Below are 72,089 nucleotides of genomic sequence, written 5' to 3'. Positions count from 1 at the left end.
CGCTTAATGGACATAATTAACCAAATTATCTCCAACTGGGATGTTTCCTGTTCTGAGACCAATAAACTACCCTGATGTGATGTGTTGGGCCTGTGATGGACCGGCGGCCGGTCTGCAGGTAAACCTGGCCCCGCCCACTCACACCTGGAGACCCCCAGAGGCCCCGAGCCACAACACGCAGGTATCAGCAGCGACTGGATGGACGGTACCGATACTGGATACCGTCAGCAGGTCTGCTCAGAATCATTAAAATGATTCATTCCTGCTGTTCTTAGGGTTTTTGAATTTCTTTAGAATTTTTTGATTTTCAGGTTGTGAGATTCAGTTTTATGTCTTTTTATGACAAGTGAAAAAAAAACAAATGTTTAAAAGATTTAGTTTGGTGTTAACTCTTAGTTAGGAAACCAAATGTAGAGAGCAGGACCGTTTGCACAGGCAGGGCTTCTTTAAGGATAAAGCAGCAGAGACAGCAGTGAAATATTTTAGGAATTTGATCACTGTGTTGTCTTTGTTTGATGCTTCATTCGCTAGAGGGCTAAACGGAGGGATGAGGAGGAAAGAAACACTCAAAAAACATCAACAAGCTGCAGAAATGTGACAAACGTAACTAGATGGAATGTCAGACTCACAAAACAGAAGATAACAAACAAATAAACCCGCATCAGGCTGAAGGACATGTTTAGTTTTCTGGGTTAATGTAGCGTAGGCAGGAGGCTCTGAGCGCAGAGCGTCTCATTGTCCCTCAGGCCGGGACGTTTCCCCCCCCCCCCCCAGGCGTGTGATGACAGGCCAAGACGGAGCGACCGGATCAAACTCTGGAGACAGACGATCATTTCCAGGTCATGGACGCAGCGCAGGTAAGGCGAGGCGGGAAAGACGGCACAAAGCGCCCCGAGGGGCAAAATGTGGAGAAAACTCAGCTTTCAATCAGCTGTGGGGAAGTTTTTAACTGAATCTGTTAACTGATAACCTTTTAAAGACTACATGTAAAAAAGTTTAACTGTTGATGGTTTAAAGCCTTAATTGGAATGGAGTGAATGACTCTCTAAATAAATCAACAATGTTGATTAGTTTCATTTGTACAAAAAGATGAATAAAGTGGCTCTGCTGTTTTCCATTTATATATATAATTACACTCTAACATTGACCTTCTCTTGGTTGTTTTCTTTCTTTTAAATTCCTCTCTTTACTAATTATTTGTGTGATGGTGATGTTTTACTTTCCTGTCCTTCATTTGCATTTTCAAACTTCTCTCCTTGGTTCCCTTTTACCATTTTTTTTGTTACTGCTCTGTTTCATGACCCTGTGATTTTTATGCATTTTGGTATTTAATAAAGTTTTTTATTCTTTTTATTTATTTAATTAAATATATCTATAATTTATTATTATTACTATTATTAAAAAAAAGTTTGTTATTCTGATCAGATTCAGATCCTAGCAGCTTGTGCAGCAGCTCAGAGAAAAGAAATGCAGTAAATTTTATTAAAATATTCCACAAGTTCTTCCATCTATTTACCAGTGCATCTCTTTTATATATATATATATATATATATACACAGATATGCACTGTGTACCTTTTTGGTTCTTAAAATTATATTTTTGGTGAGTTTGAAGAGGAGCAGGCAGATGGTGAGGAGGCTCAGCGCAGCTCGACGTGGCGTGAGGAGGAAGAGGAGGAAGAGGAGGAAGAGGAGGAGGGAATAACCCATCAGGACGACGATCTGACCCTCTGATGGATCTCCTCATCTGGACTTGAAGCAGGACAACAGAGCCGCTGCGAGTGTCCCAATAAATCCCAGGTAAACGCTAAAGAACCTTTTATGCAGTAATTCTAACATCCTGATCTGCTGCGGGGGGGGGGGGTGATCTGTTTTCAGTCTCCCAGCTGAAGAACAAGATTAGTGGCTTCCACCAACGGCTCCCTGTGGAGCGCAGGCTCCGCTCGGCGTTCGTTGGCCTTCTTCCATCTGAAGGGAGAAACCCACAGATGGCCGAATGGAAGCTTTATTTTTTTCATGGTTCATTTTTATTTTGGATCATTAGCCAATAAAGAGCTGCTTCTTTTTTAATCACACGGGCAGATTTGTTCCCTCATGGTGTTTTTCATCCCAGCTACATTTATGTCTGCTGTGTGTGCAGGTGGTCTACCCTGATGGGGACTGTCCTCAAGACTCGGCTTACACTGAGGACACTTCAGACATCTGATTTTATAACAGCATGGACCTGAACACGCATGTTTAAAGGTTTACTCCTCTTCCTCCCAGCCTTAAATGACCTCATCAGCTGGATCAGACGAGCAGAGTCCTGGGTCACCGGGAAACATCCGGCTTGTCAGCACACCCCAGCTGGCCGTCAAATTGAGACCAAATAGCCAACGTTTAGTTTTTTTTGTCTGGTTGTGTGCTCTCTGAGCCGACGTGGGACTGTGTGTGTTTGCAGACCACCTCCTCGTTTGCCTCTCAATGGTTTCTGCAACGCTCTGCTGCTCTCTCTCTCCTCTGGTCGCTCATTGGCGTGTTAGGTCACGCGTGCAGAGTGAAGCTCACGCCTCCTCCTGTCCTTGCCTCCCTGTCCAGGTTTAAATGAGGACATCACCTTTTTTTTTTTTTTTTACAATCACATCCACACTTAGTTGCTCTATTCTCCACACAATTAGTTTGTGATTTGATAGAGATCAATAGACTCGCCTCCACCGTCCCAGTTTGGGAGCATTTAATCAATTCCACTTTTCTCTCAGTACAAAATAAATCTCTATGCCGCCCTCTTTGTGGAGCTCGTTATACCTCGATCCAGAAACTAATTAAACCTCACAGAGTCTGCTCGTTAGCCCGGACACTGGAGTCTGTTGAAGCCTCTTGAACTTTTAATCTTTGCAGGGAGATATTTTCTGAGGCGTTATGATTTGGCTTTGGGAGGACGTGAGTTTAAGGAGGGAAGGCAGCGCGCATCACCAGCCCCTCAAACTGGTGTGCAGGAGATGTGAGAGGAGATTAATGATGGTGACGATGTAGACGGTAATGTACACGAGGATGATGAAGATGGTGAAATGGGTCACGTCCCTCAAAGCCATTAGATCCAAACCGATTCCCTCTGGCCATTACTCAGGTGGAGCGCAGGCCGGCTTTCAACAGTAACTCACGCTCCATTACCGCTGCTGACAGGTATCCAACCCAAGAGTCATTTGCATGTTATGGTTGATCCATTACCTTGATTATCCCATGCTTTATAGCACATTGCAGAGCATCTGGCCCATGAGGATTTAACGAAAGGTCACTTTTTGAGGTGCACGCAAAGACAACATCAATTTATGCAGAGCTTCTTAGAGACAAGAGTCCAGCAGTTCATGTTGTTTTTTTTAGAAACACAAAGAAGCAGGAGCCAAGCTCACCTTGAAATGATAGTTCCCTTCGACTGAAGAGCAGAGACGCTGACTGAGCTCCCTGAAAAAGTTCAGGCTGGAAATGTCCAGCTGTGTAACCTTCAAACGCTTTGCTGCTTGCTAATCGTGTTTTAGATTCAGCGGGTTTGCTCTGACTCACCTTCTGCAGGGAAAGAGCAAAAATAAATGTATGCACAGATGTTGCAGCAAAAACCTTTCTCCTCTGCATGACCCTGCAGGAGATAACTGATGGCTGGAAGGTTTGAGGACAGGAGGTGATGAGGAGGAGGAGGCGGAGGATGGACGGGTAAATCTGACAGAGAATAAGAGGACTTGGAAAGAGAGACGATGCACCACAGATGGGACGACATAAAAAGTGAAAAGGACGGTAAAAATACTTCATACTTCAGCTGTCTCCTGCAAGAACATCTCTGCCTCCTCAGTATTCCTCAGTGTGAGGCATAAAAGAAGGTGATGAAAGTCTTTCAGCATTTCCATCACAGTAAATTTGAAAAAGCGTCACTCTGGCAATGCAAAGATAGCATAACAAACAGCATAACGGCAGCTTCATGCATAATTACTTCCATTACAAACAGCAGCTTCATTAAAGTCACATTTTCTGTTCACTGCTTGGTTTTCTTTACAAAGTTATTTCTAAAGTCTTTACAAATAATTTAAGGATTTTGTAGGTTTATTTTTTTGCAGCTCCAGTTATCAGGCGTCTGTGCAACCCTGTGTTCAGATTAACATGAAGTCTTTAGTTTTTTTATTTGCTATCTTAATTTTCAAATCTTAGATCAGCTGCTACTACATTAAAATGTTGTAGAAATGAGCCTGACTTTGTGTTTTGTTGCTGAAATTTTATACGACTGCTGACTAGTTATGCTGCTCTGAGCCCGTTCTAATTTCTGTGCTGCCTCAGCATAAAACATTTCCAGTAAAGTAAAATAATCAATTGTGGAAAAACAGCCCAAAGCTACAGAGCGTTGTCTGCATCACTGAACATCTGCAGTTAAAACCTGACCAACATGTCTGTGCAAATAAAACCCAACAAAGAAAATTACAACATATCTGACTAAACCTTTCACAAGACAGCACTCCTAAAATGTTGAAGTTTGCCAAATAATGGGGTATTCTGTTTTTATTTAAAAAAAAAAAAAATCCAGATAAATGAGCCATTGTTAAATGTAATATATGAGGGGAAATCTCAGATTAAATGTTATACCTTAATGATAAATTAATAACTCATTTTAGACATTTAATAATAACTAATTTTAGTAATTTGTTGTTACGAGCGGCTCCTCCTGTTTTTCTGGACTTCCTCAGAGGAAAACTTTCTCATTTCTCTCTTCATTTCTCCCGGACTGGCCCTGAAAACAAACTGTAGAAATGCTCCCAACGCAGCCAACATGTGTCTGGAGAAAATATTCTCCTTTTGTGAAACTTTATCCTCCATCTTCTCTCATAAACACCTCACTGGCTCCTTCACTCAGTTGCAGCTTCCACGGTGAAGAGTGTTGTCATCAGTGCATCCTGGTAGAGCTTCACAGGACCATCGGCTGATTGAAAAAGAAGATTTTATTCATAAACTCCTACCGTAAAGACTTCAGCTCCCAGAAGCTCATCAAGCCCATCGAGTTTGCTTGATCTAAATCAGGCAAACAAGAATGTTACCTAAAAATATATAAAGTGAGGTAAATGCTGTTCTCACCCACTTTTCCACACCTCTCATGATCTAAACCCACTTTGGATCCTCATTAGACATAAAGGCAGGTTTCCCACCAAATTAAATCCTCCAGCCTCCACCAGCCAGTTATTGCTGTTGTAACTTATTTAAAGCGTCAGCTTTAAACTAAACAGCTTAATTCAGTCGTGCTTCCTGCATCGGATCTGTCGAACACGGAGGTTGAAAATACCCCCAAGACCAGTTGTGGTTTTCTGAGGAACTCCTGGAGTACGGAACTGTTCACAAGTAAAATACGGCTCATCTGGAAACCGATCAGGGAGGCCATGTTCTCTATTGACCGACCCATTAGCTTGATTTACAGCGGTGAGAACGGCTAAGTGGCTTTCCAGCGTTCCTAATCAGGAAAGAACACGGCTCTCCTCGGGGAGAGACGTTGTATTCATTGTCAGAGGATTTGAGGGGAAAATGCTGAGTCATGGCTTCCGCACCAATAAAAGCATCATGGATTACAACCGGTACACTTTACGAGATATTTTCCTTTATTACTACATTGTCGTTATAGTAACATGAAAACAAACAACGTTTTTGTTTCAGTTTTATTTGTACAAGTTCAATTGTTTTATTGTCATGTTCATATTTCCATGACTGCAGCACAAGCAGTGGAAATGAGGCGCCATGATTTGCATTAATCCTGGTTTTATTTTCAGAATCACAGATATGCTAATTTACTGCTCATTACGCTCAAAATTCCTTGAGAGCAACAATAAGTCAAAGGGATTAAAGCACAGAGTCGCTGTTTTGGTGTTTTTCTGAGCCAATCTGAGAATCACTCGTTTCTAACAGATATGGAAACATATTTCACCCAGATTCACATAATAGTCAAGAGAAGATGCTCAGCAAACCAGCAGACCGAGTCCCCGTGAAGAAGGACTAAACTCACACACAGACATCCTCAGAGCAAGACACAGGGGATGTTCTCTGCTGGTAAACAACTCTGCCACCTTTTTCCAATCTCACATCCTCTGTGTGGCTTACCTGTCCACACGGAGAGCTGGCAGGCTACAAAAAAACCTGCAGGCACACACACATGCACGCCTGCACGCACACACACACACATGCACGCACACACACACACACACATGCACGCCTGCACGCACACACACATGCATGTCTCCCTGCACACGCACACACTGCCTTTCCTCTCTGACTGTCTCTGCTGAGCAGATCTCTGGCAGAAAGGAGAGAGTAGACGTTTCTCCTCCCACACACCTGGCTCTATAACAGGCTCCTCTCCTCCTCTCTTCTGCAGGATCATGGCGAGCCTTTATGGACCTCTTGTTCCCGGTGTGAATTATTAACTAGGGCCGCTCCACACACTCACACAAACTAGTAGGGGAGAGAGCATTTCTCCAACACTGCGGGGCTTCTCTGAGGTTTTCAGCAAGACGTCCCACTAACTTCCAAATGCAAATGTGTCTCCGTCTCCCCTTTTGCACATTAACTCTTTTTCGCAAAATCCAAAAACCACCCCAAGCAAGCGTTTTGCCGAAATTGAGGAAGTTATTTAGAATTTAGCCGTTTCCGTCAACCTTTTCTAATGTGATTTGTCAAACTGTGCATAAAAAGTTGATGGCAACATGACCACTGAGGTTTTTAGCAGCACTTTCCTCTCAGGGAGTGCGAGGCTCCTTCCTGCTCGCTCCCATCTTCAGGATTATTGGTAGCACATGGCCGAATGCTGTTTTTAAAAATTCATTCAGTTTACCAACTGACAAATGCAGGGAAATCATTTACAGCCATTAGATATGATTTTGTAAAAAAAAAGAAAAAAAAAAAAAAGACTCCCCAACAAAAATTCAGCTCTTTCAAAAGAAATGTCCCCACATCGACGTCTGATCTTCTTTCATAATCTACAGACATGTCAGTCATTCATTTGCCCTTAAATAACAAAGATGCATCTTGTTTTATCGACTTAACAAAAGATGCCTTCAGTTTGTTCACAAATAATTTTTAGCCATTGTTTACCAGTTATTAATCAAACTTTGGCCCCCTCTCCCAGATTCCAGCAGGTCTGGTCCTTAAATTGATCCACAATTAGTCGTAACATTGGACTTTATTTGAGAAATATCTGTTTTAGATGTAAAAACATACTGTAAGCTGTTTAGTTTTTATAAATACAAAGAAAATATTGTTACACAGACGTCGCCATGTTTTTTATGCAGCAATGCATTCTGGGTAAATGACATATACTGGGTCGTAGCGCTAGCTCCATCCAACCAAAACAGCAATGAGCAAAGTTTAACCTTTTCAGTTTGAATCGGAGTGCATAGAAATTGAAGAGAATATAATAATAATAATGATAATAAAATAATAATAATAATAATAATAATAATAATAATAATAATAATAATAATAATAATAATAAATAATAATAATACGATGAGTGACGTACGGCTCGTAGGACTGAGTGATCCACTTAGGATCTGATCGGTCTGGTTTTCGGTCCGATGTCGGATCGGTGATTTCACATTAGATTCCAGCAACAGTGGCTTCGTTATTTAAAAGGCTTCAGGAGTTTCCCGTCTCTAATGTTTCTCCCAGCATCTTTACCTGACAAGGCGGCACTTTTTAGGCGCTTTATGGATGAAAATAGCGGCACGGCGTCTGGTTTTAGCCTGGAGGGTAACGGCATCAATGTTGTTGGTAAAAATGACCCAAAGTCAAGTGTTGAGAACACAAATATGGGTCCTTCTGAAGTTGTGTTACTTTTTTTGTGTATGGGAAGCGACAAAGTATCAGCTCACTTTATTATTATTTTTTAACTTACATCCAACAGCGACACTGTGTTGCATTGCTTAAATTTACACCAGTCAGACATAATACGATAAAAAAATACTTGGGTAATGTTAATCTTCCTGTGATTCCGGTCCAGTAGGACCTAACCCAGTATGCATTGCGCAGGTTCAAAATGGGTTAAAAATATAACAGAGTATACATTTTTTGAAGTAATTATGAGTTTTTACGCATCACAAACAGCGATTTTTAAGTTAATAGGAAAATTGCCACATATTTTGGCCATCATGTTCAACTAATCATCCCTTTTACAGGAAGAGGGACTCCAAATCAGATTCTGCATGAGGTCTCCAAAGCAGCCTTGGGCTTCAATCATCAGGAGCGCCACACTAAATATCTGAGGTTTGAAAAAGGACAAACCTTCAAAATGCTGGGAAGTCACGCACCTCTGTGGGATTTCAGCCATTTTAACCAGGAAATGTGTGGAAGTATCCCCCACTACACCAGAAACTATGTTTTTATTACATTTGACAGAAGTTATTTTGTTATTTAAATCTGTTGCTTTACTTGATGTTATTATCTGTACATCTAAAAATGCCAGGAAGACTAACAGACTGTCTGTGGGTGTCCTCATTTTTTCACCTGACTGTGTGCATTCCCATGTCGCTGTGTGTCTATCCTGGGGATTATTCTCATCGTGCAGCGCTGCTCTGAAGCATCAGGCTCTGATTCCATAAAACGTCCCCTGCCATAAAGTCTGAGGACGATAAGGAATTGGCTGAATGGTTCTGTGATCTTCTTTACTGCTTCCTGTCATGCTAATTTGACTCAGCCTTCACAGTTTAGTTAGGGGCTGGCTCGTTTTCAGGCAAAGGAATTAGAGGGAAGGTCCCCTCAGGGTGACACAAAGACACCGTAATGGGGGTTTGTCACACAAGTTTTATGGATTTATAGCGTTCTCATTAAATAATAATTTTTGATGTAAAGAAGTGCTTGTTTGAACATTTATTGAATCGTTCCACCTGTTTTATCCTGTGAAGGGTCACTGGGGACTGGTATCCCCGGCCGTCTGAAAGGAGGATGTGTCATGTTTGAAGTTTCTGCCTTAGTTTAAGTTTTTGCTGTTGGTTTAGTTTTGTACTAATACAGAACCTAAACCTCTGTCTTAGGTTTAGGTTCTGTATTAGTTTTGGTTTATGGAATAGTTTGGGTTTTGTTGTGGTTTGATTTTGTACTTTTTATATTATCAGTTCTTCTGGCCTGCTCCGATCACTTCTGTTACCAGCCTTTATTCAGTTCACCTGCCAGCATTCTTTCACCTCTTAGGTAGACACATAGGGTGGTGACTGTCACTCCCCTCTCACCTGTCAACCAATCAGTTCGTTCCTCCTCTAGCCACCAACCTTCCTCTGATCATTCTCACCTGCCTCCTGTAATTAGCCTTCACTCAGGTTCACCTGTTCACCTCACTATTTATACCTGCTTCAGTTACCTGCTCAGCACCAGACCATTTTATGAGCCTATTGGTGAGTTTTGTCCAGCATTCTCTTTCAGGTTTGGTTTGATACTTGAGCCAGCCTGATTCTGATTTTTCCTGCCTGTTAACCGTCTACCCGACCTAGCCTGTCTTTGGATTTTGGAGACTATATATATATATATATATATATATATATATATATATATATATATTTATGGATTTATAGCATATATATTATATAATTGTGTGTGTGTAGATACCAGTGTTGTAGTACTCGAGTCCGAGACTCGAGTCCGAGTCATTAGCTAAATTTAAAGACTCGTGACTTGACTTGGACTTGAGCACTGATGACTCGAACTTGGACTCGGACTCCTACATTCAGATCATTCTGACTCGGAAATTGAGAAAAAGACTCGACTTTTTTTATATCATTAGGCTATAATTTTAATATGTCATTAGAATATTATTTGGTGTATGATTTTAATATCTAAATGTCGTACCGCGCACGTGACGTCACCATCTCATGAGCAACGCCCCTTGCCGCTAAGGTTGGGCAAACAGTGTGAGAGCGCACGTAGCAACCAGCCATTACACATGCAACATATACAACTATATGACCGACTTTTCAGCTGTTAAACTTTCACAAGAGGATGTCCAGGCGCCCATTTTACTGGTAGAACTGTGGAACAACAAACCAACGTTCAGCTCAAACGATGGATTGAGTGTCGAGGGCTCGGAAAGACGGGCCGAGTTGATAGAAAGGTAAGTCGTTGTTTTTCTCCTGCTCGGCGTTCATGGCGTCATCGGCCGTTTTTTTTCTGTTTGTAGTCACCGTCCAGGAATCGGTATAAATTTTCCGGCTCGCCGAACAATTTAGTCCGGTCCGGTGGCCAAATGCATTATCATTATCCAACGGCTGTATCTCCTCGCTGCATCGACCGATCCACACCAGATTTGTTGTGAGTCATGGGGGAACGCTGCCGAACGCGTTTGTGGGAATCGCCCGGTGGACGGACGAGGAAAATGCGTAACAGCATCTGCGGTGGCGGGCGGCCGGCGGTGCGCGAACCCCGCCGCCCGGCCGGCACCGCGGCCAATAGGCCGGAGTGCGCTTGGCTGCGAGGGCCGATCGACGCCGCTTGCGGCTTTAACATCCTTCATATGCGGCCTATCAGCGTACCTCGAGTCGCTGTTGCGCGTTCCATAACAACAATGTTTAAAAACCATGGTTAGGAGACGTCTTAGACTTGGAAAAAGCTGTAGTTTTACCGAGTAAAACCAAGGGTAACTACAGCGAAAGAGTTATTAGTGCAATGGAATGTTACTGCTTCATGTCATACATCACACGTCAATAGTGACTCGACTCGGACTTGACTCGGATGAGTAGTGTACTCGACTCGGACTCGACTCTGATTTTTTTTTAATGACTTGGACTTGACTCGGACTTGAACACTGGTGACTCGAACCTGGACTCGGACTCGAGGCATAGTGACTTGACTACAACACTGGTAGATACTTAACATATACACAGGGAACATAGACTTTCTGCTACATACAATATGGTGTCGACGTGAAAACCTGCGCCCAATGGGGCGTCTACGTATATAATGTCTATGTGTTCGACTCCATTCTTTCTGGATCCTCTTCTTCATCCCCTCGTTCTTGGGGTTGGCAAAAAACTGGAGGTGTGCATTACCACGATTATCTGGTTGGGGTCTGTGTTTCTTTTACATCAAGTGTCTGTATTTATGGAGGGAAATTTAGACTTAGACTTTCTTTATTGTCATTTTGTATGCATAGAGTGCATACACAACGAAATTTCGTTTTCATACAGCTCAGAAAAATTGCAGTAACTCTACAGGCAGTGACGTGCGGTGAGGTTCATAGCTGGTGAGGCACTGACGTCATCAGAATCAGATTTGCAAATAGATGCATAGATTGACAGCAGTTTACAGGTTATGTTTCACTTCTGCATCCTTACACATACAAACTGTAGCTCACAAAACACACATTTCCTTAAAAAACAAAACAAAATAAATTGTATTACTGTCTTACCTTTACTTATAAATGAAGTCCATGCGTTGCTCCTTCTGCACAAAAACTTCCGTCACTTTGCGATAGAAGTCCTCTTTATCTTCTTCAGTTTTAAAAGTCTCTCTGTCTCAATGGAGATCACTGCCAGGGAAGAAAGCCTTCCTTGATCCGTCCTGTTCCTGCTGTATGTTTTCAGTCTCTTCAGGGCTGAGAATGACCACTCCACTGACGCTGTAGTAGCTGGCACCGTGAGCACGAGCTGGAGCAACTTTGTCGCCTCAGGAACAGTTACAGCAAGATCCTTCTCGGCCAAAAAGTTGAGAAGCTGTCCAGGAGATTTGCATTCATCCCTCACCGTTTTTGAGGGATGAATGCAAGAGAGGAAAAAAATCACTATCTCTATTATAATCTATCGCTGCACTTGACTTGCTTCCCGAATCGTTTAGCCTAGCTTGCTGTCACTTACTCGGCAGTTGAGGAGTGAGCAAGACGAACGTCTGGGATCTTGAGCGCCCCCTGCCATGAGGCAAGAGAACTGCCTGCCTCACCTCGAACCTGTTCTCTGCCGTTTATAATCGCTCATTACACGAAACACGTTACACAAACACAGTTGGTGACAAAAAGCACTGTACATTCTATACATAAGCTAAATTATTGGAAATAAGTTCACATATTAAATTTGTTTAAACCATTTTATTGACGCCGTACAGCAACATGCTCTCTCCGCTTAGCAGCCAGCGCAGAGCCAGGGGTTGCGCAATCCAAGGTGAGGCAGAGCTCGCTGCTGCCTCACCGGCATCACTTCCGAGCATTTGAATGAGAAAATAAGAAAATTCAGCGATTTTGAACAAATAAAAATCGAAATTGGTGAAGCTACATGAAAAATAAATATTTTTAGTACAAACCACCGGATGAATATAACAATTTAAATTAATTTATGATTATATATTTTCTTTCTTTCCATGATGGCTGGTGAGGCACTGCCTCACCTGCCTCCCCTGACCGCACGTCACTGTCTACAGGATACGTTGCTGTGAATTTACAGTACAAATTTGTCTTTGTTATTTAATCAAAAAAGTAATTTCAACCCAAATGTATGATCAAAACGAAAACAATTGTATTGAAATAAATACAATATTTTTTTCAAAATAGATATGATCAAAACAATTTTCCCTCGATACATATGTATATAAAACTACTCAAATTCTATTAATTTACAATGTGCTTATAATGTTAAACTTTAATGTTGTCAAATTATAGCATAAATCCTCTTTCTTGCTTATATTTCAGACACAACAATATTCAATTAAATTTTATTTATATAGCGCCAATTCATGAAACATGTCATCTCAAAGCACTTTACAAAGTCAAATTCATTCAGATTATACAGATTGCTCAAAAATGTCCTATATAATAAAATAAATTCTACTGTTTCATCCTCCCCACAGTGGCCATAACTCCCTTTATTATACTTTTTGTATTTTAAAAAGTATAATGAGGTATATTTATAGTCGGCTGAAATCTTTTCGCCGTTTCCTGCCTTTTTAAATCCTATAAAACCATTTTCCTATTTTCCCACATCTCATCGTTTCTGCAACTCTTTCTTCAGTTTTTGATTGATACTTTGTTTGTACTCTAATTTTACGTACGGTATAGAGTCATGATCTCGGCACTGATGCCTGATCTGATCGCTCATGTCACACACCTGCTTAGCTCCGCCCAGTTCTCATTAGCACTCACCTGATCCACCTGCATCTGTTAGTATTTAACCAGCCTTCAGACCAGTCATCAGTGCCAGATCATTACAAGTCACTCTGTGAGTTTTATCCAGGTTTCACATTTTCTGTCTGACCTGTCAATATGGACCCAAATTGCCTTTGGAGATTCTGAGCTAGCCTGATCCCAGAACCTGATTTTCCTGACTGTTTACCTGTGTGCCTGATCGTGCCTGCATGTCCTCGTCCAGCCTGTTAGCCTGCTTGTGTACCGACCTTTTATTCTGACCACCGAGTCAGCCTGACCGTGTTTAGCCTGAAGTCTGCCTGTGTACCGTACCTGGATCTGTTCTTCGGCTCTGCCCTTAGATTCTGTTTTGGACTTTCCAGCACTTCTGATCACCTGTTTTTTTCTGATCAACCAGTGGGGCCAATCAGATTTAAGGGGGTCCATCCCCCCCCCCCCCCCCCCCCCCCCCCAGCCCTCCTCTAGCTCCGCCCCTGTAGATCAGCGCTGTCAAACTCCAGGGGTCATTTCTGTTCTGTCTGCCGATGTTTTTAATACATATTTAATTTACCTCAGGGGGAAAAAACATAAGAAAGGGAAGTAAAAATGTAACCCGGCTGTAAAGCTTGTGTTTCGAAGCTCATTTGCTGAAGCATGATCACAAGTTGTCTTCATTGTAGACGTGGTCCGAGATGTAGGAGATCAAGGCGCTGAAAATGCAACAGCAAACCTCAGGTTCTGTTTCTGAAATGACTCACTTCTTATCTTTTCTTCCGCTGCTCCAACAGATGCTTGTTTCTTTTCCCCCAGGCGAGACATTTCCAGACAGCTCGTCATGATGAGTGACAAATTCAGGAGCAGAAGCCTGACCAGGCGAGGGGGCGGTGGGTACGACTATATCATATTTTCCTCTCCAAAGTGAAATGTTGCAAATCACACATTCGGAGGAGCTCGGTGTGACATTCACACATGTTTTCTACGCAGCTTGTTTCAAATGTGAGACGTTTTGGAAAGACGGGGTGATCTCCGCCTGAAACAGAAATCCCAACAAATGATTCAGCATGGGCAGGTTCTACTTGGTTACATCACCTGTTTTTGTTGGAGAACATGAAGAAAAATGATCCAGCTATGAGCCAATTACTGCACTCTACACGTTTTTCTCCAAGATGTTTACTTGTTTGTCAGGAAGAAGAAACAGGATCTAATTTGTTTTGTGAATAAGAATAAAGGGATTAGGAAAAAAACGGGAAGAGGATTATGAAACACCGGAAATCCTGTGAACTAAAAGTCAATAAAGCGTTTTCTTGTTGGTTGGTTCTTCATCAGTTCAGCAGCTTTTCTGCAGCATTAATCTTGTTGATCTGGATCAAAGATGATGATCGCTTGCTAAGGTTTCTGTTACCCTGCTGGAACATTGTAGGCATTTCCTCCTGCTTCCCTTTTTTTGGATCTTAGACAGGCTCTGGCCGTCAGCATGAGGTGAACCATGGTTGCAGGTTTGGTGTAATTTAGCAAAAGGCCTCTTCATGTCATGTTTAGAGCAAAGGAACACAAAGGAAGACAGGAGAGGGTTAAATAAAGAAAAGGGAAATAAACAGAGGAGGATGGTAACTCAGCGTGTGATGGAAGTCTGATTAAAGGCTCAGTGAGACCTCAGCAGGGTGGATGTCGTTCTCTTTGCACCCTGAAGGAATAAGAGCACACCGTGTAATGCTGTCTGTCTCTTTTCTGTCTCTGGGATGTTTGAACCAAGTTTCCTCTGTTTGCCGTCCAACAGAATGCGCTCATTGTAGAAAATAACGAGGGAAAGAAATCTCAAAGCTTTTAAAGGAACAGTGTGTTGTGAAACAATAAGTTTGTTTTTTGGCTATGAATCACCATTAATCAGTCCCAGGAGGAATTATGAACAACGTCATTAAATGTTACCAAAATGACTGAACTGGGACTCCTGATTATCAGGAAATAACAGCCAATCAGCTCTCAGTCTCTGTCCTGTTTTTGAATACCTACCTGCTCAGGTGTGGCGTTTGATTCCCTTAGAAAACTTTTTATCAACCTGTCAGCGTGATTAAATTTAATCTACTTGTGAAGTGCCTTGGGATGACATGAAATGAATTGGTGCTATAGAGAGAAACATTTAAAGTGTTATAGAACAAGATAACTTGTTCGCCGGTGTTAAGATTTAAGAGGATTTATTGAGGATAGGGAACGGGTTGCAGGCAGACAGAATAATAGGCAGGACAAGACAGAGCTCGTAGTAGATAAAGAGTCCATAGTCAAAAAACCAGGTGATCAGAAGTGCAGGAAAGTCCAAAACAGAATCTAAGGGCAGAGTCGAACAGATCCAGGTACGGTACACGGGCAGACTTCCTCCTTTTGGCACCTTTCTTTTTGTTTATTAAGCCGATGTGTAAAAAGTCTCCACCGTGAGATCAATAAAGCCCTATCTTATCTTATCTTAAGTACAACCCATTATATCGATTAATTGCACACAGACGGATGTTTTCAAGCACTTTGAGTCGTTTTGTTACTGAAAAGTGCGACTTATATAATTGTACTTTCCTTTATTTCTCTAAAATATGATTTCTGCTTACAATGAATGAAAACAGCATTTAAGAATAAAATAATAAGACCAATAAAAACATTTTAATACAGGAATGTGGGCATAAGGAAAAGTGTCTTATTAATTGCTTAAATTTTATTTTCAAAAGGTACTTTTGAACTGACGCGCCCCATCAGAAATTATTTTCTACTTTATATTTTCCTCTAGATGTTCCTCTTGGTTTTAAATAATTGTAGCAAAGTAGAGACACAAAGTATTCGATAGTTGGAGAATCACCTGACAGAAACCTAACCTGAGACTTTTCCAGCTTACTGTAAAGGTTCGCTGTAATGGAGTAAAAATGCTAGCATGTGTGCAAACGGCTCATTTCTCTCTTTCCTCGTCTTTGACACAACCACGCCTGAAACATCTCCTTTTGTTCCCTTTAAATTGCTCCGGATTGTTTTACGTGAACGACATGCTGTTTTATTCATGTTTCTTCTTGTGCTGTTTACTTTCCTCTCCTGTCTTTCTTTTGGTCCCATTAATCCAAATCAATAAAGCTGCAGGGTTGTAGATGTAAGGATGTAAATAAATTATTTATGGCTTCATGATGCATCCTGTAACACAACTCGCTCTGCTGAATGACAACTGCTGCGTCATTGCAGATGGTTAATCTGCACTGATGGTGTCTCAATGAGAATTCCTGTACAAATGAAGGAATAATAATAATAATAACAATAATAATATTGGTCTTTGTGCTGTGAAAGCTGCGTTTCTCTGTGCTGTCGAGGCCAAAGCGAATATATTCTGTCTTCCTGTTATTAAACTTCTTGGGGCAGACACTTCTCTCCCTGCTGGCTTCACTTCACTCTTCGCTGTGAAGGGAATTAATTAGAGCAAAGGTTTGAACTTAGACTGACAGCAAGGATGCAGAGGGAGCCGTTTCCCTGCTCGGAGGAACTTGGTGAAAATGAGCTGGATGTACGAGTCTGTGTGTGTTTGTAAAAGATGCAAAGGCATACAGCAGTGTTACGTCCACCAGGCTCGTTTGGTGGGACACCATTAAAAGGAGACCACACAGAGATGTTCTGGTTAAATTAAAATTTAATTTATTAAATTTATCCTAAATAAATAAAACCTGAAGAGGGAATACTTGAAATAAGAAACCAAAATGGATTAATGCAAAACCCATAACTAACCAGAAATAAGCAAATGCAAAACAAACCTAACAAACCCAACCATAAGCTAAGCTACAAACCAAACCAAACCAAACCAAACGGGGTTCTGAGGAGGGAGAGCAGGAAGAGAGGGCCCCCCCTTTGCTTCATGCATTGCAGCTTTAAAGCAGCAGAGCACCAATCAGGTAAATGCATCCCACCTGCAGAAGGCCTGTCTCTTGAACCCTACAAGGAAAATGCGGCCAGGACTGACTGCGGCCGTAACAAGTAGGTTGACTTTTGAGACTTTGGTCAGATGCAACGTGAAAATGTTTTGTTTATTCCTCTGTAGCATCTTAATGCAGTCAATTCATTCCTTTTTATTTATTCTTTAAGGTAAATCCAACATTACAAATATGTCTTCATCTTCCCTCCGTCTGCATGAAGCTGAGGCTGCAGCGTGTGTTCATACCATCAGCCTTATGCCAGCTTGCAGACTGAACAGTCTTTCAAATACTGAAAAAATGTGTTTATGTCAATATTAAATGCACAAGCTTTGTAAAACGTGTGGTGAAACATTTTTTAGAATGTAAGAATCTGAAAGCTGCCTTTGTTACTGGAGACCAGGATCAGAAAATCCAACCCCTGGTACCATCTAGGTTCTGCTTCTCGGGTCCGTAGCCAGTAGCTTCATCTCTGAACACGCTGCCAGCAATCAGTCATTTCAGAGAAATTTATGGAAAGAACTGTGATGCAGGACATGATTCACCCCTTTATCTCCATAGACCAGAGCTCAGCAACCTTTACAGTCTAAAGAGCCATTTCTGCCCTCGGTTCAGCTAAACTAACTTTGTTTAGAGCCACAAAGGTTACACATCTCTTTTGAAACAAGAGCTTGTTTTTATAGTATACTATAGGAAATTAGTTTAATTTTTTTAAGTTAACGATCAACATTTTTTATGATTTAACCAACAGTATTTTTATATTTAGGTTAAATGCATTTTCTTCATTTGGACATTTGATTTTTATAACAAATGGCATCAAAATTATGAAAAAGCAAGTCGTTTGCAACCTACTGAGAAGAAAATGATTAATTTATCTATAGAAAAATATTCTACACACCATTAAATTCTTTCTTTCTGGAAATGTTATGCATATATTGCAGTACTAAATGCATCCTATAGCTTGTAATTTTAAATTACCTTTACATTTAGAAACAATGACCATTTTCAAGTTTTTAAGAGCCAAAGCTGAAGATGTAAAGAGCCACAGGCTGCAGACCCTGTCATAAACAATGCAGGTTAAACACAGAGCACTTCAATGCAACAAGACAAAGTAAAAGAAAAAAAATGCTGTTCAGCTGATTATATAAAATTAATGACATTAATAAAACAATAATCTTTCAGAAACTGGTCTTACCCAACAAATATGGGGGACATTTTTAAAATCTGCCCTACAGGCTTAAAGAAAAACCATAAAACCTTGGAGGTTTTATGGTTTTTATGAACGTTAATCAGTTTCCCAGCAGAAAATGCACTTTTTAGACAATGAACTGTGAAGTTAGACGAGTTTCTCTGATTTCTTGCTCTACAGTTTATTAAACATTCAGAGCTTCTGCAATCACCAGGATCACGTATGAAACCATTTTGTAAAGAAGTTGGGAATAATATTTGACAAAGATTTCAAATTCTCTACAAGCAAATTGACAAAAGCTTTTACCGTTTAGGTCTTCTGACCAAAAATAAACGTTTTCTGGAGAAGGCCTGCCGTGCCTTCATCACATCCAGGATCCATTCTCACAATGTCGTCCGGTCTTTATCCCTCAATCGCCTTCAGCTGGTCCAAAATGCAGCTGCTCGTCTTTGAACCGACACCCCCACACCTGACCACATCACCTGGTTTGTTGGGACACGTCACTGACCAAGAAATCTGAGGTTCAGAAACGTTTCTGCCTCTCTGTCCTTCACAGCCGACCAGCAGCAACATGTGCCAGGCCTCCATGAGGTGATAGAGACAGGACCCAAACTGGTTCTGTGGGAACCTTTTTATTCAATTCAATTCAATTCAATTTTATTTATATAGCGCCAAATCATGAAACATGTCATCTCAAGGCACTTTACAAAGTCAAGTTCAATCATATTATACAGATTGGGTCAGATTATACAGATTGGTCAAAAATGTCCTATATAAGGAAACCAGTTGATTGCATCAAAGTCCCGACAAGCAGCATTCACTCCTGGGGAACCGTAGAGCCACAGGAAGAGTCATCTGCATTGTACATGGCTTTGCAGCAATCCCTCATACTGAGCAAGCATGAAGCGACAGTGGGAAGAAAAACTCCCCATTAACGGGAAGGAAAAACCTCCGGCAGAACCGGGCTCAGTATGAACGGTCATCTGCCTCGACCGACTGGGGTTACAGAAGACAGAGCAGAGACACAACAAGAGAAACAAAAAAGCACAGAAGCTCACATTGATCTAGTAATCTGTTCTACATTAGATGGTAGTAGCGGGTGAGCCGTCTTCTCTGGATGATGTCACAGAGAAGACATCCCTTCCTGATTTACGTTCCCTGACTCCTGAGATGACTAACGCGCCCAGAGATGGCGGCGCTGCATCTGGTGACTCACCGACTCGCTCTTTGTGCTCACGCCATGGAGGCGTTCAGCCCGGCCGGATCAAGACGCGCACAACTTTAGAGGCAAGCTGTTTGTTAACAACACAACCGATCAGGCTGTCAGGAAAAGAGGAACGGCAGCCGCTCTGCTGTCATAGCGGGACAAAACCAGCAGGCTGGCGTGTGCGAACCGTCTCATGCTAACCAGCCGTGAGCATATGCCTCGCCGTCGACTGCTGGGATGGAGGGATTCAGTAAAGCGAAGCCGTGTCTGTCTCGTCTCCTGTTGGCCCCGTCGTCTCTGCCCCCCCCCCCCCCCCCCCCCCCCTCCGGTTAGAACAGGACCTCAGACTCTGTGGTTATCAACCCGGGCAGCTAACGCTCACATGAAGCTCCGCCCACGTTCATCTGGGCCGACACTGAGGCTACGGACCGGCGCCTCAGGCGAATTCTGCTTTTTGACGGGGAAGTTTTAATGTATGCATGCTTACTGCAAAAAAGACTCAGAACTGATCTGAGCGGAACGGCGGTTTGAATGCAAATCAGGGGAGAACAGAGTAAGTCTAATTTATTGTACTCTCGAGTCCCTGCAGGACATTTACAGTCGGTGAGGGCGAGCTGGTTTTATATTCTATCAGCTCTATAAACCACAGCAAGACTGATCAGGTAGAATCAGCAGCTTCTGACAAAAGGAACATTTCTTTCTCATTTTTTTGATCTACCAGATGGTTCTATTTTATTATTATTTTTGCATGGGCTCTTATATAAAAGGTCCAAGGAGAATAAAACATTCAAGTTTGTCTTTGTGATGCTTTTCTGCAGTGGCTGTTTTCCAGGTTACTAAAAGGCTCCTGTTCTGTTTGCTTTTCCTTTTTTAATAACGGCAGTAGTGGACTTTCCTCATTTGACCTTTACCTTTAATGAGTGTTTGCTGTTTTAGTTACTTATTGCTGTGGATTAGTATGTTTTTAATTATCTGTGTTATTAGTGCTCATGCACTTTCAGTTTTATTTACTGTGCAATGACAATAAAGACATTCACCTTTAAACAAACATCACAAACCATCTTCTTAATGCCAGATATTCCTGCATCCCTTCGTACATTTGGCACTAATCTGTTGATGCAGCCCTTTTTTCAGGATCTCTATAAACTCATTTTATCTGAATTATTAGATAATCTGACCAGGGTCTAAAAGTTCCTGCATTTTGCCTGTTTTTTATTTTTTATTTTTTAAAAAGTCTTCTTCATTAAAGAGGCAAATATGGAGCGTGATGTGAAATGTGGATTTTTCGTGACACTTATGTTTAAGATCATAAATCAAATTTTGAAATCAGGCAAGGAGAACCTCAATAAATACAAAATATTTTCATACCTACAGTATATGAAAATATGATCACCCACCTTGTCAGTTAATTACCTGGGTGTGACCGCATGGTTTGGAAAGCTGAATTCAACCTCAACTCTTATTACTACCCAGCTGGTAGAACTGAGGAACCATTTAAAAAGAACCCGTCAGACGACATGAAGCAGGCTAAAAGATCCCAAAAAGCATCTCATAATGACCCGATCTAAAGAAATTCCAGAACAGCTGCTCTATCAGTCTGGACCACAGTCAGTTTAAGTTTACCGTTTACTCAGCCTCTTCACCGTCAAAGTGCCGGGTTCAAATCCTGGCGGCTCAGCGTGGAGTTAGCAATAAATCAAAGAGCGGCTTAAAGTGGCGAGGTTTGTATTTTGCAGAAGCTGAATGTATGAATCTGCTTATGAAATGTTGCCTTTCCTGTTGATGGTTTTAATGAGGAAGGCGTGTTGCAAGGATTCATTTTTATTATCTCCTAAACCTGTTCAAAATAAATATATTATAAGATCCACACAGACTGACTGAAACGTTAAGGAAAAAACACTCAAGCTGTGGATTCCCCTGAGCTGCTGCTTCAAGGCCAATTCTCCGCTGAAAAATCAAGTTCCAAAGCAATTTCTTTCAACATTTCTAAAATGCTCAACACAATTAGGGTACTGCCTTCAGAAATATCTCTGTCCAGATAAAAGTGACGTTTTCAACACTTTACCCGTTTGTTAACAAAAAAGAAATGCCAGAGTAATGAAGGAACCTATTTCACATTAAATATCACCCAGGGGTTCCTAAAATGCTGCTTTGCAGTTAATTCAATGTTGAGATAAACCCAATAACACTTAAAACTTTTTTACATTAAACCAGAAATATTTCACTTTTGACGGCACGACAAACACTCACCAGGATTGTGAACTCAACTTCTGCAGATGAATTCAGATAAAACAATTCTTGCTTTATTCAGTTAAAAAACACGCACAGCTACGAGAGCAGAGCATTTTAGCACCTTGCTGTTCTTTCACCTGAGGAAGATTGACGAGCCTGGAGGCTGCAAACACGAGCGGCAGCACCTGGTTCTGAAAATGCTGATCTTTCTAACGAGCTTCACGCTGATGAACAGGTGGCTGCAGCTCGCCAACAGGTCAGAGGAGCGTCTTCCTCCTGCTGGTGCCATCAGCGCTTTATCAGGAACTCCATCTGGACCACAGCATCCAGAACTCTGTGTTCTGTTACCTGTAACAGGATAGCGTGAACCTGAGAGTGACACGAGAATCCAGTTTCCCTCCAGCTGCCGGCTGTTCTCTACGTTTGCTGTGAAAAAGAAACCTTTGGGCTCTGATGGAGGCTGGATGTGCACTGAACCCGGCTGACAGCCTCTCTGGTTCTGGACCGCTATGGAAACATAATCTCTGCGGGTTTGACAGACACAGCTGACACTAATGATTAAACTGCCGCTCATATGCTAATGTCTATTTGCACACTTCTACTTTCTCAGGGAGTGTTTGCCTGGTACTCCTCACATCGCTCTGTAAATCGACTGTTTTAACTTGAACTTTTCATTTTTATCTGAATATGTCTTATCTATTAATAATTCCCCCTTCTGATAAGTATTTCTCTTCTGCTGTGCAGCCTAACTTTAAAGGAGCAATTAGCAAAATGTCTACATATTAGATAGAACTAAAAAATAATGATGTCAACGTTCTGTAAGCTGTGACATCATCAGGGGAGGCAGATCATCCTCTATTACCATCTAACGTAGAAAGTACTCCTGGGTCAATGTGAGCTTCTGTGCTTTCTGTGTCTCTGCTCTGTCTTCTCTAAGATAGAAAGTACTCCTGGGTCAATGTGAGCTTCTGAGCTTTCTGTGTCTCTGCTCTGTCTTCTCTAACATAGAAAGTACTCCTGGGTCAATGTGAGCTTCTGTGCTTTCTGTGTCTCTGCTCTGTCTTCTCTAAGATAGAAAGTACTCCTGGGTCAATGTGAGCTTCTGTGCTTTCTATGTCTCTGCTCTGTCTTCTCTAACATAGAAAGTACTCCTGGGTCAATGTAAGCTTCTGTGCTTTCTGTGTCTCTGCTCTGTCTTCTCTAACATAGAAAGTACTCCTGGGTCAATGTGAGCTTCTGTGCTTTCTGTGTCTCTGCTCTGTCTTCTCTAACATAGAAAGTACTCCTGGGTCAATGTGAGCTTCTGTGCTTTCTGTGTCTCTGCTCTGTCTTCTCTAACATAGAAAGTACTCCTGGGTCAATGTGAGCTTCTGAGCTTTCTGTGTCTCTGCTCTGTCTTCTCTAAGCCCCAGTGGGTCGAGGCAGATGAGCGTTCACACTGAGCCTGGTTCTGGTTCTGCTGGAGGTTCTCCTCCCTGTTAAAGGGGAGTTTTCCTCTCAACTGTCGCTTCATGCATGCTCAGTATGAGGGATTGCTGCAAAGCCATCAACAGTGCAGACGACTGTCCACTGTGGCTCTACGCTCTTTCAGGAGGAGTGAATGCTGCTTGGAGAGACTTGATGCAACCTGCTGGGTTTCCTTAGAGAGGAAACTTTCTGACCAATCTGGAGGATCTGATGGAAGCTGACTTTGGAAAGAACCTTAATGATGTGTTGGGAATTGTAGCTATATAAATAAAATTGAATTGAAGTGAGCTGGGGGACATTTTTGGGAGAGACGAAATGTCCAGCCACAGCAGGTGATCAATGTGAAAAATTGGCCTTGTTCATGTTGGGCCTTTACAGTTTATGTAGATATCTGCTTTAAACTGTATTTCAAATATTATAAAAAAATGTTTAGGGGAAAAGTTGTGATCTGACCCAAAGAGAAACACATGAGAAATAAATGTGGTAACATTTCTTTGCCTTGGAGGCGATAAATGTCCACAAAATGAAATCATGTCTCAGCTGGAGAAGGAGCTTCTCTACATTTCCTCCCTCAGATGTCGACAGCGTCTTTTATTCCCACAAAGACCTCCTTGCATTTCAGCCTCTTGTAGAGCGAAGGCTCCCAGCTTTAGCCAGCAGCTCGGGCTGAAAGTGAGGCTTCAGTCGGCTTCCTGCGGTGAGCCTGATACTTTTTCAAAGCGATTCCAGAGACCAGAGGATTCTGCAGCTCATTATTGCTCCTTTCATTTTAAAAGCTTTAAAATGTCCAATCAGGAGTCACTGGAATTGCTTGTGGCTGATAGATTTTACTCATTTTTAACTCTGAATCAGCCCCTGAAGTAGATTAATACGAAAGCTGACGTGGACGTCAGTCAGAAAAAGTCTCATAAAACTGAAATGTTGTTTTATCTGAAGCAGACGAACAGAAATGAGACGAACGAGAAGTCTGGACCCTGTGAGAACTGCTGCAGCAGCATTCTGCTCGGCCCACCTGGAGGCCTGCTGTTCAGGATTCCCTTTTATGCTGGGAGGGATTTTGAAGTCAGCAGGAAGCCTTGCTGATGTGCTGGGAACCTGCTTTGAATATAAATGCTTCCTGCCCTGAGCAGCGGTACGCAGCGCCGGCTCATTTGGAGTGATTTTGCACACCGGAGGGCACACAGGTTCTGAATATTTTTACACGAAAGCCCATTCCGCTTCTATAAATCAGCCAGCGCTCATTGTTCTGAAAGAAAAGCGATTACAACTTTGTGTTTTATTGCCACCAGAGCTCCAGCATTAACAAGTGCAAACAAAGCTGTAACCAAGCCAGGATTTAGTTATTTTAGCTTCCAGCTGCGCCGTTGTTGGCTGCCAAGCAAACAGCAAAATCTATTCACTTTCATACAACAAAGCCAAAAACTATTTTACTTTTGTGTTCTCTGATCCAGTTCCTATCAGATCCTGGCACCTACTATTGAGAGTTAAATGTATAACATTAAAGATTTTGGATTATGGACTGGTAAAGAGTCAGAATATTTTGTTTGTCACTGTGTGTTAGCGCAGCTAAATTTTTCTTTGGCTATACTTCGGCTCACATCACACAATGAAGGCAAGAAAACTGACGACAAACATGCGATGAACAGGCGTTACCATTTTTACTGCCTACTGCACACTATCATCTCTGAACATCTGAATGCACATTTCTGTAAACGAAGCCTCAATCATTGTTCACTAAGCACCTTATTACCTCCCGCCACCTTAACTTGGTGGAGGGGTGTGAGTTCCCCGTTCATCCAATGGACATGTTGTCTGGGGTTTTGACCACAACAAGGAGCTTCAGAGGAGGAGGAGGCTTTTTTTAAGACTAATCTTTAAACTTTCCTTTGTGACAAAGCTTCTAGTCAGAGTGGCTCATGTTACCCTGAGCTACCTCTATAGTTATGCTGCTATAGGCTTAGGCTGCTGGAGGACATCAGGGTCTATTTCTCTCACTCTGCTGAGTTCTCCTACTGCTCTCCAATCTGCATTGTTTGTTGTTATTTCAGCTTTTAACTTTTTGTTCTCTGTCATTTCTCTCTTCATAGAAGGTACACCTGGTCTGGTGTTCTGTTAACTGTGACATCATCAGGGGAGGCAGATCATCCTCTATTACCATCTAACATAGAAAGTACTCCTGGGTCAATGTGAGCTTCTGTGCTTTCTGTGTCTCTGCTCTGTCTTCTCTAAGCCCCAGTGGGTGGAGGCAGATGAGCGTTCACACTGAGCCTGGTTCTGGTTCTGCTGGAGGTTCTCCTCCCTGTTAAAGGGGAGTTTTCCTCTCCACTGTCGCTTCATGCATGCTCAGTATGAGGGATTGCTGCAAAGCCACCAACAATGCAGACGACTGTCCACTGTGGCTCTACGCTCTTTCAGGAGGAGTGAATGCTGCTTGGAGAGACTTGATGCAACCTGCTGGGTTTCCTTAGAGAGGAAACTTTCTCACCAACCTGGAGGATCTGATGGAAGCTGACTTTGGAAAGAGCCTTGATGATGTGATGTGAATTGGAGCTAAAGAAATAAAATGTAATTGAATTGAGGAGTCAGACTGGGAGAGATTCTCAGACTCTGCTGATAGCTAGCCATAATGTTAGCTACGGTACAGGTACAGCGTGAGCCAGGTGACAGGTGAGGGCAGTTACCTGGGCAGCTGACCAACTGGAGAGACTCCTCAGGAAATAATGCTTTTTTTTTTAGCTGAGCTGAGCTGATTATTTTTCTTCTTGTTGTCCGCACACCTCATCAGACCCCAGGAAGCCAGCTGCTGTGATCCCACCTCTGCTCCTCTTGCCTGCGAGGGATTAAAGTCTTAATCCTTCAGGCCGAGACTCGCTAGCAGCACCGTCAGAGCTGCGGCTAACTTGGTGTTTCTGGTTGGCCCTGGCTCTGCTGGCCTTCTCTCTATTAAAGGGCTTTTGTGTGATGCAGAGATTAATTTTAAAAACGAGGCAGAGAAAAGTTGGTAAACGTGGGGGTTTAACAAGTTAGCTGGTTTCACGTTTACTGCATTCCCACATTCCCTCTGCATGTATTCATGAGTCACAGCAGAAACATAAAAATTTACAAAACAGCTGAAAATAAGAAGATCACCAAACCACCAAATATATTCAACTAGAAAACAAATTTCCCTCTCTTGTTTGCAAAAGCAGCAGAAAACCTGACAGCCCAGCAGGTGAGGATCTTGCCCTCATGCTGCCCACACCCACCAGACCTTCTGCACCGTGGGTTAATGGATAAAGAGGGACTCCATCAGGGGGATGTCTATTTTCTTAGAGACTCCCCACCTGGCTCCTCAGTTTCCATCTCTACCAGTTTCCATCTCCACTCTCACTAATGTGTTGTCTGCTCTGCCTGCAGCCATAAAGGCCGGGACAAAGTGTTTGCTCGTTTCAGCGGCTCCCTGAGGCACATGCAGCCTAATGAGCTCCTTCTCAAGGACAAACTGAGAGGTTAGCAGCAAAATCTGCAGCCCTGATGACAGCGGTCCCCCGCATTACTCTGCTCAGCAAATTTGCTTCAAGGTTTTTGAAAGTTTGTCAAAGTCAGCCATCTCCTCTGGGATGTGTTGACTTGTGTAATCCAAGGTTTGTCCAGCAGTCTAGAGTCAGAAACATACATCACCATCATTCCTGCATTGTTCTGTGTCTGTGGCTCCGAGTAGATCGCTCTCAGTCCTGTGTCCTCCCGTCTGGCCCAACCCACGAGGATGACCGGATGCCTCCGGTCACATAACAAGGATATATATATATATATATATATATATATATATATATATATATATATATATATATATATATATATATATATATATATATATATATATATATATATATATATATATATATATATATAAAATAAACCCTGACAGTCCAGCAGTGAAGAGGCAGATGGAGGAACTCTATTCATTGACCTTTGATGGATAGGTTTTCTATTTGCTAGTAGGAACGTTCAGATCGCTGCGGTGAGTCCGGTTAGAACTCCGAAGAAAGCAGAGTCGTACTCCAACTGGTCTAATTTGTCCTTGCAATTTATTCACTAATTGCCGTAACAGTGCATATGGTTTTCTAGAAAGACAACAATAATACAATATCAGTGTCTGAATAATCCTCCACAAATAACTGAACTAATATCTCACATGAAAACTGCAATATTAATAGTTACAACATCTTTCCTAAATAAATACAAGGCAGGAGGAAGCAAACAGCATTAATTAGCTCTTAAGTGCGCACGTGTACAAAACATGTCTTAAACTAAAGGCAAACTGAAATACTCTGTTAAACAAACAATGTCACCGACTCCCAACATTACTTACTTGCATTTCACGCACACACATTGAAGGAAGGCGGCAACAAACTGCAACAGCTTGACGAAACCCACAAACCACGAACGGTAAACTCTACAGCTCCCCTTTTCTCTCTCTCCTTTTCGGTCTGTATGCTACCCTCCGGTACCTAAGCCCCGCCCCTTAAAGGGCTCTACACAGTAAACGTAAGGCAGCCTTTTTCACAGCCGCCCCCGTATTCACCTGTGAATACGAATAACAAAAAAAAGCTGTATAAGAAAGATTAATCGTCCTTAGGCAGGGCAGGTAGGCTAACAAGCCTGGCCACGGGTCGAACATAAGATCGTCCTTTCACAGTCACTTCAGCTGATCTGATCCGAGTGTCTGGTCCAGGGAAAACTTGAGAAACTTTACCCACGGGCCAGAGGGCTCGCGGAAGCTGGTTGTCCACAATCATGACCACATCTCCTACTTGTAGATTGGCCGACTCAGTCTGCCACTTCTGTCGAGCTTGGAGCCCTGGCAGGTAGTACTTCAAAAAGTTCTGCCAGAAATGGTCGGCTAGAATCTGGCTATGCCTCCATCTCCTCCGTCCAAGAATTTCTGGGCTGTCGTAGATGACTTGGGGCAGCGAAGCATCCCGCCGGCCCATGAGGAGATAGTTGGGGGTCACCGGGTCAGGATCCGCTACCTCAGATGAGGTATAACCTAGGGGTTTTGAATTGAGCATCCCCTCAATTTCAATCAGAACGGTGTGCAACACCTCTTCAGAGACGATCTGGGCTCCGATGACGACTTGAAGAGCAGTCTTCAGAGAACGAATTTCACGCTCCCAGCAGCCTCCAAAGTGTGGGGAACCAGGAGGATTGAAAATGAACTTGATCTGCTGACGAGCTAACTGCTCTCTGATGTTGGGATGAAGAGCTTGGAATGCTACCTGCAGCTCACGTTCTCCTCCCCGGAAGTTTGTCCCCTGATCACACAGGATCTCTTTAGGTTTCCCACGCCTGGCTATGAAACGTCTCAGAGCCATTAAGAATGCATCGGTGTCCATACTGGGAATCAAGTCAAGATGTACTGCTCTTGTAGTTAGACATTTAAACAGTATTCCCCACCTTTTCTCATTACTGCGTCTGATCTTGATGCTGTATGGCCCAAAACAATCTACACCTGTGGAATAGAATGCCGGCTTGAGCAGGCGCAGTCTGGCTGGAGGGAGGTCCGCCATCCGGGGTGGGTTAGGGTGACCTTTCCACCTCTTGCACTCAACACAGGATCGCTGATAACGACGTACTGCTTCACGTCCACGTAGCACCCAGTATCTCCTTCTGATCTCGGCAAACACTCTTTCTGGCCCGGGATGTTGGAGCTTACTATCATAATCTTGTATGATGAGTCTGGTCAGAGCGTGTCTGGGATCCAAAACAATGGGGTGAACTTCATCAACAGCCAGATCAGGATTCCAGCGTAAACGGCCTCCTACTCTGATGAGCCCTGTTTTCTCATCATACTCAGGTGCCAGTAAAAGAAGACGACTGGATTTGGCGATAGGTTTCCCAGCCTTTAACTGGGTGATCTCCTCCAAGAATGATTCCCTTTGGGCTTGTTGTAGAGCTTCTATCTCAGCAGCAGCATAGGACTCAGCAGTGAGAGGAGAGTTGGGGTCAGCCGCCCCGTAAAGCTGATGAGCGATGGCCTCTAAGTAGCTGTTCCAAGTTTGGTGCTGGCATGGATCTGGAACACTAGAGCTGGACGTAGTCAGACAAACAGCTTGTCGTTTCAGCTCACCTTCCGGATCACTCTGGGGTGGGGTTGGCAGATGAGGCCAGCAATCTGGAGCTAGTTTCAGGAATTCAGGTCCATTTGTCCATCTGCTGCCTTTGCTGATGTCTTGGATGGTGAGGCCCCGAGTGATGTCATCTGCTGGGTTGTCTTTCGAGGGCACAAATCTCCATGTGGAGGTTCCCGTCATCTCTTGTATTTCCGCCACTCGAGTACCCACGAAAACCTTGTATCTGCAGGAGTCTGAACCCAACCAGGTTAGGACTGTGGCTGAGTCAGACCACAAGATGCAGCTGCGTATGGGAAGAGTTAACTCAGAGCTGATAACCTTGTAGAGCTGAGCACCTGTTAGAGCAGCACACAACTCTAACCGAGGAATAGATTGTTGCTTCTTTGGAGCAACACGAGACCGAGCGGCAAGGAAGGCTACCTCAACTTCTCCATCAGGACTCTCTGTCCTGAGATAAGCCACTGATCCATATGCCTGTTCGGAGGCATCACAGAATACATGGATATCTCTCATACAGTTGGGCTGGTCTAATCTGTGACTGGTGTAGCACCTAGACAGAGTGATCTTGTGCAGCTGTTCCAGCTCTGCTTCCCATGCATACCACTTCTGCAGGGGGACCTCAGGGAGCTGTGGGTCATCCCAACCTCTCTGTTTCTCCCACAGGTGGCGTACAATAACTTTGGCTCGGGTGGTATAAGGCACTATGTAACCAAGAGGATCATACTGGCTGGCTAAAACTCTATAGATGTTCCTCATAGTTGCCACTGAGCAATCGATGTGTCTGTGTTTGTAAGTGAGGGTGTCATACTTACAGTTCCAGTGTAGGCCAAGGGCTGGCTCTTGGATGTCGGACTGACCTTGATTGAGCCACAGCTCACAGCTGGATGACCTGAGGTCTGGAGGCAAGTGTTGGATGACATCTGGATCGTTACTGGCCCACTGCCTCAACTCAAAACCCCCATCGGCCAGGAGGTGGCGCAGTTTGTCAACCAATGTCTTGGCAGCTACTGGACATGCAAGACTCTGTAAACAGTTGTCTACATAAAAGGACTTGTTAATGGCAACATGAACATCTTCTTCTGGTTGACTATGGTCCATGACGTGTTTCTGTAACGCGAACGTTGCGCAACAAGGGCTACAAGTAGTTCCGAATGGAAGTACCTGCCACTCATAGACGTCAGGGGGCCTGTCTCGGTTCATGTCCCGCCACAGAAACCGAAGCAGGGGTCGATCTGCAGGTAGGAGCCTCACTTGGTGGAACATGCCACGAATATCACTGCTGAAAGCCACAGTATGTTCTCTGAAACGTAGGAGCACAGCTAGCAAGGGTGGACCGAGAGTGGGACCTGGTAAGAGGAGTTGATTTAAGTTGTAGCCTTGGTGTTGGAATGAACAGTTGTAGACCACCCGGTTCTTCCCATTATGTTGAACCATGTGATGGGGTATGTACCAAGCTTCATCACTGGTCTCAGATTGATGATCCATCAACTTCACTACATAGCCAGATGTTACAAGCTTCTCTATCTCCATCTGATAAGCGGCAGCTTGTTCTGGCGACTTAGCTAGACGCTTCTCTATACCTCTCAGGAGGGGCAACACTGCATCTGGTGTGGCTTTCAGAAGAGGCATGTTCTTGATGCGAAGGAGGGGTGTAGCATAACGCTCAACACCGCTGACATTAACTCTCACTGTCTGTTCTTGCAGGAGCTTAACTGCCTCTTGATCTTGTCGTGACCTAACTGCTAACTTCTCACTGCGATAAGGGAGCACATCCATCTGCCATAGCTTCTCTACACAGGAGAACAGCTCTGGGGGTGATGATATAGATGTGAAGAGGCAGTGACTCACCCTTGTGATGGATTCAATGGCTTGAGCTGGTCCCTGTAGCGTCCATCCAAGGAGAGTTTTCACAGCTGCCGGTCCACCAGGTGGTCCTAGTCTGACTGGCTCCACAGGTGTAATGAGGTGTGTGTAATCAGCGCCAATCAGCAGCATGGGACGAACTCTGTTTAGAGGAGGCAGAGGCAAACCTGACAGATGTTTATACTTCTGCTGGAGTGAGACAACTGGGTGGGAATGTTCTGCTAAACTCAGTTGCTCGGCTGTAAATGCATTCTGGATGCTGTACACTTGGTCTGGGTTGGCTACTGGAGAAATTGTGAAAGACACAGCCGCCCCGTGGAGCTTCTCCACTTCCTGTCTGACTGTACGAAGAGCCAACACCTCTTTACTTCCTGTAAGGCCCAACTGTTTGGCAGCAGACTGAAGCAGGATTGTCCGCTCAGATCCATCATCTAAGACAGCATACGTCTCAAGGGACTTGTCACCATTTCTCAGGAGTACCTTACTGATCTTCAGTAGTACCTTGCAGTTGTAGACTGGCCGGTCGACGTACACGACTTTGTTGGCAGTGTTCACAAGGCAGCTTTCTGCTGAAAGTGGAACTGATGCTTGTTCCTCCTCCGCTCTCTCATTCACCTCATGCAGCACTAGCAGATGTCTCCTACCACAGGTTTTGCAGGGAGCTCTAAGTGTACACTTTGCCGCTTGGTGATTACGTCCACAACGCCAACACTTGTTATTCGTTTTAATCCATGTTACCTTCTGTTCTTTGCTCAAAGTCTTAAAGTTAGAACAGTTGTTCAGGAAGTGCTTTTCGTTGTCACAATAGGGACAGTAGGCCGTAACCTTCTCCTTTTCCTTTGACTTGTTGACAGCATGTCCAGGTGCAGGTGGTGATGCTACTCTATTGGTCCCAGAGACCTTCTCAGTGCTCAGGAAGATAGTAGCAGCCTTACTTGAGGGCTTGGGAGTGCGTTTGGTATCAGGCTTCTTGTTAAACGACTCCTCTCTCCTGGTGGGCTTCATGCTGTCTTCCTGAATTTCTAGCTCGTATTCCAGCCAATCAGCGAAGTCAATAAGGGTAGGGATGGTTACTCTCAGGGGGTGGATAAATCTCTTAAAGCTGGCATTAAGCTCATAGGGAAGTTTACTTAAGAGCCTTGAAACATGAGAGCCGCACACTAACTCAATCTGACCTCTTTGCCCTAGTTGTTCTAACATGCCGACCAGTGACCGCACGTTGAGGGCAAACAGACGAAAGCTCTTAACATCACCACTGCGTATATTTGGACCATCCATTAATTCTGCAATCCGTTGCACTGCAAGCTTGTGAGGCTGTCCATACATCTTTGTGAGAGCCGACATTGTATCGGTATAAGGGTGCATTGAATTGCAGTATGAGTCTGCTACAAGTGAAGCTTCTTCGCACTGAAGGTGATCAGTGAGGATCTGGTACTTATATCTTTCAGTGGCATCGACTGGTAATAAATTCTCTAAGGCAATCTTCATGCGTGCAAACTCTCTGGGATCTGGTGATGTGAATCTGGGGATAGTGGGCTTCGGTCCTCTGTATGTGGTCTCTCTCTGTGGCTCAATACAGCTGGGAACTTGGAAAAATGTAGGATCTCTATGTGAATAGGAAAATGTGCTCTGTTGTGGTGTGTCTGCATAATACAGACCATGAGGTAAACCACCTGATGTCTGAGGAACTCTAGGTTTAGTGAAATCTAATCCCAGATTTCCTTGGGAGCTGTATGTTGGATATTGCTGCTGTTGGTATGCTGGAGAATTGGTATGGGGTTGGTAAGGTCCATAACCACCACTATAAACACTTTGAGGTGGAGGAGGAGGGAATAGAGGCTGATGGGGTGCTGACTGGGACTGTAAAGCAACCATCAAGCTCTGAAACTGTTTACGAAGCTCAGCGTTTTCTTGGCGCATCTCTTGGAGAGCACCACTAAACTCAGAACCTTGGCTGGTCTGCTGCTCCCCGGTGACTTGCTCCATAGATTGACAAAGCTCTCGTTCTTGCTCCTCGTCATCCTCCATGTTCATCATGTTGGAGCTCTGACTAATTGGTGGTGATGGGGATCTGTTAATTGGACATTCTAGTGCCCTTTCCTCCACTGATAATTCCCCTGTATTTGCTGTCCGGAATCTACTCTGTGCTCCAGCTCCACTTAGGTCATAATCTGACAGGTATGAAGGAACTGACGTTCTTCGTTTGGGTCGAGTGTCCAATGCCTTTGACTCTGGGTTCTGCATCTTTAAACAGCAATCTGCCATCCGGCTCGAAGGACCATTGATGGATAGGTTTTCTATTTGCTAGTAGGAACGTTCAGATCGCTGCGGTGAGTCCGGTTAGAACTCCGAAGAAAGCAGAGTCGTACTCCAACTGGTCTAATTTGTCCTTGCAATTTATTCACTAATTGCCGTAACAGTGCATATGGTTTTCTAGAAAGACAACAATAATACAATATCAGTGTCTGAATAATCCTCCACAAATAACTGAACTAATATCTCACATGAAAACTGCAATATTAATAGTTACAACATCTTTCCTAAATAAATACAAGGCAGGAGGAAGCAAACAGCATTAATTAGCTCTTAAGTGCGCACGTGTACAAAACATGTCTTAAACTAAAGGCAAACTGAAATACTCTGTTAAACAAACAATGTCACCGACTCCCAACATTACTTACTTGCATTTCACGCACACACATTGAAGGAAGGCGGCAACAAACTGCAACAGCTTGACGAAACCCACAAACCACGAACGGTAAACTCTACAGCTCCCCTTTTCTCTCTCTCCTTTTCGGTCTGTATGCTACCCTCCGGTACCTAAGCCCCGCCCCTTAAAGGGCTCTACACAGTAAACGTAAGGCAGCCTTTTTCACAACCTTTAATTGTCAAACTGGTTTATTATATTAATAAACCTTTACTCAAACTGTTGTAAGTAAATTTTTTTTTTGTTTCTGACAGGCCAGATTTTGTATAGTTAATCTAAATTCTGGATAATTTTCACCTAAACTAGTGCACTTGTCCCATTTTCATCTCAATGGTTTGGGTCAGAACTACTGATCTCTATTTATTGCCTGGTTTGCTGATTGGCCGTTGGTAGAACACGTCACTGTGAAGCCACCAGCCGCCATATTGGTACTCCCTATTTTCCTCCAGTAACTAGGGAACACGTGCCCTACAGCATCGAACAACGATGATTTTCTCATGTTCAGGGGGCCTTAAGACTTTTAAAATGTGAGATGTCATATACTTTTATGCTGTGTCTGTGCATTAGTCTTTAAATCTGACATAGATTTACAATAGAGCTAAATTAATGAACCAATTTAAGCTCCACAGAGCTTCAGTTTCCACACTAGAAATTTGCAAAATACACACTGAAGTGTACATGTATACCTATACATTACATACACAGTGTGTGTATGCACAAACACATCTCTGAATTATACCAATAATAATTATAATAATTATTATTCTATTGCAAGTAACATTAAACAAATTACCAAAAATATCTTTAATGATGTAATGATATACAGAGTTGTGGTTCTAGTTGAAAATTTGCATATACTATACATACAAGTATGTATGCACATACTTGCACCCATTGTAAGTATAGTATATACATTCTGCGCCTATTGTTTCATCTGTGCAGCATCACTGTGTGGAAATCTGCAATCAACCAAATCAATATACGTGTGTGTGTATATATATCCAAACCTCTGATTTGTCAGAATCCACAATGTCATCTTTGAAAGAAGAACATCAAGAAGGGCCTTGACCAGCTTACATTCCTGTGGTTTCTCTTGACATTTTTAATTTGATCCTGTGATTGGCTAACCAGCCTTTGGTAGGCGGGCACTCGCGTTAGTTTGTCCAATCAGTTGGAGAGTTCTGCTTAAACTCCCTCCTTTCCTTGAATAGATTCGATGGGAGCAGAACCAGGTTGATAATGTGCAGAATGGAGGGTTAGCAGCTCTTAAATGGCATTAATTCTCAGGGTTTGCTTGAAATACAATGCAGAGAGTGAGAAAGATCATGTGGAAGGCAGCAGTAAAAGTTGAGCGGACTGCTTGGATTGCCGGCCAAGACCAATCAAGGGTCTGCTGCAGTGATAGCCCCAAGCACTGACTATGATGGGTGAAGCTGACGGATAAAATAGGATAAGTTTAGAATAATCAGAATAATTATAGCAATAACCTTTATTTAAAATGGGACCGTTTACAGCTCAAACATTTGTCCATTTGACGAACTGTACCAGATTATAGCGTATGCAGTCCAGTGGCGGATTACAAATTAGATATATAATATAATAACAGAACAAAGCAAAGTTTAGCACGGTGAGTTTATGTTCCACATGAACCCCCACAGACAGAAACTCTCAAAAATTAAATGCCTAATATCTGAGCAGTTTTAACAGTTGCTTTTTAGTTTAGATTAAAAACAAAATCTGAGCTAGAGCTCCTCACATAACTGCCATTATCACAACCAATTATTATTTTCAAATTTGGTTGCATGGTCTCCAGATTTAATGATCGAATAATAGGTATGAAATGTATTTCAATTAAATTTTAACAAGTTACTAAGTTTTGTGGCGCTGCAGGCCCTCGGTGGTTGTCTACAGATGAATTATCACTGACTGTCCTCTGAGAGGAAAGCGCGCCCCCTGTTGTGCGCAACGCACTCGGGGTAAAAAGCAACGAGCGCAACATCTCCTCTGTGTCCTTGAGTCTCACAGAATTCCTCCCTGAGCAGATTTATCCCGCTCCGCCTTCACTTCTTCTGAAGCCTCTTCGCACCGGATGTCCCCGGTTACCGTGGCGCTTCCCGTCACCTTTACGCAAACTTGAACTTGGCTGAGCTGCCCGGGGCAGCGGTGTTGCGCACCGCGGCTCCTCCCCTCCCCTGCGCCTCCTGCTCCTCCTCCTCCTCCTCCTCCTCCTCCTCCTCCTCCTCCTCCTCCTGCTCCTGCAGCACCGCTGGCTGGGCTGGGACGGGACACTTCCAGCGCACCGAACATTTACCTGCCTCCCACCGCCGCTGCGTACAGACCGCCTGCACACCTTCATCGGCGTGGAGGATGCGGACGCCAGGGATGTTGGTGACGGCATGAGGAGGCAGCGGCTGCGGGCGGTCAGCCTGGTGTGGAGTTGAAGAGGTTGCGGCGGGATCGCGCAGCGACGGAGGGGTTTCCCTCAGATCTCATCCGGCCATCTGGAGATGAGTGCGGGGGACAGAATGGTAAGCTGCGCTTCAGAAGTTCTAGCTGCTGATGTCTGCGGAGAGCCTTTCTGTTGCATCACCTTTATGTGAAATATCCACAGAGCGTGGAAAAAGGAATATCATGTTACCTTCTCCTCACCAGTGAAATAAAGTCTGTTCTATTTAGAAGTGAAGTTGAGGATTGACAGTTTTGAAGAGAGATAGTCGGTCTGTTTAAATGAATTTTGAGGCTGCTGATGTTGAATGATCTTTAAATGCCAGTTGGTCTTTACTGGAATCGGTATTTATCTCCAGAATCTGAGTTCAGTAAAAGTCCTGTAACAGATTGATCCACTGGCTTCCAGTAAGTGCAGCTGGTTTCTAACCTTTTAAACCTTTTAAAACTAAAGTGTTGGTTGGTTGAATTTTATAGTTAAAGGCTCTTCAGGGCAGTGAAATGCTGCAGTTATCATCACCATCAGCTTCCAGGGTGAAGGTTCTGCTGGACTCCGGTCCTTCTGCAGGCGGTGCTGCAACAACCAGATACTTTCATTATTCTAACTGGCATCTGACTTTCAGTGATGGGTATCTTTTCTGCCAAAGTTCTGTCCCACGATAAAACGTTTCATTGTCTAAATTGTTCTTGGCTGAATAAAATCACAGATTTTAGTGAGTTATGCTTCTGAATGATTTTCTTTACATCTTCTGATACTGCTCCTTTAACCCGGTGCTTTGTGTCCGTCTGTGTAGAACCACTAAAGCCTAAGAATAGCTGATAACACCAGTGCAGACCTAAAAACGCCTTCCTTGTTTAACCCCCCCCCACAGGAAAACTCCAAGTCTATGAAGTAAGAATCGATCATTATTCACTTTGTGGTGTGCTGCTCCTCTTATGAGGTGGAAACCAGATACCAGCAGAAGTGCAGGATCTCCTCCTCCAGGACCTGAATTAGTGAAGCGTGCCGGTTGGTCTGCTCTGCTCGCCTGTGGTCAATATGGACTCAGCAGACTGATGCTTTATGTGCTGCTCTGTTGGTTTAACGGGAAAACTCAAGTTCAGCCTTGTTTCCTGAGCTGAAGGTGTTGTTGCATTTTCTGGCCTGGGCAGGAGGAAGGCGTTCCTGCAGGACGCTCAGTGGCACAGACCACTTGTCTGGGGACTCGGCTGTAAGAGGACACGATGTTGTCTCCCTGCGTGTTGTGAGTCAGGAGTCACAGCAGCAGACGAGCGTTGCTTCTGGAGCAGGAGAAAGTGTGTGTCTGCATGAATTTTTAAAAATAGGCAGCTGTGTGCAGAGAGGCTGAGGCCAAACAACCAAATGTTGATTTCATTGATATTCTGCAGAGTCAACAAGTTGCTCAGACTGGGTCCGATTTCTTTTTTTTTTTTTTGTTGCTGCTGCGTTTGTTTTTTTTATCCTTTTTTATCCTAAACGTCATAGTTGGTCAGAACATAGAAGAACAAAAAGTTTTTAAATGGACGTTCTGGTAATTGGGAAAAATAAGATTTCTCACATTCCTTCACATCGGATGGAGCTGATCCACTGTGCAACAGCTGCAGAGAACAAAACCCCTTCAAGGCATGAATTTAGGCATTAGTTGTAAAATATGAGAATAAAACAGGCTAAAGTAGAAAGTTTAAATAAAGGCAGTTGGACTTGGTCAGATGAAACTCATACGGTGTGACCAATCACTGAAGCAGGGGTCTGCAACCTGCGGCTCCGGAGCCATGAGTGGCTCTTTGGACCTTCCACAGCGGATCTTAATAATTTGGCTAAAATGTGAGGAACCAACTAAGGTTTTATAATAACTAAAGCAGATTCTAGCGGGTTTTTTTTTTTTGCTAGAATCTGCTGCATTTATTTTCTGCATTAATTTTCCCAACAAAGGGACCTTAAAAGTACCAGTAACATTGTTTTAGATCTATTTTTCTTGTCATTAGTTTGAATATGTGTTTTTTTTCCCCATTATTTTCCACAAATATTCAAATCCAAATGAAATAAATGGACTCCTCTTATTTTTGCTCCCTTTATTTTGCAAGATATTAAAGTAGAGATTTTATGGGCAAGCTTTTCTACAACAAAGGACTCCAGGCAGCTGTAACATCTAATTATGGCAATAAGTCTCTGAGCTCCTGAGTCGGCAGCAGGAGATCCAGCGGTCTCTGACGCTCCCTGAGTGAGAAGGAGGTGATCTGATTTATCTGATGTTCTCCTCATTTATCACCTGCTCTAACTAAACAGGCCAGGCTGTCTTTACTGGATCCTGATCTGTGTTTAGGTGAATTTATTTCAGCTTCATGTCTGACCAGACTGGCAGAGTTAGGGATGAATGTTTGATGCAGGTCCATTCTGACCTCTTTCTGATCCTTCCTCTTCCAGCGCCTGCAGGATGCCACCTGCTCTCTGCGCTCTCCCTGATCCTGTTGGGGCGACTCGGAGGATCGCCCTCAGCACCCGGACACCTGCCTGACCCGTCACACCCAGCAACCAATGAGCTGACTCCTGAGGAACCGGAGACACCCGTTCTGACCCACGTTCACGTTTGGCTGCGCGTTTTGAACGTTGGCAGGCGTCGCTGTGGGCCGAGCTAAAAACAAAGCAGGCCTCAGAGTCTTTCTGAATCCGTCGTGTTCGGAGCGGCCCGCTGTGGAGCAGCGCGCCTCCAGATGCCGCCATGCCCATCATCAGCAACACCAACCATGACTTCAGCAATCTGTCGGTCAGCGACGACAGCAGTCTGGACCGGATCTTCACCGAGATTCCAGAGACCGAGACCATCAAGGTATGTTTTAGACTGAGTTTCAGCAAATTAAAGTGCAAAAACACACCTATCAGCCACACCTGCTTAAATGGTTAATCAGCCAATCACAGGGCAGCAACTCAAAGTATTCAGGTATCTGCTGCAAAGGTGATGAAGAGGACTTGCTAAGGTTTAAACTGAGCATGATGATGATGAAGAAAGAGGATTTAAGAGACCTTGAAGGTAGTGGACCAGGAAGCCTGGTCTGAGTTATACTGCTGATCTGCTGGGATTCTAACCCACAACCGTCCCTCAGGTTTAAAGAGAATGATGTGAAAGAAAGCTGGAGGATGAAAATTAGGTCTCAGATGATAGAAAGGCAAAGGTAGCTAAAGTAGTCTGGAGAATACCCAACCTGGACATGGAAGCGAGCAGCGGATCGTGGCGGTACCGTTCTGATGACCGGGTCAGAACTTAACGCAGTGGTTCCACCTGCTTTGGGTCAACGGCTCAGGATTGGGACGCTGTCGTGATGTGGGGAGATATTCTCGGCAACAACGGCGTAGGTGTGGCAGCCTACCTGAGTGTCGGTGCCGAACATCTCCATCCCATAATGTCCAGACTGGACCCATCATGTTCTGATGGCTCAGATCAGCTCAAACTGGCTTCTTAAACATGACAATGAGTTCTCTGGACTCCAGCGGTCTCCACAGTCAGCAGATCCCAGTCCTACAGAACATCTCTGGGACCCGCTGGAACACGAGGTTCTGATCATAGACGTTCAGCCGGGCGTACGCTGTACGATATTTTCAGTCATTGTATTCAGATGCAGCTCAAACTGTACGATAAAACCTCAGGGTTTAACAGTTCTCAGCTCATAAATCTGTTCTGTACGGCCCGACGCTCTGATGTGATCTGACTGCTCAGACTGTACGTCTAAAGGTCCATTCATACCCTACGTTTGGCCTACACGTCCGTATTTCTGTCCGTACGTTCTATCCGTTGACTCCTTCATACCTCCGTCCGCTGAGGTGCGCAATAACCAATATTTCCTCTAGGTGGCAGTGCTGGGCGCCAATGATTCGTCACTGATCAAACATGGCGACGGTACAAGACGTGATTTTGTTGTATTTGCTCCGTAAGTAAACTTTTTGTTTGTCCCTGTGCCCCGGACACGACACATCACATGTGTGGGTAGTTGCGGACAAGCTCCGCAAGTTGTTCCTCGAATCCCGCCATTGTTTAAAGCCCAGAATTACAACCTTCTTCATGATTTTGTTGACATTTTGTACTACAAACTCAATAGCGCCCCCACCGTTTCCGGTAGTATTGCTCCGTATTGATCCGTTTCGTCCGTAATCGTAAGCTCCCAATTTTCGTGTCAAAACACGGACGAAATCGACGGTATTTCGCCCATTCATATGTGAGGTATGAATGGGCCTTAAAAGGTCAGACTCAGCCCCGCAGAAAGATGCTGCTACTCTGACTCGTCTATCTGGAAGCCAAACATAAACAGTAGAAGAAGAAAAAGGCGGAAGTCTAGAACAATCTCTTCACGAGGGCCGACTGAATTTCAAACACGTTTGATTTTCATCCGACCGTCCGATTCCTAATGGGGAGGTGGTGGTGAGAGGCTGATCGCCCCTCGTTACCCCCTGGATGCTACACGATGTACGATGTACGCCAGGGTTAATCTGCAGTAAATGTGCGATGGTGTCATCCCGATATGGACCAGAATCTGTTGAATCTGTGCCACGCAGAATCAGCGTAGCTCTGAAAACTAAAGCCGTGGTGCTGAGGTGTGGCTGATGCAGGAGCTGCTGAGCGTAGATCTTCGTCACATGTTCTCTGTTCCTCCTCTCCAGGGCGTGTACTACCAGAGAGCGCAGTTCATCCGCAGGCCAGAGGACCTGGTGTCCGTTGACCACGCCTCGTTGGCCGTGATAAACGTGGGGGGGAACCGTTACACGTTCCCCTGGACCACGCTGGAGCAGTTCCCCCTCACCAGGCTGGGCCGCCTCTGCGGCTGCCGCTCGCTGGAGGACATCGCCAGCGTGTGCGACGACTACGACGAAGCCAGGAAGGAGTTCTTCTTCGACCGCTCCCCGTCCGCCTTCAAGGTCATCCTTAACTTCCTGGCGGCGGGAAAACTGCGGCTCCTGCGGGAGATGTGCGTCCTCTCCCTGCACGACGAGCTGAACTACTGGGGGGTGGAGATGGCGTACATGGAGCGCTGCTGCAAGAGGAAGATGTACACGCGCATCGAGGAGGTGAACGAGAAGGAGCGGCGGGAGGAGGAGCGGCGGCAGAGGAACGCCATGCAGCGAGTGCCGGTGGAGGAGACCAGGTACAGAAAGGTGATGAACTGGCTGAGGGACACGGTGGAGAACCCTGAGTCGGGCCTGCCTGGGAAGATCTTCGCCTGCCTGTCGGTGATCATGGTGGCGGTGACTGTGGTCAGCCTGTGCATCAGCACCATGCCGGACCTCAGAGAGGAGGAGGACCGGGTGAGTACCAGGAGTTAGGGAGGCCTGTCCTCCAGCTTTCAGCTTTATGCACCCTTTACTTTGAGAAGGGTATAACTGCAGAGCGTCGGAACGCCCACACTGTCGGAACGCCCACACGCCAACGCAAACGCTGATTGGTTCGTTGATTTGCCCACTTCAATTCAAATATTTTTTCCCTCCATCTCCTTCATTCAGCAGGACGGACGAAAAATGTCCGTCCCGCTGAAAAAATCCGTCCCGACGAAAAAAATCCCTATCGCAGGGTATTAGTTTTACCTAGGGACCACATGTGATTTGTAATAATAACGGCGTTGTATGCAGACAGATATTAACCGGCTCGCGGTGTCAGGAGAAAGCAACAGCGCGAGGACTATTATGACTATTATATGTAGTAGCCTACGATAGAATTCTGTCCTGTCAGGATAAGGGCTTCTACTGGAGAAACACCCCAAATATGCGACTGCACGTTCAAAAATAAAGCTAAAAAAAAAAAAAAAAAAAAACAACTCACGAAATTTACCAGCGACTGTAGAAAAAAAAAAGAAAGCATACAGAGGCAGAGTTGACAGCGCTGCTTCTGTCACACAGCTGCAGCGCAGCGTATTAATTACATGTAATCCCAGGTAAAAACCAGATCCGTGCGAGTAGGCGATTGGACATTTTGCTGCATGGAGCCAGGCAAAGTTGGAAAAAAAAACACCCGCTTCCTAGCATAAAGCCTGAAAAAGAAGGACAAATATGCGTGTGGGGCATTCAAAATCCGGACTGTCACCTGCCTTTCAACGGACGAAAGGTTCGGATGCTTTTGTGTAACTCTGCAATATTTTTCAATGTATGGTTTGTTTAATAAGAAACAAGTGTCCTTTTATTTGCGCACCCATAAGCGGAGCAAAAATCGGGCATCCTCAGACGGAGCTCTGGAAGTTTGCTTACTTTCAATACAAATTCGAAATAATTTATTAAGTTAGACAATAATTGAATTCAATTGGTCCTATGTAGCCCCTAAAGGGGTGACGTTTTCAGTCAGTTGATTTATCTGGAAAACGGGTGAGAATTGAACGGATTCAGTGTCTGAAAACATAAAGTACATTTTCCTGAATTGACTTGTATTGTGTCTGACTGCACCTTGGTCTGACCTAAGATGGCCGCTCTGTCGGAACGCCCCCACAGTCGGAACGCCCCCACAGTCGGAACGCCCCCACAGTCGGAACGCCCCCACAGCTCTGCAGTTACTCCTTACTGTTTACTTTAGATTCTGCACGGCACACGGCGGTGGGTAGAATAAAACAGGACAGACGATTGTGACATAAACAGATGTTTTGATCGTGCAAATAGAAAAACTAGCTGTCAGGAAATTAGATTTGAATTCTGCCTTTGCATATTTAGTGACTGTATCCACCACCGAGGACTTTCAAGACTCAGAAAGCCCAGAAATCACCTGACATGCTGATGATTTTTTCTCAGGGTATGAAGTCTTTTTGTTTATTAGATGTCAGAGAAATGGCGTGTTTGTGAAAATGAGAGCAGCGGGGCTCTTCGGCTCCATGAACCGTAAATGTGCCGTAATGCAAAGGATGGATTTGTCATCAGCTCCTGCTGCAGCGGCACGGCGAAGGAGATCCTCAGTTTTCACCTTTAAACCATTTAATAATTTTGATGCAGGCTGTAGCGTTACATGACTAAAGTATATTTGCTAAATAAAACTTCAGCTTTCATGGTCATGATAATGATAACAAAGAGGAAATGTGTCTCTGTGCTCAACCCATCCATGCCGACACTTAGGAGTAAAAATGTTGACCTAAATGCTAAAGATGAGCTGTTTTTACACCTTATTTTACTTTACAAACACACATTTAATAGAGATAGATGCCAACACGCTGTGGGGGGGGGGGGGGGGGGGGTCTGATCGCCACGTATGACATCATGAACGCCTCTACTAATCTACCTCCTCAACGAGTCAACACTATAAAAAAATCAGTGCTGGAAATAAGCTAATAAAATGTGGCTGTTTTAAAAGCAGATGGCAGATATGGAACATTTTGTCTTGTGGAAATATGACCGCCTGACTTCTTAGTGCACCATGTTGTGTTTTCATGCACCATGAACTGCTTACAGATTTGTTTTACCGCCTCCTTCAGGATAGCCGTCTGCAGACAGTCCGTGCCTCTTTGTCCCTCAGGGTAATTTATCTTGAGTGTTTTTAGTGATTATGACAGTTATTGACCAGGTGTTCACCCATCAGATGCTGCGAATTGTTTCCAACCAAAAGGTCCTCCGAACCCAAACCCGAGGCTTTTGCCGTTGATTTTTTTATTTTATTTCAGACCAAAGCTGAACCTTTAAAGCTGTGAAAAGTCAAATTGGTGAAATTAACCAGCCGCCGTCATGGTGGTGCGTTGATGCGTCCTGTGATGTGCGTCTAGCCGTAGCAGCACGGCATAACGAAGCCCGCGGTGCTCACTGAGGCTCGTCCAGTCTCTGAATAATCAAACGGGCTCACTGGATCTTTAAACGAGGACGCTCTCAAAAATCTGCATTACTACACATACTCAGGGTTGGACACAGTCAGCCACACCTGTCTACACACAGACACATTAATGCACATTTATTCTCAAGACTTTAGTTTTCTTATTCACAAAATCTAACAATCCTTTTTAAACGTCTCAGCCATCCTGGTTCCAGCTGCATGGATTATGTTTCACATAGATTCCCCTGCATTGTTCCCCTTGTTCCCATAATTAGGACGTTTGCTTTTGCAGTGGGAATAAAGTTAGTGATCTCTGCCCCAGCAGGCAAATTATAATAAGAATTCATGATCCTGTTCAGGCACAGACTGATTCCTGAAGAAAAAAACCCAAATTCTGATTTATACACATCCTTTCCAAACTGATGGTTGCACATAATATGGATTTAACTTTATAGTTTGGTGTGGATGTGGCCTCGGTTTAAAGCAAAGTTTAGATAATGGTGATGTTCCAGCCGTTTTTTTAATGGATGACACAGTTTAGGACAAAAAAAAAACACAACTTATAATTCTGAATATTTAAACATGTTGGAATAAATACAGGAAGTAGTGAATTTAAAATGAGGCTCTAAAACACAGAGAAGTAATCAATTAAAGGCCCGGGCAACAAATTACCACATTCACAGCATTATTTATGGCTGCTCTTGTTTTCCCAGAAAGCATTACGTTAAAATATCAGCAACATTTTTAAGTTTCTGCTCACGGCAGCAGAAAAACACATCCGTGCGCCCGGCTTTGTTCGCCTTTCAGACCGTGAATAATGCAGGTTGTTAGACTCCTGTCTCTTTAAACATCACAATTATCTCTTCCTGACACAAAAAAACAAAAAAAACTTTGCCTTTCTGTTTTGTCTGTAGCTATTCCTGCCCAAGCTCTCCTTTGTTCTGCCGTTACATAAGAAGAAAACACAAGGCAGGTGTCCTCAGCGGACCCTCAGATGAAAATTATAGATCACAAGTACAGGACGACGGCTGAAAATAGAATAATTAGAATCTGTTTAAATAAAATGCTGGTTATGTTCTGCCATCAAATAAAAGCATGCATCTCTCAGCTATTGATTCCATACCTTTATATATTTTGTGTCATTATGAAGTCCACATTTTCTTTACATTTCCAGCTTGGTAAACATTAAACTTTAGATACCTATTTTCATGGATCCAAGAACGTTTTTTTTTTTTTTTCCTAAAAGAGTCGTCTGCTCCTCGCCGGCTGCCTCAGAAGTCATCACCATGTATTGATTGTGACTTGAGCGGGCAGCTGAAGGACCCGGCGAGTGAAAGAGCGTTATAATGAAGAATTTAGCAAGGCGGATCGGAGCACCGGTTGCAGAATACGTGACGAGGTTTAAGGCTCCTGGAAGGAGAAGTCTGCTACTTAGCGAGCGCCGTTTGGCCATTAATGGAAAAGCTTTGCTGCAAGATTGGACGAGTTTCCATGGTTGCTCGTAAACATGCAGGATTTAGTAATGCTTTTAAATTAGACATTTTATGAATTATGAATAAAACTGGGAGACTTAATGGGCAGAATTTTGCATAGTCAAATATTGTAGATGGTTCACATCTATAAAGGGGCGTTTGTACTTTGGATAGTTGGTTAGTTAGTGGAAGTTTTCAAGAAGTTGTGTAAAAAGGCTCAGATTTTCCTGCAGACTTCAAAGTCATTCAAATGGCATCACTGCAGTTCTATTTTTATTCACTTATTACAAATATATGCTGGGTTTTACTATATTAATCTGTCATGTTTTATCGATTTGTCGGATAAAGTGATGAAGCAAAAGAAAAGCTTTGTGCAAAACTGGTTTTCCTTGAATTTACTCTGTCTCTGCGCTCCATCAAATGACCGTCTTCAGATCAAATCAGAACAGAATGCTCTTACTGTCGTCGCACAGGTGCACGATGAAATTATGGCTGCTGCCACTGTCGGCTGCATGTAAGGAGACTATATAAGAAGTAATGAAATGGAAAAATGATATAAAAACTATACATATTGCACAAGAATAAAATGTTGCACATACAGTTAAACAGACAGCTCATGGATAAAAACTCTCCTTCAGTCTATTGGACCCCCCCCTGTGGGGGAGCAGGCCGTTTTCTGTGCTCAGGAGCTGGCGACGTCTTCCCGTGGGGACAGACGGCTGCTGTTGATCTTCTCTGCACTCCTTGTTATTCTCTGCAGAGTCCTGCTGTCTGCAGAGCAGTGATCCACACAGGAGCTCCTCAGCTCTGGTTCTGTGGTGGTCCGGTAGGACACGATGGTTCCTCCAGAGAGATCGCCCTCAGGAACTGCCCTCTGCCCTTCTCCCCCTAAAATAAAACGTGTTTTATTGCTTTGACTCAGTGGTAGAAAAGATCCATCATTGGGTTCGGTCCCCAAAGACGCCTTTTGGTGTAAACATGATGCAACACAGGGACCGGTTCCTCTTAGCTATTCTTTGAAATGGAAAAGACCAGAGAACAGGACATTCAAGAACGGTGGATGTTTTTTGATCATCATGATGTCAAAATCAGGGCTTTGAACCGGTTCAAGGAACGAAAACGAAAACTTTTTGTATTTTACAGGGAACAGAAACGAAACCGGAAACGTTATTATTTTTAATGTTCTGGAACTGGAACACTTATTTAAAAATAATGGTTACCGGTTAATACCGGTTTTATTTCGTTCCTCAAAGTTTTTGTTGCCTAATTAACTAAAAAAAAAAGTATTTATTTTCCTGCGCACGTAACCATGACGGCTGAGGTTCACTTCCTGTGTGACATCACACATTCGCTGACTGAATGGAGAGAGAGCGGTGTCTCCACTAGAGCTACACATCTTAAATAAGAGGTAAATTACGATCCATCGTTAAGTAAAACGCTCATTCCAAACACAATATCAATAGCTGTATTTGTCAAACGAAAGGAATGAAATTAACCGTTCCTGGAACAGTATTTTTTTGTTCTAACCGGTTCGGGAACGTCAATTTATTGGTGAAACTTATAACCTGAAACGTTATAATTCCGTTTCTGTTCGGAAAGAACCGATTAGGAAAAAAATCGGTTCAAAGCCCTGGTCTAAATCTCCCAAATTCACCGATAAGGAACTTCAGCATGACGCCCATTAGACGCTTGCTCTGCCTCATCTCAGGCCTTTTCTGTTCTGACGTCATAAACATGTAGCGTTTACCAGAACTTTAACTGCAGCTGCGTATGGTGGAGGATCTGTGAGTTCATGGCTTTGTGGGCTTTTTAAAATAGGATAATGATCCAAAATATCTGATGAAATGCAGACACAAAGTCCATGGTCATCTCGTTTCCTGTAGAAAACCTGATGAGGAGCTGAATGAAAGAGCCTCAGAGAGGAACCAGGACTCTGGAGGATTGTAGTCCCAGGGTCAAAGCTCCCTCTCCCTCTCCCTGCAGCCTGCAGCCTCCAGGCTCCAGCCTCCAGGCTCCAGGCTTATGCTTGAGAAGAGTTGTCTTGTTAGTGAAGGGGAGTTAACAGCAGGGTTGCCAATTAATTAGTTTTTTTCCAGTAAAAAAAAACATGTTATACTTGATCTGAACATGATTTCTGTGAAACTGATTAAAGGTTTCTGCATTAAAAAATTGGAATATTGACATTATTCTGTTTGATAATATGATTGCAATGAAATCTGAAGTTCTTTTGAACTTTTTTGCACATCTTTACTTGAGTGTCAGGGAATTGGATCTCATCCTGTAGCTGCACACATCATAGCTTCTGTGTCCGCTGGCAGTTCTTCTTCTTGACATTCACACTTGTGTGTTTTCACTTTCAAATCTCATTAGTGTCTGTGCTTATCGAACAATGAGGGAAAATCCGTCTGCTGTGTCGGTCCACGCCTCTGACTTCCACGTTCTGGTGTGTTCAGCTTGTGAAGCCCGGTTAGCGGGCTGAGGCCGGCGCAGCAGGACTCCTGCCGTCGCTCATTCACATTCTGCGTCTGTTTCTGCTTTTCTTTGTTAGGCTATAAGCCCACATCCCCGCAGTGATTTCTCCTTCCCTTCAACGCGCCTCTGCTCGGCTGCGAATTTTAGAAAAGGAGGTAAAGCAAGTAAAGGATGGAGGAGAACGACAGATGGAGAGAAATGCTTGAGAGAACTAAGAAGGATTATTGACTGAGTGGAAGTGATCTGGCCTCATGCTATTGTTCTCTGTGACACGGGACATTTTGACATTCCAGGCTTTATTTAGCTGAAACATTCGTGGATTTAGTAGATCCGGTTGTCAAGTTTGAAGTTCAGTCCTTAAACATTTTGAACATGTTGAATTTTCCATATAAAAGTGGAGAGTGTGAAGTTTGGAGGCCATCATGTGACTAATTGTTATTACATTGTTGTCATTGTGCAACAAAAGTACATTTATCTAGCGGAGGATCTGAAACATGACCCACAAAGATGCTGGTGGAACCGGAGCTCTTCTTTTAAGACTTTTCTCATTTTCTCAGCTATAACAACTGAAAGACGTTAACTTAAAGCTTCTTTAATCTCAGGTCCAGTCATGTATAGAAAATAGGAAACCACTGTTTTCCTACAGCAGAGGGAACATTTTCCACTTACTGTGTTTGCCTTGCAAACATACATTTGGTCCAGTTGCAACCAAATACGTCAATGCATTTCATTTCTAACAGGCAAGCACAAAGTTGCAGATAACTGTTTAATTTTTTTCCCAAATAAAAATGTAAAGCATGTTAAAAGGTAGAATCACCTTTCACTGCAGCAGCAGGTCTTTTGGAGGACGTCTTTACCAGCTTTGCACGTCACAAACCTGCAATTTCTGCCTGTTTTTCTTTTAAAAACAGCGTAACTGGACTCAGACTTTACAGTCAGATGAAAATGAACGCAGCAGGACTCACTTATCTCGTATTTCCAGTTGTTTTCTCTCTCTCAGCCTCCCTAAGATTCATGCCGCTCATACTCTGACTGGATGTTTTCGGACCGCCGCAGCAAATCTGCTCTCCTTGTTTCTAATTCAGTTTGATGGCCCAGGAGGCCATGGAATGGTGTGTTTTATCTCCTCAATCCCATAAATGAAAAAAAAAAAACAGCAGGTGGACAAAGGAGAGACAGCAGAGTCAGAGGCTGCAGGAGTGAAGCACGAGGCGGCGAGCTTTCTCATCCACTCCTGTTCACTTTTTCCTCCAGTGAAGATTTGTCTGTGGCGTTATTGAGGCATGCAGCTTGCCTGGGCTTGTGATTATGGACACAACAGACAGGTGTATGAGAGAAGAGAGATGGATCGTGTGTCCTATCTCTCCAAAAAAACAAGATGTTATGTTTTCCATGTCCAGGTTCAGGACGCAGTAACAAAAGGTGCATAAAACGGAGCATTTTCTCAGGTATTTACTGCCTTCCCTGGGGAACCGTGCCGACTTTAAACGATGAACAGGTTGGACAAAGCAAAATAAAAGAGGCACAGGAGAGACGTAGATCTACAGCACTTAGACGCCAAAGAAACGTTCATAGCATGCTTACCTTGTTTGACTTTCTATTTTCAGATTCTTCTTTTTCGTTCAGGTCATTGTTAGCCATACGTGTGTCTTCTCGTTTCTGCATCAGATCATTAAGACTCTTGTGACATAAACTTTATGAGGGAATTTAGTAATAAACTTGCGGTCATGAATGTTGGCTCCCCATGATGGTGAGATTTCAGCAGAGGGGTCCAACTCCAACGTTTGGAGGAACTCTTTCTCCAGCACACCTGAACCAAACATCATCAGAAAATAATCACCCAGCATGTTCCCAGGACTAGACGAGGGGAACGTTCTGTTTTTGCTTCTGAGTTGTGGAACGCTTCACCAGCAGAGCTACAATTACAGAGCGAGGAGTCTTTAAATGGCAGCTAAAAACATCTGTTCAGACGGACTTTCACTCCTAGCTGTTCAGCTGTGGATGACATTTTATTTTAGCTTATTTTGTGCTTTTATTTTTCCATATAGTTCTCAATGTTTTGAAAATGTGCTGTTATCCTGTTATTTTATCTGTTTTGTCTCGACATCTTGTTTTTATATTAACTTGTAAAACACTTTGTGCACCTTGTGGATTGTTGAAAAGTGTTACATAGATACACATTGATTGATTGATTGATTGATTGATTGATTGATTGATTGATTGATTGATTGATTGATTCACTTCATCAGCATTCAGTCACTCAGCTCTGCGGAGGCCTGATAATGAGAGATTCATGCGATTCGGTGGTTTGTGGAAGGAACGCAGCTAAAGCTGCAGGGTGATGGTCCGCAAGGACTGGAGCTGCGCCCCTTACAGCGGCGCCTCAAACGTTGTTCAACTGAAGATGGAGATAAATTATCTTCTAGAAGTTGTCACTTATATTATCATCTAGATATTATAAAGACATTATAGTGTAAATTGAGAATGTTATAGGCACTGGCATTTGACGAAATGCAACATAAACAGTTAAAGTCCCAGCAGAGTTTAGCAGACGCCGCTCTTTTTGTTTGTGATGGTAAGATGGAAAAGGCTTTTTCTGGAATGTATGCCAGATAACTATTCTTCATGGAGATCCCGTCTAAAGGATGTTATGAGACTTGTTGACCCCACCCGTTGTTGCATTTCTCTAACAGTTTGGATTGGAGGCTGTTTTACTTCCCTCAGCATCCTTCTCCCTATACATGATGCAATGGCTCCTTAAGGGCTACAAAAATGGCCCTCTGAGTCAGATCATATTTAACCTCAGGAAAACAGGAAGTCATTGATTATTAAATGAGCTATAAGTAAGATAATTTACTGTAAAATCAACCTAAATCATTCTCATTTCTCTCCCAGGATGGAAGTAACATTCCCTAAAATCAATTCTCTCCATAAACAACGTCTTAGTCACATTTTTACCTCCTTTCACACCTAGAACTACGGTCCAGAACTACTGCGGTTCAGAGTGCAGCCCGTGTTTACTTCCTGGTTCCTGAGCCAATCACATGAGACTTCCCAGGGTTCCCAGCACAGAGCGCAGCATTTGGTATTTTATCTTGGCTAAAGAGCAACAGCCTGTAAAACATGGAAGCCAGAAAGAGAAGCGGACCAGAACCAGAACAGCACCTTTAAGTGCAAGTTCCTAGAAACTATAATCAACTCCAAATGAAAAGTATAACTATGAAAACAGCTTGTCGCAGTTTTAAATGGGTATCTATAATTGTTCCCCCATGAATAAATGTGTTAAAATCACAGGTTGAAATTTTTTCTGTATTGTCTTAGTGTGAAAGTATTTTGCTGCATTAATAAACTGGATTTTTTACACATAATTTCCATGGATGGTGAACCTACCTTTGGCACTGCAGACGTCACTGAGAGAAAGTCAGTTTATAACGTCGTGCAGAGTGACTCTTCATTTTTATCATCTTCATCAGTGGTGCATGGATTGAGTTATCACCTCAATCAAATTACTGTGAGAAACTCGTTTGGGTAAATTATGCATAGCAGCAAGGTTCGTTCATTAATGTTATGAGGTCATAATTCATAACAAGAAGTTTGACTCATTTCAGAACAGGTCAATCCCAAGATGATGTGGTCCGGGTCATATTGGTCGTCTGTCTGCAGTCATAAACATCCAGACTTACTTAAAGGAGAAGTTTGACCAAGGACACATTTTTATATAATTCATAATTACTGAACTATGAGCAGACAGAATATTGGCTTCACCACAGGGTCTGCTTTTCATATTTCCTACTGCCAGAAGCCAGAAGCAAACTCTACCTGTGTGCAGCTTCACAGTGAATCCGTTGATTAAGATTAAAGTGCCGGTTCTGATCAAATCTGAGCTGAGCTTCTGGTCATGCACGCATGCCTCCTGCTTCTGAACTGTGTAGGATTCCATTATGTGCATCAACAAAGCAATTTTTAAAAATGACTGTCTCTGAGGGGGCGTCGTGATTTGCTACCCAATCTTCGGACCGCCTGGGCTTGGCAGCATGAATGAATGTCCCCTGCAGCTCGGAGCAGCAGAGCCGATAGAGCCGACGGTCGGATCTGAGCCAGTGTGTGTATGTTGTGCTTCCGCGGCTCTGTGTGGGTTGATTTAGGTTCACACCTGAGCCTCACGCTGCAACAAAGAGTGCAAAGGCGTAGCAGCGAGTCCTCAAATTATTGGCTTTGTGTGCATGATGTCTTCTTAACCGCCGGCCAGAGCCGGGAGACAAAACACCATCATCAATCATAAAGCCCCTCTCATCGTTTTACAAAAGGAGCCACGAACAAAAAGGTGTTCTATTTTTATTCTTCTGTTTCCTCTGCGATTCTGCTTCAGTTCATCAAACAGGATGCAGCATTAGTACCTTTAAATGTCAACATACTTTATCCAGCGGTTTCAAACTGAGGCTGACAGCTCAAGTGATTTTATTCCATGAAAGTAAAAATTTAAGGGAGTAAATAAATGGAAAGCAGAAGAAGTTAGAGAAGAGGAAAAGCAGCAGATGGTGAAATAAGGAGGGCAATAAACCAACTCATGACCCATTTCAGCAACTCTTTTGCTCACTTATAGATATGATGTGGCTGGGTTAGCTCTAAAAGGCCTTTTGGGGGTTGGGGAAAACTCTGAAGGTCAAGAGGAAGGATAGATTTAAACGATTTCTGAGTTTCTGGTATAAAAACTGCTTCCTGTAAACTACACAGCGACACGTCCTACAGCTGCCAAACTACAAACATGTGTGCAAATCCTCATGCAAATGAAATTATACAGCACCAAACAGAATGCTTAATTAGCATTCAGATCCGTTTTCTCTCCGTTTCTGTCTGTGGGTGTACATCTGCATCAGTGCCAAGCAGATTCCATGCCTATTATGGGCTATCTGCTGGAGAGCCATGTTCCCCTCATCTGATGCGCTGCATGGCTGCCAAGTGGGATTACCGAGAGCGGAGCAAAAAATGAGGTGTTTATCCTGTCCATGTTTGGACGGGACCGCACTGCAGCGCGGCAGCGACATTTAGAAGTTCAGATATTTTTAGACATTTCAAAATCTGATTGGAATTTATTTTTTATTTTTTGGTTTGCACATTTTTTTTAATTACATTTATGTTTTTACTTTTTTTTTTACCATGAATGATTCCAGGGTATTTACCACAGACTCCATGAATGAACACCCCCCCCCCCTCCTGAACTCTGCTGAGTGGAGGAAAACGCCTCGTTGACGTCAGAGTTCAGACGAACTGGTTCCAGCTGAAAGAAAGCCAAGAGTGGGTTACAGAACCACTGGTTCTGCTCATGTTCCAAAGCTCAGACCTTCTTCACCTTCTCTGACCTGCGGTGGTCTCCAGAGTCAGAAGAAGACCTTTGGGATGTGGTGGAACAGGAGATTCTCATTAAGGATGTGCAGCAATTGTTTAAAGGCATCATGTTGAAACGGAGCAAAGTTAGAGGAATGTTTCTGGAATCTTCTTGATTCTATGATCCAGATGTACTAATGAAGTTCTGAAGATCAAATGCTGCATTGCAGCAAAATCTGCCTTCTGATCGAAATAGAATATTTTAATAAAATCATGTTTTATTTACAATTTCCTGTATTTATAATGTTTTGAGCGATTTATTCGTAATGCTGTGTCAACTAGCCATCACCGTAGCTGACAGGACTACTGAGATGGTGCCTTAAAGCAGATTTAGACTCATAATTAGATCGACAGATGGCAGCTCAGCCAACAAAGACAAATAGCTGTAATTGCCCTTTAAGTCCTACGTTTACATTTGGATATTATTACATTTTAATATCATTAAAGCCCCGGTTTGTAAGATTTTCATTGTGGTTCACCATGTAGTGGTGCGCTAAATGAATTACAATTGCCGTTTAGCGCGTAATAACAACTACAGGAGCTGTGGACTATCATAAATGTGACAATGTCAACATGTCCTCCATGTGTTAGCTACTGCTAATTGCTAATAGCTAATAGTTACGGTCATCGTGTGAAATGTTACCCAGTCTGCTTGTTTTTATCTAAAGTTTGTAAATTGAGTGAGTCGCAGTTTTTTTTTGGGCTGGTTTCTGAACGTGCGGTCGCTTATTCAGTTATAAAATAAGCGATTATAAATACTAGTTATAAGGAGAGCCGCTAGCGCTGCTGCGCTACAGACACGGTGAACCGGCTGATATTCCTCCCCGCACACACATGCTAGAGTAGGGTGACCAGAAATCCCCGATTTCCAGGGACAGACCCCGTTTTGGATGAGCTGTCCCCAGAGATGTCTGCAAGTTCAAAGTTTCATGATTGAGTAATAAAGTTTTAGCACAACAGGAGGTATTTACCTGGTTCTGCCGCTGGTCTGAACGGGCCTTCCCCGCCCCGTCGGTGCTGCAGAACAGGCAAAACTAATCAAAACCAGACAGAGACGCTGCGACTAATTCTAAGTTATGCAAACAGTTTCATTTATGATGCAACATTATTAGAGTTTGGAAAAATATGTATTTACAAAAGTAATACTTGATTTTTGCTAATTAGCATCATTTAGTTAGACACTGTCCCTTTAAATATCATACAAATATTGACGTACGGGGGCTGGAATAGCTTTTTATCACAGAACGCCTCAGCTCCAGCCCAACAGTTTGTTTCTAAACAAAGCAAAACACAATGAAATGAACATTTAATTGTTTTATCCAAGACTAATTTTCTCTGCCTCTTACTGACGTCTGTTAGGTGCAGTCAGCTGCATGGCGGCAGGGCGTTATGAGGAGTTACGCTATGGAAGTTCTCCCTCCTGAAAGCTGTCATAGAAACTGGAGGTTTTATGTTTAATTTTTGTATGATCCTCTGGGCTTCAGAGTTTTTACCTGTTTCTGTTGATGTCTGCCCGGTCCTAACAAGACATTCAATATTAAATTGGTTTCCGGAAATATTTCGCGTCACGTTTGCATGTTCAACTTGTAGCTGTGAGGTTAATGTAGGGATGGTAGAAAAAAAACATTTTAGTAAAAAGGTCTGTTAATCTGCCGCAAGACTAATTAATGACGACAAACAGGTGGGGACGGAGGTTCTGCAGGTACAGGCAGAAACAGCAGAAAGGGGATCCCTGGTGGACAGGTGGGGAACTACAGCAGCTTTGAAACCAGAACCACAAAGGAAAGCAATAACTAACGGTCAGGGTGGTGAAACAGCTGCAGCAGACAAATCGCTGTCGTTTAAAGACAATCACAGCAGCTGTTCTGCTCTGAAGGTCTCAGACACAGCAGCAGACGTTCCTCGCTCAGCTTTCAGCAAATGACAATTAGATCATTTGGAGTCAAACACAATGTCTCTCTGCAGCTCAGAGTCAGATGCTTCTTTCTGTCGAGTCACTGCAATCAAGCAGCCAAAGTCGTCAGTCTTTATCAGCACACCTGCAGACAGTCAGATCACCACAGACACCGCTGTGAAATTAAGACTCGCCTGTTATCACAGGGGCCACATTAGAAAACACGTGGTCTAACTGAACGGCAGCATTTAATCATGTTCCAACATACTGATTTATTGGGTCGCACACTGGGGTCCAAACGGGGGTGCAGTTGGTAGCACAGCTGCCTTATTGGGTTAAAGTCTAGCCTGGCGTCTACGTATAGTTTGCATGTTCTCCCTGCATGCATGGATTCTGTCCAGAAACATGCATATGTGGCCTCACTTAGAAATAAGGTTGGTTCTTTGAGTGTCTCTGTTTTACTGGACATCAGTCTAGAATGTAGCCTCATCTGACCAGTGCCACCGTTACCCTGTGAGGATAAGCTGGTTCAGACGGTGGATGAATGATTTATTAATGGTACAGAAAAAATTAATTGTCCTGACAACAACATCGATTTCAGTTTGAGTTTATCCTTTTTTTCGTGATATATTACAACTCTTATCACCTCTTCTCTAAGCCCCAGTGGGTGGAGGCAGATGAGCGTTCACACTGAGCCTGGTTCTGGTTCTGCTGGAGGTTCTCCTCCCTGTTAAAGGGGAGTTTTCCTCTCCACTGTCGCTTCATGCATGCTCAGTATGAGGGATTGCTGCAAAGCCATCAACAATGCAGACGACTGTCCACTGTGGCTCTACGCTCTTTCAGGAGGAGTGAATGCTGCTTGGAGAGACTTGATGCAACCTGCTGGGTTTCCTTAGAGAGGAAACTTTCTGACCAACCTGGAGGATCTGATGGAGTCTGACTTTGGAAAGAGCCTTGATGATGACGGGTATCATGACTTGGTGCTATATAAATAACATTAATTGAAGTGAATTGATTATTCTTCCCTCTGACAGCAATTATCACTGTGTCATTGGGGGAGAGGCAGAGATCCACCCCGGACAGGTTGCCGGTTCATCACAGGGCAGCGCAGAGACCAAAACGAGAACACACTCATGGCCAGGGCAATTTAGCGAGACCCGTTAACCTTCCAGTCTTCCTGTGGAATGCATCCATCATGCAGAGAGACCCGGCCCGGGAATTAAACCCAGAACATCCGTGCTGCAAGGCAGCAGTCAGACCCACTGCAGCACCGTACGGCTTGTGTTTTGCATCCAGACACATGAATAATAGAGACATTTGGTAGAGATACCCAAACCTTAGACGTCAGCTGGTTTTCCACATCATGTTACCTTTGGTTTCCTTCCTCGCTCACCTCACTGCACGGCTGAGCCCCTCAGGTCTCCTCTCTGCTCGCCTCATTTTATCCCTATCAGGGCGCTTTGGATGAAGGAGCTGTGGTCTCTGCTACCTGTGCAGCTTCCTCGTGTGTGCAGAGCCGAGGAGCCAAGCCTTGAGGGTTAATGCCCAGCGTGCGTTCTGAAGACGTCATGAGTCTCTCTTCTAGCAGAGACCCTCACACCTTGACACCTGCGATACTTTACGTTATAATGCGCATGCGCAGAATCACGTAACTGGAGAGCAGTGAAATGACAGATGAAGTTGTCACTTGATGCAGGCTCTTAAATAACCCATGAGTGGTGAACACTAGTAGCCTAAAGTCGACTCACAGAAAGCACGCCATGCTCCCCGTCTTTTGCCCTTAGTTGTCCTTGCAGCACCGTTCTCCTAACTCAGCCTTTCATTATTCTCTTAATCTGGAGGCTTTGAGGAAAAGGTGCAGAGATTGTTCAAGGTCTGCTCTTCTTGTCTATCCAGCAGCATTGCAGAATCATTGTGGCAGACGGAGCCCAGGAGCCAGCTGTAAGGTTAAATGAAAACTGCAGCAGAGCGGTGGAATAACATAGAAAAGAAAGCAAGCTTCTAAAGAGCAAAACACTTTAAACAGAGAGCAGAAAGAACAAAAAAGACGGCACATTTCAGAGAGGACACAGCCTCGCCTCCCTGTCAGTCATTCATCATTATGACGCTTTCCTACAGGAAACATTGCCCTGATTAGTCACCAAAAGTGTTAAATATTTAGCTTTATCTGATCCAGAAGAAGAAAGCATCTCTGTGTACAGCTCTAAACTTCCTCTCATCCATTAACAGGGCAGCAGTTAGCCTTCACACCTCTGATAAACAGACTGGTGCGGCTGGCGAGGCGTCCAGCAGCTGGTTTGCTGCACGGTAACGAGTCATTAGCAGGAGATGTTTGGCTGTAAACAGCAAAGGAAAAACTCTGTTTCTGCAGAGAAAACCTGAGAATGAAGCTATTAGACATTAGCACCTTATTAAGACATTAAACCTAACAAGGTTTAGGGAGCCGGTGGTCCGTCAAGATGGAGACTGCAATAAAAAAAATTATCTATTTTCTGCCAGTCTGACTTTTCATTCATTCATTCTTTCATTTGTTCATTTTGGTTTAGAGCCACAGATTAATGATGGTTTGTTCTATCATAATGAATCTGTTCATTTAACTCACATCTTCAGCCACATTATGTCTGCTGTGGCTTTATGGATGTGTTTTATTTCAGTAAACCATTTAGTGTGAATGAAAACACTTTAATAGACCTGGGATCTTCGTTCGATACTTGGCTAACACACTTATTGTGTTAGAAAGCTGCAGCTTCCTTGAAAAACGTCCAATTGGTTGAATTCCAGGTCGCTCACTGCCAAATATAAGTTCCATCTGATAGATTTACATAATATTCATTGTTAAAATGTAGCTTATTTCAGCACTGTGGCTGTTGGGGGATTTCCTTGGTGACGTCTCTCCTCCTCTTTTGGGTGGGGGAGGCGGATTCCCTATTGGACACCATTGCTCTGGGGGGGGGGGGGGGGCCTTTGGCTCCTTACAAACAATATTGAGCATTTTCCTCATGGATAAACCTCACAGACACAAGTTCACTCTCACCAACACCTGCAGGTGATTCAGGTATTTACAGACTCCCTTCTATCCAGAAACCCCTGTTATTATCTTCACCTGTCACTTTCTACATGTCGTATTAATTAATCCTGTATATTCTTCAGTGATGGTATCAAGGTGCTGGTTGTTTGTACCTGTAATACTTTATCTGCTGGTTCTGCTGTTCTCACTGCAAAAACGAAAGAAAAAATAAGTCAAATGAGTGCATTTTTTCTTGATTTGAGCTGGTAAATAAGACGATTTGCCAATGGAATAGGATTTTTGCACTTAAAATAAGAACAACTCATCTCCATCATCTTATTTAGAGGGCAGAATATCTAATTATCTTATTTTAGGAGTCAAAATACTCACTCTATTAGCAGATCATGTTGTTTACCTGCTCAAATCAAGGACAAACACAGTCCTTTCAAGAAAATGTAACTTATTTTAGTTCTATTTTTGCGGTGCTATATCTCTCTTTGCAGGTGTAGAAGCAGACTCAGAGGATGTTATATTGTTATATATCTGCCTTTCCTCTCCTCTTTCTCTTTCTCCTTTTTTTTCTCTTCTACCTTCTTGTTTCTGTGTCCATTGAACATGAAATAGTCCCAGCATAACTTCTAATAAAGCTTCTTGCATGTATAAATCAAGCGGAGAACAAAAGCAGTAAGGCTCCACTAAATTCTGTTGGGCTCTTTTTGACATTAAGACAATAATTCTTATTGCTACACTGCCAGACAGGACACAAAAAAGTAGCTTATTTCCTCAGCTGAAGTAAAGAAACGTAACTATTATTAACGTCCCATGCCCTTGACAAACCTCCCCTCCTGGTGGTCTTTGTCTTATTCGACTTTGAAGGAGCTGAATGTGAGCGACCATGTGGAACCCAGAGGGAGGAAGAGGATGAGGATGACGTCGCTGACGCTCCTTCCTCAGAGGATCATTCAGAGGAGATGAGGTCAAGGAAGAGTTGGAGGTCATTGCGTCCGTTACTGCGTGTACTCTCGACCGGGGAAAAGTCAGGGGTGAAAAGCTTGCAGCGGTAACAAATGGCCTATTCTGCAAAGGTCAGGAGGTGTCTGGAAGCTCTTATGGGGCCTAATGTCAGCAGGAGAGGAGACGAATAAAGGAGGGGAATAAATGAGCGGTGAAAAGGCGGCGGGCTGAACATTTCTACCGCAGGGAGAGAGCGCCTTAAAGATTAATACAGGACGGCCGGGCAGAAGTCTGAGCAGAGAGGAAAACACGAGCCATTCAGGTAAGATTGAGGAGGAGAGGTGTAAAGGTTAATATTTAGCTGTGATTTATTAAAGCGGTGACTCCCGGGAGGAAGACCTCTAAGCCACTGAATCTGTCATCTTCTTTTCTAAATTCCCTCTGGTTGAGGAACAAATATTCCCCAGTTGGTCCTTCTTTCCTCTGGAGAAATCACAGCTATTCACATGAAACCTTTATGGGTCCATTTTTCCTCTGTGGGCGGGGGGGCTGACGAGTAGTGATTCAATTTAACACCGCAAAGGAGTGAGAATTCAACTAAATTAATTTATTTATGGAATCTGTGGTTTCCTCAGTAACAATTTAGAAAGCATGATAGAATCTGTTAGTATGAGCAGTAATGAATGTGTTGTGATACCACAGATAATCGCTGTCTGTGCTGTAAATGGATAAACAGACTTCTGCCTCCTTCTAAATAACTTACGGCTATAATTCTGCTGCTATTTTTGTCCGGTTGTCGTTTACAGAGAAATTATCACTTTTATGGGATTATTACCAAAGACTGCGAATTAACGGAGAGTTCAGTTTGAGGCGTGCATCAGTGAGCTTTAGTGGCGTTTGAAATGCGGAGAAGGATTCCAGGGCGCCGGTCTGTCAGCGTGGAGAGAAACGATTCACTGATTCCTGATCTGGACACGACGAACGGATCAGAGCCGAAAGAATCGTTTCACCCTGAATAGACGAATCAGTGTGACGACTGCATGGATTCATTAGACTGACTATCATTCATCCATCCATCCATTCATCCATCATCCATCCATCCATCCATTCATCCATTCATCCATCCATCCATCCATTCATCCATTCATCCATCCATTCATCCATCCATCATCCATCCGTCCCTCCATCCACCCATCCATCCATCCATCCATCCATCCATCCTTCATCCATCCACCATCCATCCATTCATCCATCATCCATCCATCCATCCATTCATCCATCCATCAATTCATCATCCATCCATCCATCCATCATCCACCCATCCATCCATCTATCCATCCATCCATCCATCCATCCATCCATCCATCATCCATTCATTCATTCATCCACCCATCCATCCATCCATCCATCCATCCATCATCCATTCATTCATTCATTCATTCATCCATCCATCATCCATCCATCATCATCATCCATCCATCCATTCATCCATCCATCCATCCATCCATCATCATCATCATCATCCATCATCCATTCATTCATCCATCCATCCATTCATCATCCATCCATCCATCATCCATCCATCCATCCATCCATCATCCATCCATCCATCCATCATCCATCCATCCATCCATCCATCATCCATCCATCCATCCATCATCCATCCATCCATCCATCCATCATCATCATCATCATCCATCCATCCATTCATCCATGCATCCATCATCCATTCATTCATCCATCCATCCATCCATCCATCATCATCATCATCATCCATCCATCACCATCCATCCATCCATCATCATCATCATCATCATCATCATCATCATCTCCATCCATCCATCCATCATCATCATCATCATCATCATCATCTCCATCCATCATCATCATCATCATCATCTCCATCCGTCCATCCATCCATCCATCCATCCATCCATCATCATCATCTCCATCCATCCATCCATCCATCCATCATCATCATCACCATCCATCCTTCCATCCATCCATCCATCATCATCATCATCATCATCATCATCATCATCATCATCACCATCCATCCATCCATCCATCCATCCATCCATCCATCCATCCATCCATCCATCATCATCATCATCATCATCATCATCATAACCCATCCATCCATCCATCCATCCATCCATCCATCCATCCATCATCATCATCATCATCATCATCATCATCATCATCATCATCACCCATCCATCCATCCATCCATCCATCCATCCATCCATCATCATCATCTCCATCCATCCATCCATCCATCCATCCATTCATTTATTGATCCATTTATCCATCCATCATCATCATCATCATCATCATCATCCATCCATCCATCCTGCCGCCAAATGTTCTTGAAGCATCAGCATCTTCTAGATATCCAGCTGACGTTATATAAACTAGATGAACTTCTTTGTCTCCAGTTCTGTGGCGCTGATCCGGAGCAAAGCTTTTACACCTTTACTGACTCTTTGGGTTTTTATATATAAGACGTTTGACAGATTCTGTTTCAACTTGTACTCGAACCAGATGAAAGACATTTTCTCTGTATTGATGTCAGGAAAATCACTTTTATTACCAGGAGAATGGAGAATAAAACCCACATTGTGTTCATCAATAACTGTCTGAGCAGCAACCTGCTTTATGCACATTGATTTTATTCCTCCTGTTTATAGTGTTTGTTAATTGTTTTGGTGTCTGAACTTATTTTCATTGTGTCGTGATGCAGTTCATTAATCCAGGTAGAAACATAAAAAAGAAATTGGATAGGCTTCTTCTTTGGTGAATCATTTCACCTCTTCTCCGAGTCTCGTAAATCCCATGGCGAACCGTGCCGTGAACACCCCTGATCCATACGGTCCTTGGCCATCGAAATTAAACTTTGTATTTCCTTCCTGCAAAATCCAAGGTTATATTCTCACTTTGTTAGGTGTCTGGTGCTTCAAGGTTCTACATGTTGTGTTCAGAGAGGGGGTTCTGCAGACCTTGGGTGTAGCCAGTGGTTCTTTAAGCTCCTCTTGACTTTCTATCAGGACCAGTCGACCCGTTCTCCACTCATCTGAGGCTTGCTGGATATTTTCTCTTCTTCAAACCCTTCTTTGTTAACTGGAGACATGGCTGTGGGTTAAAATCCCAGCAGGATTCTTCGGTTCTCCACAATCACTATCGAACTATTTCCTTCTGGATAATTTTCACCTAAACTAGTGTACTCTCACAAACTCCCACAGGTGCTGGGTCCCAGGTATTAAATGTTCACTTATATACAGAAAGGCTATAATTTATCTATTTATTATCTTTCACTTTCTTTTTTCAGGTATCACATTACACATGTCAGCTTAAATAATAATACATATGATTTAGCAATGGTATCAAGGTGTTACTCAATTGTATCTGTTGCTTTATGTCTGTTGGTTGTGCTGTTCTTTTTGTGTCTCTTTCCAGGTGACGGAGCAGATAGAGGACGTTTTATCATTCTCTTCCTTTTATCTCTTCTTTCTTTCACCTCTTCTTTCTTTTTTTATCTTCTTGTTTTTCTTTTACTCTCCTACTTTCCTATTGTAGTGTCCATATAATTTGAAATTCTCCCTACAGGAATCACAATAAAGCTATTTACATGCACAAATCAAGCGGAGCATTATGGCGAAAGCTGTTTGCTCCACTTGTGAAAGTAAAATCTGTCGAGCTCTATTTGGCATTAAGATATCAATTCTTATTGTCACATTGCTAGACAGGACACTGGGGAGAAGAAAAAAAATGGAGTTGCTGTCATGTGATTGGCTGATTCTTTATCTGTGTAAACAAACAGTAGGAAGGTTATACCTATTTTTCTCTCTCTGCTGAGTTTTCCTACTGCTCTCCAATCTGCATTGCTTGTTTGTTATTTCAGCTTTAAATTTTTTGTTCCCATTTTTCTCTTCATAGAAGGTACACCTGGTCTGGTGTTCTGTTAGCTGTGACATCATCAGGGGAGGCAGATCATCCTCTATTACCATCTAACATAGAAAGTACTCCTGGGTCAATGTGAGCTTCTGTGCTTTCTGTGTCTCTGCTCTGTCTTCTCTAACATAGAAAGTACTCCTGGGTCAATGTGAGCTTCTGTGCTTTCTGTGTCTCTGCTCTGTCTTCTCTAAGCCCCAGTGGGTGGAGGCAGATGAGCGTTCACACTGAGCCTGGTTCTGGTTCTGCTGGAGGTTCTCCTCCCTGTTAAAGGGGAGTTTTCCTCTCCACTGTCGCTTCATGCATGCTCAGTATGAGGGATTGCTGCAAAGCCATCAACAATGCAGACGACTGTCCACTGTGGCTCTACGCTCTTTCAGGAGGAGTGAATGCTGCTTGGAGAGACTTGATGCAACCTGCTGGGTTTCCTTAGAGAGGAAACTTTCTCACCAACCTGGAGGATCTGATGGAGTCTGACTTTGGAAAGAGCCTCGAGATGATATGTACCATGAATTGGAGCTATATAAATAAAATTGAATTGAATAAAGTGGCAGCGAATACTTAGATGCAGCAAAGGTTCCCAGACTTGAAATGTCTGTACAAGTGTGTAAATCCTTAGGAAGGAGAATGTTAAACCCTGCCCTTAATCCTGTTTTGGATGAAATGTGATGTAACCTGATGAACTAGTTTATGAATAAAAACTCAGACTAATGCGCTCTGACGTCTACATCTTATTACCTGCACGCATCCAGCCGTGCATCGCTGTGCAGGAATGAAGCAAATGGCCGACAATGGGATCAGCATCTCTGGATAAGAGGAAAAAAGTGATGAATGTGAGCAGGAGTGCGTGAAGAATCCACCTGCATGAAGCTACAGCGTGGAGACATTTGTTTTACTTAGAGGATCACTGAAGTAGTGATGGATTTAATCCGGAAAGAGAGCAGCGGGAGACAATGAAGGATGAAGGGGGGAGAGTCCGGAGAGGGTGAAGGGAGAGGAACGAGAATGAGTGATGAGAAGGTGGAAATAGACGCAGGAAGAGAAAGACGATGGTGGCTGACGGATAGAGAAGGATTGTGTTGAAAAGAAATAGATCGCCGCAGCACCAAAAGACAAATGCCGATTGTCTACAGTGAAAGAAGTGTGGAAAACTGGAGGGGGGGGGGGAGGAGGAATCATGGAGACGACATACACACAGCTGACATCAGAAAAAAGATTTCAAGCTGTGTAGTCAGCATATTATTCTTTATGAAAGGAAATTGTAGCAAAAAGAACACAAAGCGCTGAGATCATCTGCTGAGCTGCCCGTCTCCTCAGTGCTGGTTGTGGTGTTCATGTCAGGATGTCACTGCGAGGGGAGGATTGTTGTTTAATCTGGAAACATCTCAGTCCCATCTTTGCAGATGGACATAGAAAAACAGCATAATTAGTACTTTTGGTGAGATTTCATCTTAAAGCAATACTAGAAACCAAAGTAATGGGTACATCTCTCAGATTTTAGATTTTAAAGGTATTATAAAAGTTTTTCACTGGCATATCCATAAAGCCACTATCACACGGGTTCTGTGGAGTTCTGCTGCATGAACACTGGGTGCAGTACTTTTTAATTATTTCTCATTTAATTATTTCTCCTTCTTACAGGCAGGGTCGGTGATTTCTCCAGAAGTTTCTGAAAGTCCCTTTTTGATTAACTGTGCAGGACCGTCTTGTCTGCACTTCCGCTCATCAGGGGGATCGCGTGAAAACAATCTCTCAAATCCACTCTCGTCCTATTGCTTTCTCTTTTTCTGACCAATCCCTGCCCAGTTTTTACAGCCTGCAGCTCCTACAGAGAACGATTTTTTTAACCTCCTTTTTAATACATAATGTATTTACTACTTTGGGGATGGAAGGACGATTTTACCCAGTATAACAAAAAGTGTTTCTCAGGATTACCATCTACATTACAACTTGCATAGTTTGATTATTTCATCTTTTACCTTTTTATTCTTTCTCATGTTTCTCCTCATAGAAGGTACACCTGTTCTGGCGTTCTGTTAGCTGTGACATCATCAAGCGAGGCAGATCATCCTCTATTACCATCTAACATAGAAAGTACTCCTGGGTCAATGTGAGCTTCTGAGCTTTCTGTGTCTCTGCTCTGTCTTCTCTAACATAGAAAGTACTCCTGGGTCAATGTGAGCTTCTGAGCTTTCTGTGTCTCTGCTCTGTCTTCTCTAACATAGAAAGTACTCCTGGGTCAATGTGAGCTTCTGAGCTTTCTGTGTCTCTGCTCTGTCTTCTCTAAGCCCCAGTGGGTGGAGGTAGATGAGCGTTCACACTGAGCCTGGTTCTGGTTCTGCTGGAGGTTCTCCTCCCTGTTAAAGGGGAGTTTTCCTCTCCACTGTCGCTTCATGCATGCTCAGTATGAGGGATTGCTGCAAAGCCATCAACAATGCAGACGACTGTCCACTGTGGCTCTACGCTCTTTCAGGAGGAGTGAATGCTGCTTGGAGAGACTTGATGCAACCTTGTTTCTGCTTCAGGCATCAGTCCTGAGATACTTGAGTCACAGTCTCATCAATTCTTCAGCATTGAACTCATGCGTCATGAAAACTCCTGTTGCTGGATTCTGTTGTTCACAGTGAAAATAATCCGTGCCATCCTGGTCGATATGGTGTTCAGGATGTTTGCACAAATTCCTTCATGTCTGCCCACTGGCTTGCGGTTGTTTAATAGCTAACGGAGAGTAAAAACTACACTTTCGCTCGTGATCATTCAAACAGATGTCTCACAAACATCCTGCAGGCTAAAATCTCTCCTAAATGAGGGTTTTTATTATTTTATTGCTTCTCCTTGATAACAGTTAGAGGGTACGTTTGATTGGGTTTTGCCGCAGCTTCCACAGACTCTTACATTAATCTTTGAAGTCTTCTCAATTAAATAAATGATGGAGTGTGTCAGGTTGTTATCTATCAGGGCAGAGGCACTGGCTATAGCGTGCCGAGTGACTAACTCATGATTTATTAATGATTACTATGGATGATTATCTGACCTCAGGATTTTGTCTTCTCCCCTCCATCTTCTCATGTTTCCCTCCCCATCTGTCTTCCTCTCTGTCAATTCCCCACTCCTCTCGTCTTCCATCTCGCCGCCTCCTCCCCTCTCTCCTCCAAACCCTCTCCTCTCTTCATACCTCAGGGCGAGTGTTCCTCCAAATGCCACAACATGTTCATCATAGAGACGGTGTGTGTGGCCTGGTTCTCCCTGGAGTTCATCCTGCGCTTCATCCAGGCGCCCAGCAAGCTCGGCTTCCTCCGCGGGCCGCTCAATATCATCGACGCCATGGCCATCCTGCCCTACTACGTGTCGCTGGTGGTGACGGAGGAGGACCAGAGCTCTGAGCACGAGCGGCCCGGTGGCGGTAAGGGCTATTTGGACAAACTGGGTCTGGTGCTGAGGATCCTGCGGGCGTTGAGGATTTTGTACGTGATGCGGCTGGCTCGCCACTCCCTCGGCCTGCAGGTGCTGGGGCTGACGGTGCGCCGCAGCACCCGGGAGTTTGGCCTCCTCCTCCTTTTCCTCTGCGTGGCGGTCACCCTGTTCTCCCCTCTGGTCCACCTTGCTGAAAGCGAGCTCACCGGCACCCACGACTTCAGCAGCATCCCCGCCTCCTACTGGTGGGCCATCATCTCCATGACCACCGTCGGCTACGGCGACATGGTGCCCAGGTCCATTCCGGGGCAGGTGGTGGCGCTGAGCAGCATCCTCAGCGGCATCCTCATCATGGCTTTCCCCGCCACCTCCATCTTCCACATGTTCTCCCGCTCCTACCAGGAGCTGAAGATGGAGCACGACCGTTTGTTCAAGGAGGAGTGTGAAGCCGCGGCGGCGGCGGCGGCGGCTGCCACGGGCGGCGTGCAGGAGGTGGGCGGTGAGGACGGGGAGGAGGAGTCGCCTCCGTCTGAACACCATGATAAAAACGAGGGTCTGTCGGTGGAGTCTCTGGCTCTGCTGGGGAAAGTTAACGAGGCGGCAGGAGCTAACAACCACAGTCTTCCTGCAGCAGCTTTCTAAGAGGCACGCTGGGTGCTGAACCTTTATTAAAACACGTTCACTGATCTTTGTGCCGCTTAAAACACAAGAAATACCAAGGGACTAATACCCCAAAAGCCTAACTGCCCATTACTGGCATCTGCATTATTTTGGATACAAATAATTGTTGTTTTTTTTTGCTTTTTATTGCATTGACTAGTGTGTGAAGACAAACTGGAGGACTGACAACCCTTTAAACTGGTTCTGTGTGTCTGACCAGAAGGCCTCTGCAGCAATATTAGAAACAGGCTGCTTCCATAAACTCGCAATAGTAAATCCAAAGTTGCTTTTCCTTCCACTGTGAAAATACTTAAGACTGACTGCAACGTCTGTTGATACTTCATTTCTATTTAATATATTGCCTCAAGTATGATCTAAAACTGTTTCATACTCAACCTTTCTGCCATGAATGCAAATAAATGCACTTCCTAGTTTTAAATATGAGAAGCTTCAAGCCATGTTCCGCGAAGAAATAATAAATGCATTCTGACCCATATGTCATGTATATCCATTTCTCTCTGATGTTTAGATGCTTGGACCTGATGAATAACTGATGGCTTGACCGAGCTAACCGCTGTAAAAAAGGATTTAATCCCTCAAAGATTTGTTGCTCTCACAGTTAAAATGTTTCAGATCAGCAAAATAACCTGAGCAAAAAGCAGAAAATCAGTTTATTGTTGGCGTGTCCTGGGAAGGCGCTCCACCTTAAGTTGCTGCCGGTCTGATCAACGTGTGAATGGGTAAATCTGTGACTGAATGCACTTTATAAATTCAGTCCATTTACCATTTAACGGAACAAAGCCATCCAAACCAAACTGGCCTGATGTGAAAATGACCGGCAGTTCCACCTTTGACAGCAACATTTGCTGTAAAACAGTCGAAAACTTAATTCTTTAACGTAACTGAGGGAATTTTGACCCACTCCGCTTTGCAGAACAGTTTAAATTCAGCCAGAATGGAGGATTTTCCAGCATCAACTGCCTGTTTAAGGTCAAACCACAGCATGTCAACCAGATTTAAGTCCAAACATTGACCAATGTACTCCACAATGTTCATTTTGTTTGGTGTGAAGCGTTCAGAGGTGGACCGGTTCGTCCCAGACCATCACTCTGCCACCACCATGCCTGGCTGTAGGTCAGATGCTGTTTTCCTACAGCGTCAGTTTTACAGCAGATGCAACGCGACATGCGCCTCATTAACATCAGTCCACACCACGCCGTCCTGTATCAGCAGAGGTTCTGGCCCCTTTACTCTCTCATGGAGGCCATTTTGCCTGGTCTCTCTCTCTCTTATTGTTAAAACTTCACCTCGAAACTTAACGGAGGCAGTGAGGCCTGCACAGCTGAAGATGTGGTTCTTGTTTCTTCTGGGACCTCATAGATGAGCTCTTTAGGTCGGTCTCTCCAATGAAGGTTCTCCAATGTTCCACGTTCTCTCCATCTGTGGAAAAGGGTTCTCACCGTGGTTCTCCTGAGACCCAGAGCCTTGGCTTTGTTGCCTTTTCCAGACCGTTTCTCATCTGTTCTTGAATTTCTTTAAATTGAGGCATAAATATTTGCTGTTTGAGATCCTTTAGCCTATGCTGATGAACATTCTCAGTCATCAGGTCATGGTCATTCCAAAAAAAAGTAAAAAACAAAGCAACTGGACTTGTTTTCCATAGTTGAAGACGTTTCGCTTCCGCTCCAGGAAGCTTTCTCAATTCAAAAAGTCTGGAGTAATGATGAGTACCAAGCTTTATACAACTGCCTAACAAAGGCCTGTAATGGCTTAGATAACATGCAGATTCAACCGAAACAGGTCCACCTTTACTCATCATTACTCCAGACATTTTTAATTGAGAAAGCTTCCTGGAGCGGAAGCGGAACGTCTTCAACTACGAAAAACAAGTCCAGTTGCTTTGTTTTTTACTTTTTTTGGAATCCTTTAGCCTGCTTCATGTTGTCTGACCGGTTCTGTTTAAGCGATTTTAATCTACAGGTGCGACACTAATCCCGCCTGAATGTGTTTGGTGACATGTAGCCATAATTTATGAATTAATAGAGGAGGAGGATTACATTTTCACTCTGGGCCAGAAGGATTTTCATTGCTTTTCCCTTAATAAACAAAATAACTGTTTGGAAACTATTGTTTCTTTCAGCTTAAGATTTCTTTGTTTTGGTGGTAAAATATGTTTGATGATCTGAAACAATTAAGTGTGACGAGAAAGGAAGAGCAGAACAATCTGTGAGGGGCTGAGTAATTTTTTCCCAGCCCTACTGTAGACGAGGAGGGAGGGTGAGTGAGAATGAGCGCTAAGAACCATGAAATGTACTTTGCAAAGCTCCAAATAAAAGCTCTCCTAGTAATATGAGAGAAATCCATTTTCTGGGTTGTAGTTTGTTCGGGGTGCGGCGGTCTAATCTTCTTGGCTCAGCACGGATGCTCAATCAGATTCTCGCAGCTGAAATTTCCTAAAATAGGAAGGAGGTGAAACAGCTGTGGTAGCCAGAGACTGAGGATAAGCACTCAGTGAATTCAGTCAGAATCCTCCTCTTACATCACTAGTTTTTATGGACAAGGTTACCTCATGCTGGAAGGATGCCGGCGTCTCCGCAGGTCTGAGGTAACCGTGTTCTGCCCTGCAGCCGGAGACGCTGGTTCAGCTCTGAGTCTGACGCCCACCGGTCCAGGTGGAGCCGTCACGTTGAACAAAAGGATATTTTCATTTTTTACCTGAGGAGAGGAGAGCGAGAAGGCTGCAGGGAGACACAGCGACATGCCAGATGTGAATGTAATCTAGATTAAAGATGGGATTATAACCCTCACATGCACAGGTTTTAGTCTGAAACTCAGCTTCGTGCATTTGTTGTGAAATGTGAGTGACTTCGGTCCACACAACGTGTATTACGGTGCTGCGTCTCATCGGCTCATCCGTGGGTGTGCTGGCGGCCGCTGGCGCAGGCTGTTCCCGCTTCATGACGTAATCCAACTTTTGGTGATCAAATGTGACGGATTACACAGACAAAGGGTTTTGTCCGTCTGTGTACACAACAGTTAAACTAAAAAGGATTTCTCTGTGGTGCTCATAACAGACAGAACAAACTCTAAAGGGATAATGAATCCTTATATTGGGGGAAAAAAAACGCACTTTAGGTAATAAAAACGCTTTTATCTGTCAGTCTACATCATTTTTAATAAAAGCACAAACCCAGTATATGTTGTTTTTAGTAGGCTATATGACACCGGTCCAGTTACACTTTAACTTTAAAAAAAACAATGATAAGAAAAGAGGATTGATATGTTTTTATGCATTAAATAAAGTGAAAAAAACAGACAGAGAATGCTGATTAATGTTTCCCAACATGATGAACGGCAGTAAAAAAGGTCCCCAAACTGACAAATCTATTAAATTTCTGTTTAAGAATATAGCTTTCTTTATTATATCATTGTTAAATGAATAAGTTGTAAATCCTTTATTTGCTCCCAGCCACATATTTGCTCATCCTTCTTGCTCTCCAACATCTGGTATTACATAAGTTAGAATAAACACAACAACTGGTTTAGAGTCTTAATCTTTTTAAATAAATCAGGTATTATTTTTGAAAAGATGTCTGATGTTGGTTCAGATGTTGAGGTTCATCTGTCGGTGACAATCTTCATCACTTCTTTGGTATGTAGGGAGGAAGAATGGATGGATGGATGAAGATGAGGCTGTTGTAGTTTAAAGTCCCTAAATAGAGGCGTTGCTTCTTATCTTAGCTAAAGTTAGCAATGCTAGCGGAACACATGAAGAAAAACTGATTTGTGTCTCGCTACAACTTTTATACTCGGCAGTCGGCTGAACCTGAACTCAGGATGAACTCAGGTTTCCTTTTTAAGATTAATTATATCATCTTGGTGATTGTAATTTATTCCAGGAGCAAATCAGAGGCTCCATTATTACCAGACATCTGCCAGGGGGAGGCGCTCCTGGAGCAGAGCTGAAACACGACTTTTCACTGAGATGATGTCGAAGCAAAGCACTACGTCCATGAATCGAGTAAACTAGTTTCTTTACATGCTGGAAACATGTTTTAAGCCAAATTATCAATGAGTCGTATCAAAACTGACCGTAAACATGCTAACATTAGCTCACCACTTTGGCAGATTACTCCACATGGAAACATGACATGGGAAGACTGTGTTGTCAGATTCTGATCGGAACTGGGGACGATAAAATCTCTGATCGATGAAATCTTGGATCAGGAAATAAAAAATGTAGTTGTTGGAAATCCTCATGAGACATTTTTTTAACTTAAGAACAATTAATTGATATTTTTTCCACATGGCAGCAATTAAGTCAGATAGTTATTGTGGTGACGGCACTTCCTGATACTTTTGTTGTGAGGGCGTTTATTTCATATAGATTAATGGCCTCTGTTCCAGCTAAGTGTGATATGAAGTGTTTATGTAATGAATTGCACGAGAAAAGCAAAAGAGCATACAGGTAACGTACTTCTGCTAAAGTTCTGGCTGATATTAAAGTTATTAAGCCGTGTGGCTGCATCCTAATAGAAAGGCAATGGTTGACCCATTTGTAAATAACAAAAAATAAGAATTAAATTTTTTTCAGTTTTAAATAAAACTGCAATAAATGTTTAAAGGTGGATGGACTTAATTTATATAGTGCAGTCAAAGCGCTTTACACCAGAGCCACTTTAAGACATTCACCCTCCCATTCATACACCGATGCACAGATCGGCAGAGGGCTTGATCATAAACAGGAACTCTAAAAGAGGGAAGACTACATCACACTAGAATATAATCTTCTGCATTAAGTTGTTTTTCCCGTTCAGATCCAGCAGAACACCTACAAGCAGCAGGAGAAGTGTCTCTTTCTGCAGATCTCATTGGGAGG

General features: G+C 43.4%; 1 protein-coding gene and 1 long non-coding RNA gene across 2 annotated transcripts; both read left to right on the top strand.

Annotated features, from left to right (window-relative positions):
* The first annotated feature begins 13,680 nt into the window (after nucleotides 1-13,680).
* Nucleotides 13,681-14,495, top strand: LOC110368564. Its single transcript, XR_002428190.2, has 3 exons — nucleotides 13,681-13,827; nucleotides 13,903-13,976; nucleotides 14,077-14,495. It is a non-coding gene; the product is annotated as an uncharacterized LOC110368564 (long non-coding RNA).
* A 21,538-nt stretch (nucleotides 14,496-36,033) lies between these two features.
* Nucleotides 36,034-67,706, top strand: kcng4a (potassium voltage-gated channel, subfamily G, member 4a). Its single transcript, XM_012862916.3, has 4 exons — nucleotides 36,034-36,324; nucleotides 38,667-39,069; nucleotides 40,893-41,534; nucleotides 66,317-67,706. The coding sequence occupies exons 2-4, from the start codon at nucleotides 38,962-38,964 to the stop codon at nucleotides 67,190-67,192; spliced, it is 1,626 nt and encodes a 541-aa protein (XP_012718370.1). The 5' UTR covers nucleotides 36,034-36,324; nucleotides 38,667-38,961; the 3' UTR covers nucleotides 67,193-67,706.
* The last annotated feature ends 4,383 nt before the right edge of the window (nucleotides 67,707-72,089 follow it).

The sequence above is a fragment of the Fundulus heteroclitus genome, chromosome 2 (assembly GCF_011125445.2).
Source record: "Fundulus heteroclitus isolate FHET01 chromosome 2, MU-UCD_Fhet_4.1, whole genome shotgun sequence".
NCBI classification, from domain to species: Eukaryota; Metazoa; Chordata; class Actinopteri; order Cyprinodontiformes; family Fundulidae; genus Fundulus; species Fundulus heteroclitus.
The sequence above is the reverse complement of the archived record's forward strand: the minus strand, read 5'-3'. Positions and strand labels throughout refer to the sequence as shown.

Coding starts and splice junctions, on each gene's coding strand:
- kcng4a (XM_012862916.3), top strand. CDS start 38,962: ATGCCCATCATCAGCAACACCAACCATGACTTCAGCAATCTGTCGGTC. Junction 39,070..40,892: donor CAGAGACCGAGACCATCAAG/GTATGTTTTAGA, acceptor CCTCCTCTCCAG/GGCGTGTACTACCAGAGAGC. Junction 41,535..66,316: donor TCAGAGAGGAGGAGGACCGG/GTGAGTACCAGG, acceptor TTCATACCTCAG/GGCGAGTGTTCCTCCAAATG.